This window comes from Papaver somniferum, chromosome 4 (assembly GCF_003573695.1).
Source record: "Papaver somniferum cultivar HN1 chromosome 4, ASM357369v1, whole genome shotgun sequence".
Lineage (NCBI taxonomy): Eukaryota > Viridiplantae > Streptophyta > Magnoliopsida > Ranunculales > Papaveraceae > Papaver > Papaver somniferum.
In genome coordinates, this window is record NC_039361.1 from 49,976,243 (window position 1) to 50,048,331 (window position 72,089).

Below are 72,089 nucleotides of genomic sequence, written 5' to 3' on the forward strand. Positions count from 1 at the left end.
CAATTTCTCAGTACAATCTGCAATCAAACAAATAGAAATATGTGAGACCGATTGATATGAGAAATAACTTGGACGGTGAAAGACCAATGCCCAAGTGCAAATCAATTACTATCCAACAATCAAGGTCGGATTTACTAATTGATTGAACTATGCACAACCTGTGATATTTCAATTATATAACAAAATATAATGCGGAAAAGAAATAACACAGACACCAGAATTTTGTTAACAAGGAAACCACCAATGCAGAAAACCCCGGGACTTAGTCCAGATTGAACACCACACTGTATTAAGCCGCTACATACACTAGCCTACTACCAATTAAATTCGGAATAGACTGTAGTTGAACCCTAATCAATCTCACACTTATTCAAGGTACAGTTTCGCTCCTTACGTCTCTGATCCCAGCAGGATACTACGCACTTGATTCCCTTAGTTGATCTCACCCACAACCAAGAGTTGCTACGACCCAAAGTCGAAGACTTTATAGACAAATCTGTCTCACACAAAAAAGTATATATGATTGAATAAATCTGTCTCCCACAGAAATACCCAATCATTTTTGTTCCGTCTTTTAATAAATCAAGGTGAACTGGAACCAATTGATAAACCAGACTTATATTTCCGAAGAACATCTTAATATTATCAATCACCTTAGAATAAACTTAATCGACTAGCGAAACAAGTTATTGTGGAATCACAAACGATGAGATGAAGGTGTTTGTAATTACTTTTCTATCTTGCCTATCAGAGATATAAAATCTCGAGCCAATTATTTCAATTGTACTCAACACGATAGAAACGGCAAGATCAGATCACGCAACTACAAAGTAATAGTTGGGTCTGGCTTCACAATCCCAATGAAGTCTTCAAGTCGTTAACCTACAGGGTCTCAAGAAGAAACCTAAGGTTAAAGCAGAATCGACACTAGTTATGCAGCTAGTAACACACAGGAGGTGTGGGGATTAGGTTTCCCAGTTGCTAGAATTCTCCTTTATATAGTTTTCAAATCAGGGTTTGCAATCCAAGTTACCTTGGTAACAAAGCATTCAATAATCACCGTTAGATGAAAAACCCGATTCAACCAAGCTAATATCCTTCAACCGTAATATCGAACTTAGCTTGTTACACACAAATGAAATGTACCCACATTTAGGTTTATGTAACCGTACCTAAACGTGTGCACCATGTTGGTTCACAAATAGTTAACCAAGGTTAGCCATATGATTACTCTCATATCAACCTTATTCATCTCAACCATAACTAGTTCAAATGAGTCAAATGAAACTAGTTAAAGAGTTGTTCAATTTTTACAGAAAACATAATTGAAATCAAATCGGTTTGATTCACTTAAATCAATCATAAACATTATAGCCACGGTTTGCAAAGATTGCATTACTTATGATTTAAATGCTTAAGTACATGAACTGACCGATTTGACAAAGTAACCAGCTGAAGTATGCGTACGGGTATGCGTACCTAAGCAACCAGATTTTAGTTTGTTAAGTTTCCAAACTCAGTAGAAATTTTTGGTTCGAAAACTTCCGCCAGTATGCGTATGTGTACGCATACTTAAGGTGACTAGTTTCGGAGTTTGTAATTCCCAAACTCAACAGATATTTTCGGTTCGAAAACTTCCGCCAGTATGCGTACGGTTACGCACACTTATCTTGTCTCCTTCACCAATTTGGTATACACACATATGCATACACTTGGTTCCCGGTTTGTGGATTTATACACTAATGTGCGGACACACTGTATATGCTTATATCCAAACATGGTTACATTCTCAACTTCTTATTTCGATCATTGAAACATTCTTCTATAATGACAATAGCCGTTTTCACACACTATTAGCATCAAAGGAATTCTCATGATATTGAAATAATCATTATCGAAACATTCCAAGCCTACATCAAATGATTGTATCACACAAACCATGTAAGATGTTACTCGGAAATTTTCTCATGATATAAGATGAACTTGGTCGAAGCGAAACTACCAACACATATTTCGAGAAATATGTAAGCGAGATATACTCAGCTCGAAATATCGAATGTGTATAGAGAAAACTATATCGTAACACGACTTATGTCTTGAAAAAACGGGGGTCTAATAACCTCACCCAATATTTCTATTAGAAAACTGTATGGACTAACTCCAATATACTTTCTAGAGAATCAACTAGACAGTCAGACTCAATCTAGATAAAATTATATCAAAGAGTTAATAACTCAATCTCTCGATTTGAACTATACTCAAGCAAATAGAAATCTGCGAGTCTTTATCAAATATTGGAGAGATAAACTTGGATGGTACAAAAGACCAATATCCAAGTGTCAATCAATTTAGATCAACAACCAAAGGTTGGATATTATAATTGATTGATCTTAACGCACAACCTGTGATATTTCAATTATATAACAAAATATAATGCGGAATAGAAATAACACAGACACCGGAAATTTTGCTAACGAGAAAACCGCAAATGCAGAAAAACCCCAGGACCTAGTCCATATTGAATACCACACTGTATTAAGCCGCTACAGACACTATCCTACTACAAACTAACTTCGGTCTGGACTGTAGTTGAACCCTAATAAATATCACACTGATTCAAGGTACAGTTGCGCTCCTTACGTCTCTGATCCCAGCAAGATACTATACTTGATTCCCTTAGCTGATCTAACCCACAACCAAGGGGTGCTACGACCCAAAGTCGAAGACTTTAATAAACAAATCTGTATCACACAGAAAAGTCTATGATGATAGATAAACCTGTCTCCCACAGATAAACCTAAGAGTTTTGTTCCGTCTTTTGATAAAATCAAGGTGAACAGAAACCAATTGATAACCCGGACTTATATTCCCGAAGAACAACCTAGAATTATCAATCACCTCACAATAATCTAAATCGTATGGTAGCGAGAAACTAGATATTACGGAATCACAAACGATGAGACGAAGATGTTTGTGATTTCTTTTTATCTTGCCCTATCGGAGATATAATCTCAAGTCAATTATTCAATTGAACTCGTACGATAGAAAATGGCAAGATCAGATCGCTCAACTACAAGAGAAGTAGTTTCGTCTGGCTTCACAATCCCAATGAAGTCTTTCAGTCGTTAACCTACAGGGTCTCGAGAAGAAACCTAAGGTTAAAGGAGAATCGACTCTAGCAAAACCAACTAGTATCACACAGGAGGTGTGGGGATTAGTTTTTCCAGTTTCTAAATGTCTCCTTTATATAGTTTTCAAATCAGGGTTTGCAATCCAAGTTACCTTGGTAACAAAGCATTCAATATTCACCGTTAGATGAAAAACCTGATTTAACCAAGCTAATATCTTTCAACCGTTACATTGAAACTTAACTTGTCACACACAAATGAAATGTATTTCATTTAGGTTTGAGTAACCGTACCTAAACTTGTACACTTAGTTGGTTCACAAATAGTTAACCAATGGTTAGCCATATGAGCACTTTCATATTAACCGTATTCATCTTCTTCACATAACTAGTTCAAATGACTCATAAGAACTAGTTGAAGAGTTGTTCAATTGCTTAGGTCTTTATGAATAGACACAATTGAAACAAAATCGGTTTGATTCACTTGAATCAATTCATGAACAATATAGCCACGGTTTGCAAATATTGCATTCCTTATTGATTTATTGTTTAAGTTCATGAACTTCCGATTTGAGAAATATAACCAGCTTGGGTACGCGTACGGGTACGTGTCCCATAGCTACCGGATTTGAGTTTAGAAACTCAGCAGAAAGTATCGGTCGAAAACTTCCGTGGGTACGCGTACGGGTATGCGTACCTAAGGAGACTGGTTTAACAGTTTGCAAACTTACAAACTCAGCAGAAATTTTCGGTACTTCCGCTGGTACGCGTACCCAACCTCTCTCCTTCATCAATACCGTATGCATACATATGCACACACTTGGTTTCTGGCACATGGATGTATACACTAATGTGCGAACACACTATATATGCTTATATCCATAGTTGGTTACGTAATCTCAACTCTACATTTCAATCATTGAAACATTCTTCTATAATGTTATAACAGTTGTTATTCACAACAATCGTCATCAAAGCTATTTTCAAGATTGAAACGCCATCATGACTTTCGTCACGGGTTAAGATGAAAAGTGGTTAAAGCGAAGCTTACCAACACATATTTCGAGAAACAGATAGGCTAGTAAACTCGGCTCAAGATAGCAAATGTATATGTATGAAAACTATCATACTTATACAAATTTGTCACAAGAGTAGGAGATAGAGTAGATAGACTTTTGAGTGATAGATAGGTTCAAGTCTCCACATACCTTTTAGTTGGATGAAGTTCCACCAGTTCCTTGAGTAGTTCTTCGTCTTTGTAAGATGATCACCATGGAGTCTGGAGCTCAACTACACTAAACTGTTCAAAACCGAGACCTAGCTATAAGTAGTCTAGAAATCAAGACATATAGTTTTGACAACTAAACTTGACAAACATGCTTGAGATATAAATTGATGCGAGTTCGACCGAGCAATGCTCTAACAATCTCCCCCTTTGTCAATTTTACTGGTAAAACTATCAATACATATGGATTACAAAATAAATAAAACTTTGTAGCTTCTCTGTACACATGCTTGATCTCCTTGGTGCTTCAACATTACTCGAAAAATTCGTCTTTTCCAAGTACTCATAGTTTTTGAAGATCCGTAGCCATAACAATGAGAAAACAAAAGCTCTCAATCGTTGTTATGCAGTGTCATAGTATTATTACACATTATCAAAGTTCTTATATCACAACTTCAAAAACAATACTATGGTGATATGTATTACTCCCCCTTAGTCAATACTTTCATCTCAACATGAAAACCACTCCCCCTTACATAATGATCCGTAAAACACGTAAACCATATGTATTTATAGTGTGAAATACATATTAATTTTCTCCCTTTTGTCAATAAAATTGGCAAAGGTACGAAAACGGGATCCTAATGAAATTTCCACGGTGATGCTTCAAGACCAAAGAAAAGTACATATCAACTTTTTTAGATGCAACCATAAAGCCGAAGATAAATGCATTCATCAAGGAGTTTATAAGATACAAGATAACCCCTAAAACATTCCACAGCCGCACTTCCCACAAAGATATGGAAACTAAGCACAATTTCAAAAGAACTCTCCCCCATTTGATGTCATTCCCGAAAGAACAACAAGAGCGACCTTACTTTTACAAGAAAAGAAGGATTTCTTTGGACACCAAAAACCATAAAGAAATGATTTTGTATCCAAAAATTCTCAATCAAACTAATCACAAGAGAACCCATGATTAATTTAATCGGAATACACAACCAAATTAATCACAAACGAATCTATGGTTTGTTTAGTTGGAAATGCTCACATAAGAAAACTTATGGAGTCGCATAGTACATACATAAAATATGGATCAGAGAATATCAATACTGCGAAATAGACAAGGATGCATTTTATTTTCCATCACTATAATGACATATAATAGACATAATCCTTGTAAACAAAAGATTTTAACCTATATTCCATCAATAAATGACATAATAGGCTTAACTTTTGTTTGTCAAAAGTTCATCGATCTTGTATCAATACATGCATATCGATATATGAAAAAGATAACTTTTGACATCGTATGGGACAATAATAGTTCACGAACGCAAACACACATATACCATAACATATTGCAATATAAAAAACCATAAATATTAATACTGTAAACATCATCTTCCAAATCACTTTAGAATTTAAATAAATAAATCTAAAAACATTGCAAGATGAAAACGTTGGACATAGCTATGTGTACTCACAATAATGGCTATTCCAAACCCTACTTATCCTTCTTAAACAAAAATAAGAACAAAAATTCTCTTACGAAGTTTTACTAGACATTAAGATCTTTGAAAAAATTCCTTATCATCCCCGAACTCCTTGTCGTCAATAGCCATTGGTACGTATGGTTCATGGAGGAAGGAGTCAATACCAATAAACCGTCTTGGCCGATGATGTCGAACCAGGGCCTTCTGAATTTCTAACGATCTTAAAACACAAGCCTTTATTTGTTGAATCTCTTTTATTGCCAGCTTCAACTCTTCAAGAACATCAGAAAACTTCTGAGAATTAGAAGGAACTGCTCTTGGCTTCCTCACATTCCTTCTTTTTCTTTTCAAAGTTGGAGACAAAGGAGATTTCTCTTTTTTCTTGGTGATTGATGGCTTAACAATCATATTGATATCTTTTCCATCAGAAGACATGATGCTTAGAGTACCCTTATGCAACCGGTTTTGTTGTGAGAGGAATTCAGAATCTCAACAAGCAGTCTTAAGATATAAAGAGTATCAGAGAAGGAAAAAGGAATGTAGGGTTTCGAAACCTTTAAACAGGTTCGTACATGTCCAACTCACAACCCTATCAACCCTATAAAGAGTAGAATTGTCGATAATAACCCTCTTCTTTTGGAAAAGTGGTTCTTTACAATATCAACAGTGATATGGAGGAATTCCAAAAACCAAACAACACAAAGCTAAAAACAAAACTAATTTTTTTTTAAAGCCTGTGGTGTGCAAGATCTTGTCTCTTTTGAACAGGCACATGAGACAAGATGCACATGACAACACAATCAAGTTGTGCTATGGTGAACAACAATTTGTCCACCATGACCCTTTTGGTTGGAATTCATGGAACCCTGCCTTTCCTTATGTTTAGACCATGTTTTCTTCTCTAGTGGTCTAAATCTATCTTTGGAAACTAATTTCTTCAATGAAGATAAGATCTTACATACCTCAGCTGTTTTCTACGCTAATTTAAGCTTGGTAGCTAGACGATCTGCTCTTCGTTGAAGCTTGTTGACATATCTCATCTTGTGTTTGTACTTGAAACACTTTGAAAGTTCACGACCCTTGAGAGAATAATAGGAGCATGTCAACGCATAAGATGATTCAGGCGCCTGTGAAGTGCAAGCTGCTAGGCACAAAGTAGATCCTTAAATCCTTAAACATAGAGTTTCCAAAAGGAAGGTCAATTGATTCTTCCATCTTGATTGGATTCTCTTCTAAAAGATTATCAAGAATGATGTATGTATTACTAAAATTATCAAAATCAATATTTTCACATAGAAGAGCAACACTTGATTTTTTGTCTTCTTCAGAATCATAATTGTCAGACATTTCATCAAGTGTTGCAGCAAGACCTTTGTTCCCAGTGTATTTTCTACGATTTAGGCATTCGTTTGAAAAATGACCAAAACCCTTACACTTAAAGCACTGAGGCATATCCTCATCATCAGCGTCCCTATTTTTAGGAGGAATACGATTATGAGGTTTGACTGATGCCTTTGGCTTATCTCTGGAGAACCGTTTACTTCTCTTCAATAGATGATCCATAAACTGTCTTGTGATCATCGAGACCGATTTGTCAAGATCTTCATCTGATGAATCCGTCTCAGAGTGATCATCTTCAGAGATATACATATTCTTACTTTTATCAAGTAATTTTGTGTCTTTTAGTGCTTTAAACGCCACATCCTTGGATTTGGACGAGTGTTCATGATCAAAGATCTTTAGCTTCCCAACCAAGGTATTTCTGGAAAGAGTATCAAGGTTATTTCCCTCAATGATGGCATGCTTCTTAGAATCGTATCTAGATGACATCGATCTTAGAATTTTCATCACAATGTCCTTTTCAGGAATAGTCTTACCCAATGCAAAAGATGCATTAACAATTTCAGACACTTTGTGATTAAACTCATCAAATGAATCTTCATCTGCCATGCAAAGGTTTTCCCAATCGGAATTTAGGTTTTGAAGCCTGGCTTCCTTTTCACTTGTATTTACTTCGAATACGATTTCTAAGATATCCCACGCATATTTAGACCTAGTGCAATTTGACACATGGTGCTGAAGATTTGGGGTAATGGCATGTATGATGGCATTAAAACCATCGTAGTTTTGCTTTGCAGCAAGTATCTCAGCAGCATCGTATTCGCCAATATTCTTTGGAATAGTAGAGTTACCTATTGCCACAACGGGAGCATCATAGCCATTAACTACATATACCCATGATTGAAAATCACGTGCTTGAAGAAAAGCTCGCATAACAATTTTCCGCTATAATTAGTTTGATCCATCGAAGACTGGTGGTACGTTAATAGAGATAACACCTCTGTCCATAGATTCAGATCGCTACAAACACAGACTTTTGAGGTCTTAAACGTGTTTGCCTGCTCTGATACCAATTGAAAAAGCGGGGGTCTAACAACCTCACCCAATATTTCAATTAACAACATGTATGGACTAACTCCAATATACTTTCTAAAGAATCAACTAGACAGTCAGACTCAGTCTAGATAAAAGTATATCAAAGAGTTAATATCTCAATCTCTCGATTTAATCTATACTCAAGCAAATGGAAATCTGCGAGTCTTTATCAAATACTAGAGAGATAAACTTGGATGGTACCGAAGACCAATATCCAAATGTCAATCAACTTACATCAACAACCAAAGGTTGGATATTCTAATTGATTGATCTTAATGCACAACCTGTGATATTTCAATTACATAACAAAATATAACGTGGAATAGAAATAACATAGACACCAGAAATTTTGTTAACGAGGAAACCGCAAATGCATAAAAACCTCGGGACCTAGTCCAGATTGAACACCACATTGTATTAAGCCGCTACAGATACCAGCCTACTACAAACTAACTTCGGTCTGGACTGTAGTTGAACCCTAATCAATATCACACTGATTCAAGGTACAGTTGCGCTCCTTACGTCTCTGATCCTAGCATGATACTACGCACTTGATTCCCTTAGCTGATCTCACCCACAACTAAGAGTTTCTACGACCCAAAGTCGAAGACTTTAATAAACAAATCTGCATCACACAAAAAAGTCTACGATGATAGATAAATCTGTCTCCCACGGATAAACCTAAGATTTTTGTTCCGTCTTTTAATAAAATCAAGGTGAACAGAAACCAATTGATAACCCGGACTTATATTCCCGAAGAACATCCAAGAATTATCAATCACCTTAGAATAATCTAAATCGTATGGTAGCGAAACTAGATATTGCGGAATCACAAACGATGAGACGAAGATGTTTGTGATTTATTTTTATCTTGCCCTATCGGAAATATAATCTCAAGTCAATTATTCAATTGAACTCGTACGATATAAAATGGCAAGATCAGATCGCTCAACTACAAGAGAAGTAGTTTCGTCTGGCTTCACAATCCCAATGAAGTCTTTCAGTCGTTAACCTACAAGGTCTCGAGAAGAAACCTAAGGTTAAAGGAGAATCGACTCTAGCAAAACCAACTAGTATCACACAGGAGGTGTGGGAATTAGTTTTTCCAGTTGCTAGATGTCTCCTTTATATAGTTTTCAAATCAGGGTTTGCAATCCAAGTTACCTTCGTAACAAAGCATTCAATATTCACCGACAGATGAAAAACCTGATTTAACCAAGCTAATATCTTTCAACCGTTAGATCGAAACTTAGCTTGTCACACATAAATGAAGTGTATTTCATTTAGGTTTGAGTAACCGTACCTAAACGTGTACACTTAGTTGGTTCACAAATAGTTATCCAATGGTTAGCCATATGAGCACTTTCATATTAACCGTATTCAAATGACTTCAAAAGTTTTAGTTGAAGAGTTGTTAAATTGCTTAGGTCTTTATGAATAGACACAATTGAAACAAAATCGGTTTGATTCACTTGAATCAATTCATGAACAATATAGCCACGGTTTACAAAGATTGCATTCCTTATTGATTTATTGTTTAAGTTCTTGAACTTCCGATTTGAGAAATATAACCAGCTTGGGTACGCGTAAGGGTACGTGTACCATAGCTACCGGATTTGATTTTTGAAACTCAGCATAAATTTTCGTTCGAAAACTTCCGTGGGTACGCGTACGGGTAGGCGTACCTAAGGTGACTGGTTTAACAATTTGCAAACTTACAAACTCAGCAAAAATTTTCGGTTCGAAAACTTCCGCTGGTACGCGTACCCAACCTGTCTCCTTCACCAATACCGTATGCATACATATGCACACACTTGGTTTCCGGTACATGGATTTATACACTAATGTGCGAGCATACTACATATGCTTATATCCATAGTTTGTTACGTAATCTCAACTCTACATTTCAATCATTGAAACATTCTTCTATAATTTTATAACAGTCGCTATTCACAACAATCGTCATCAAAGCTATTTTCAAGATTGAAATGTCATCATGACTTTCGTCACGGGTTAAGATGAAAAGTGGTTAAGGCGAAAGCTTACCAACATATATTTCGAGAAATATATAGGCGAGTAAAGTCGGCTCAAAATAACAAATGTGTATGTATGAAAACTATCATACTTATACGACTTTGTCTCAAGAGTAGGAGATAGAGTAGATAGACTTTTGAGTGATAGATAAGTTCAAGTATCCATATACCTTTTAGTCGGATGAAGTTCCACTGGTTCTTTGAATAGATCTTCATCTTCGTAAGATGATCGCCATGGAGTCTGAAGCTCAACTACACTAAACTGTCCTAAACCGAGACTTAGCTATAAGTAGTCTAGAAATCAAGACATATAGTTTTGACAAATAAACTTGACAAACATGCTTGAGATATCAACGCATGCGAGTTCGACCGAGCAGTGCTCTAACATGTCTCAATATAGGAGATAGTATAAATAAACTTTCCAAGTGATATATGAGTTCAATTCTCCACATACCTTTTGTCGAAGTAGTTCCACAAGCTCTCATTAATAGTTCTTCGTCTTCAAATGATGAACTCTGTGAAATCTAAGATCAACTACACTGTCTATGTCCTAGTCCGAGACATCTATAAATAGGCTAGAAATCAAGAATTACAGTTTTGATCACTAACATTGATAAACATGCTTGAGATAGCAACGCATGCGAGTTCGACCAAGCAATGGTCTAACAATCTCCCCCTTTGTCAATTTTAGTGACAAAACTATCAATACATATGGATTAAAAAATAGATAGAAATTGTAGCTTCGTATCCAAATGCTTGATCTCCTTGGCATCTTCAACGCGAATCGAATTCTTCGTCACTTCCAAGTACTCCATGATCATAAAGGTTGTAAGTTCAGCAGCACAGTTGTTGAAGATCCGTAGCAATCACAATGAGAAAACAAAATGCTCTCAATCATTGTTATATGGTGTAATAGTATTATTACACAACATCAAAGTTCAATTGTATCACAACTTTGACAACAATACTATGGTGATATGCATCACTCCCCCTTAGTCAATAATTCATCTCAACATGAAAACCACTTCCCCTTACATAATGATCCGTAAACCGTATGTATTTGTAGTATCACACTACATATTAATTCTCCCCCTTTTTGTCAATATAAATTGGCAAAGGTACGAAAACTAGTGGGATCCTCATGAAATTTTCACAGAGATACTTCATGACCAAAAGAGAATACCATATCAATTTATTTAGATGCCATCATAAAACCGAAGCTAAATTCATTCATCAAGGAGTTTATAAAGATACAAGATAACCCCTAATATTCCACAGCCGCACTCCCCACAAAGATTTGACAATTAAGCACAAGTTCAAAATGAACTCATTCCCGAAAGAACAACAAAAGCGACCTTAATTTCACAAGAAAAGAAGGATTTCTTTTGGATAACTCAAATCACATGAAAACATGAATTTGCATCCAAAATATTCAATTGAATTAACCACAAGAGAACCCGTGATTAATGCAATAAAAAAAAACGAACTAAACACAAAAAAACTCAAAATTAATTCAATCGGAATTACACAACTAAACTAACCACAAAAAGTGATCAATTCAATTGGTCATGCTCGACATAAGAGAACTTACGGAGCAACAACTAAAATAACCAAAAGAATGATCATTTTAGTTGGTCATGCTCAAACATAAGGAACCTTACGGAGCAAGACATTATTTGCACAAAGATGTATATCGGAGATCGACCAATATTACGGAATAAACAAGGATTCATTCTATTTCCCATTACTATTTGCACAATGACATATAATAGACTTAATCATTGTAAACAAAAGTTTTATCCTTTCTTCCATCAAAACAATGACATAAAAGGCTTTAACTTTTGTAAAGTCAAAAGTTTATTCTATCTTCTATCAATACATTCATACCGACATAATAGAGATAACTTTTGAACAAGTATGGGACAGTCACAGGTTCACGGACGTAAACAACATATCCCATAACAATTTGCAATATACAAAATCATAAAGATTAAAATTGAAAAAATCATATTCCAAACACTTAGAATTTAAATAAATAAATCTAAAAACATCGAAGATGAAAGTTGTTGGACATAGCTATGTGTACTCACAATAATGGCTATTCCAAACCCTAGTTATTCTACAAAAACATAAAGAGAAGATTTACTATACATTGTAGAGCTTTCTCAGGGAATCTACAGAGAATTCCTTCTCATTATTGAAAAAGCTATTGATAATGGGATCATTCAACTCTTCTAAATCTTCAGAAATATCAGTTAACTCACTGAGTTCTCTTTTCTGTTCACGCAGAGTGTTCTTTGTTAGAGACAACATTTGTTCATAGTGAGAGATATCTCTCAGAGAAGAAATGATTCGAAATTTTAAACCATTTATTTTTCCTGATAAAATCCTCCACCATAGCCCTAAAGTTATTATCGGAATGACAAACAGACAATATGCAGTTAGAGGAAGAACCTGGATCATCAGTCGTGTTTTTCGCCTTCCTTTTTCTTGAAGAAGCAATTCCTTCACACAGATACACATTAACTGCTTCTAAATCATCTCTTTTCGTGGCACCTCTAGTTATAGGGGCCATGAGACTGTATCTTTAGAAAAGAAGGTAAAAAATAGTGATGTTCACAAATGAAAGTAAATAGACTTCAGGATAGCAAAACCCTAAAATACCTTGAAAAAGTCTCCACGGTTCATGATCCATTATCAATCTTAACAACAAAATATTTACTTGCTCAATATGGAACATAAAAATCAACAAAAGATTTACAAGACTTGAATCAACCTTGAAGTAATCCTTATTTTTCAAGTCCAACATAAGGATACGATTTATTACTATGGTTTAGATAGTAACAGAGTGAACAGAGTGTTCACATCTTGTGTCACCGGGTGACATTTCAAAGGTTTGTTGAGTAGACGGACTTACCTCGCCTGCCTCTGATTCTTTTGGATTTCTTCTTGTACCTAGACGTCTCTGAATGCTTCTTTATAGTCAGATTCATCGTTTGCATATCATCTTGAAGTTTGGTAATTATTTTACAGTTCCTCTTGAATCCCCAACACTTAATCAGGAAATGGCTTGTACTTCCACAAAAAGATCAGAGCAAAGAGGATTTGCTTTGTATATTTGAAACCTGCTCATCACAACGCTTAGGTTTGATTGATCCAAATCTGGTTGGAATAACCGAGTTTGTTGTGCTTATAGTCTTTCCTTTGAACCCTAAACCTTGTGTGTTTCCGAAATCCATTTGACCAAATAACATTGCTGAAATTTTGTCTGAGCTTCCTGACAACATTTGCAGGTCACACTTGAGAGAATTGATCTATTTTTCCTTTAGTAATAGGGTTCTGGTGAATTCATCATTCAGACAGTCATTCTCAAGAGATTTCACCTGTAGTGATGACTCAAGTTTATTCAACAATTCTTTTAGTTGAATATTTTCCTGGTGAATTTCTTCAAACTTATCCAGAAATTCTAGGATCTCAGTCTCAGATTCGCATTCCAAACTGGAGTTTGAATCACAAGAAACTTTTGCCGAAAAGTTCGAACTTCCCATAAACACTGCAGTAGTATGTAACCCATTGTGACACTGAGATTTTTCTTGGCTTGAATCATCAGAAGCAATAGAGAGAAAATACAATCTCTCGCATCTTTTGCTTTTCATTACCATATCCTTGATCTTTTGTGTTATCAGTGATTTATTAAAATCAACATGACTAGGACAACATTCATCAGCCCATGAAAAATTAGAGGCTTTGCTTGGAACAATTACAATGTTGAATGCAGAAGTTCCGACTGTACTCTAATCAAGATCAATTAATTTAATCTTTCCCACAAGAATACTTATGGAAAGAGTATCAAGGTTATTTCCTTCAACGATGGCATGCTTCTTAGTATCGTATCCAGATGGCAGCGATCTGAGAATTTTCATCACAATTTCCTTTTCAGGAATAGTCTTACCCAATGCAAAAGATGCATTAAAAATTTCAGAGACTTTGTGATTTAACTCATCAAATGAATCTTCATCTTCCATATGAAGGTTTTCCCAATCGAAATTAAGGTTTTGAATTCTAGCTTCCTTTTCACTGGTATTTCTTTCGAATACGGTTTCTAAGATATTCCAATCATCTTTAGACCTAGTGCACGTTATCACATGGTGCTGAAATCTAGGGTAATGGCATGTATGATGGCATTCAAACCTTCAGAGTTTTTCTTTTCACCAAGTATCTCTGCAGCATTGTATGCACCAATGTTCTTTGGAACGGTTGCATTACCTATTGCCACAAAGGGAGCCTCATAGGCATTAACTACATAAACCCATGATTGAAAATCACGCGCTTGAAGAAAGGCACGCATAACAATTTTCCACCATAAGTAATTTGAGTCATCGAAGACTGGTGGTACCTTTATAGAGATAGCACCTCTTTCCATAGCAGATCGCTACAAACACAGATTTGTAAGGTATTTAATGTGTTTGCCTACTCTGTTAACAATTGAAAATGCGGGGGTCTAACAACCATACACAAAAATTTGTTTGGAAATATGAGAGAACTTACTCCGATACACTTTCTAGAGAATTAACTAGACAGTCAGACTCAATCTAGAATAAAGTATATCAAAGAGTTTAATATCTCTAACTCTTACTTCAATCCGCAATCAGCAAATACAAATCTGTGATCCCGATTGAATAATATGAGTATCTTGAACGGTACCAAAGACCAATGTTCAAGTGTCAATCAATGTAAATCAACAGCCAAAGGTTGGATATTCTAATTGATTGATCATAACGCACAACTTGTAATATGTAAATTATATAAAAAAATATAATGCGGAAAAGAAATAACACAGGCACCATAATTTTGTTAACGAGGAAACCGCAAATGCAGAAAAACCCCGGGACGTAGTCCAGATTAAACACCACACTGTATTAAGCCGCTACAGACACTAGCCTACTACCAATTAACTTCGGACTGGACTGTAATTGAACCCTAATCAATCTCACACTGATTCAAGGTACAATTGCGCTCCCTATGTCTCTGATCCCAGCAGGATACTACACACTTGATTCCCTTAGTTGATCTTACCCACAACCAAGAGTTGCTAAGATCCAAAGTCGAAGACTTGATAGACAAATATGTCTCACATAGAAAAGTCTATAGGATTGAATAAATTTGTCTCCCACAGAAATACCCAAGAGTTTTTGTTCTGTCTTTTGATAAATCAAGGTGAACAGGAACCAATTGATAAACCAGACTTATATTCCCGAAGAACAGCCTAGTATTATCAATCACCTCACAATAAACTTAATTGACTAGCGAAACAAGTTATTATGGAATCACAAACGATGAGACGAAGGTGTTTGTGATTACTTTTCTATCTTTCCTATCGGAGATATAAAATCTCGAGCCAATTATTTCAATTGTACTCAACACGATGGAAACAGCAAGATCAGATCACGCAATTACAAAGATAATAGTTGGGTCTGGCTTCACAATCCCAATGAAGTCTTCAATTAGTTAACCTACAAGGTCTCGAGAAGAAACCTAAGGTTAAAGGAAAATCGACTCTAGTTATGCAACTAGTAACACACATGAGGTGTGAGGATTAGGTTTCCCAGTTGCTAGAGTTCTCCTTTATATAGTTTTCAAATCAGGGTTTGCAATCCAAGTTACCTTGGTAACAAAGCAATCAATAATCACCGTTAGATGAAAAACATGATTCATCCAAACTAATATCCTCCAACTGTTAGATCGAACTTAGCTTGTTACGCACAAATGAAATATACCCTCATTTAGGTTTATGTAACCGTACCTAAACGTGTACACCATGTTGGTTCACAAATAGTTAACCAAGGTTAGCCATATGATTACTCTCATATCAACCTTATTCATCTCAACCATAACTAGTTCAAATGAGTCAAATGAAACTAGTTAAAGAGTTGTTCAATTGTTATAGAAAACACAATTGAAATCAAATCGGTAGTTAAAGAGTTGTTCAATTGTTATAGAAAACAAAATTGAAATCAAATCGGTTTGATTCACTTGAATCAATCATGAACATTATAGCCACGGTTTGTAAAGATTGCATTCCTTATGATTTAAATGTTTAAGTCCATGAACTGACTGATTTGACGAAGTAACCAGCTTAAGTATGCGTACTTAAGAAACCGGAGTTGAGTTTTTTAAGTTTCCAAACTCAGCAGAAATTTACGGTTCGAAAACTTCCGCCAGTATGCGTACGGGTATGCATACTTAAGGTGACTAGTTTAGGAGTTTGTAATTCCCAAACTCAGCAGATATTTTCGGCTCTAAAACTTCCGCCAGTATGCGTACGGTTACGCATACTTATCTTGTCTCCTTCACCAATTTGGTATGCACACATATGCATACACTTGGTTCCCGGTTTGTGGATTTATATACTAGTGTGTGAACATACTATATATGCTTATATCCAAACACGGTTACATTATCAACTCTTTATTTCAATCATTGAAACATTCTTCTATAATGACAATAGACGTTTTCACACACTATTAGCATCAAAGGAATTTTCAAGATATTGAAATAATCATTATCGAAACATTTCAAGCCTACATCAAATGATTGTATTACACAAACCATGTAAGATGTTACTCGGAAATTTTCTCATGATATAAGATGAACTTGGTCGAAGCGAAAGCTTACCAACACATATTTCGAGAAATATGTAAGCGAGATATACTCAGCTCAAAATCTCAAGTGTGTATAGAGAAAACTATATCATAACACGATTTATGTCTCAATATAAGAGATAGTAGAAATTGACTTTCCAAGTGATATATGAGTTTAAATCTCCACATACCTTTTGTCGAAGAAGTTTCATAAGCTCCCCTTAGTAGTTCTTCGTCTTCAAATGATGAACTATGTGAAATCTAAGCTCAACTACACTATTTATGTCCTAGTCTGAGACATCTATAAATAAGCTAGAAATCAAGACTTATAGTTTTGATCACTAACATTGACAAACATGCTTGAGATAGAAACGCATGCGAGTTCGACCGCGCAGTGCTCTAACAGTAGCAACTTTTAGTTGTGGGGGAGATCAGCTAACGGAATCAAGTGCGCAGAATCTTGCGTGGTTCTAGAGGCGTAAGGAATGCGAATGTACCTTAATCGGTGTGAGACTTGGTTAGGTCTCAACTACATTTCAGTCCAAAGTTAACTTGTAGTAGGCTAGTGTCTGTAGCGGCTTAATATAGTATGGTGTTCAAAGATGGACTATGTACCGAGGGTTTTTTGCATTTGCGATTTCCTCGTTAACAAAATTTCTGGTGTCTCTGTTATTTCTTTTCCGCATTATATTTTTTTATATAATTGAAATATCACAGGTTGTGCGTAGTTCAATCAGTTGATAAATACGACCTTATTTGTTGGATATAACTTGATTGACACTTGGGTATTGGTCTTTGGTACCGTCCAACTTATCTCTCTTATCAATCAGACTCACGGATTTCTATTTGTTCGATTTGCTGATTGGATTGAGAAATAGAGATAAAGGTCTTTGATATATTTCTTGATTGAGGTCGCTTTTAAGTTGGTGCTCTCGGAATTATATTGGAGTTTAGTCCATACAGATTGCCGAACGAATTATTAGGTGTGGTTTTTATACCCCCACTTTTTCAATTTCAATCATATCGGTGCTTTGAAAATAAATGATGGTAACTGGTGTGAGGATAAAAATACCCTTGAAGACTTGCTAACATCTCATTTCAAATCAATAAGCACTACTATTAATCCTTTTCAAAGTAGTTCTATACTTAACTGCATAGAGACTTGCATAACTAAAGATGACAATGACAAGCTTTTGAGTCTTATCACTTTTCAAGAAGTAAGAGATACAATTAAGCAAATGCAATCTTGGACTTCCCCTGGTCCAGATGGTTTTCCACCATGCTTTTACAAACAACATATGGAGATTGTGAAAACAGATGTATGGAATACTGTTAAGAGTTTTTTCAGCTCTAAACATTTGCTTAAAGAAATGAACCACATATTTTTATTTCTTATCCCTAAGGTAAAAAACCCAGCCACCCCAACCGACTTTAGACCAATCTCTCTGTGCAACACTAGTTATACTTAAGATTATTTCTAAAATCCTTGTCAATAGAATGAAACCGCTTCTCTGTAAACTGATCAGTCCATATCAGTCTGCATATGTCCCAAATAGAAATATTCAGATCAATGTAATTATAGTACATGAACTGGTACATTCTATAAAAAACAAGAAAGATAAAACTGGTATTATGGGATTAAAAAATGACATGCCACAAGCTTTTGACAGTGTCGAGTGGACTTTTATGATTAATGTACTTAAAATATTTGGGTTCTCTGACCATTGGTGTGAGCTTATACACCAATGTATCAGTACCACCAATATTTCAGTGATGCTCAATGGCTCTCCTTGTCCTTCCTTTAAACCAACTAGAAGTCTAAGGCAAGGAGACCCATTATCTCCATACCTTTTCATATTGTGTATGGAATCCTTTTATAGGTATCTTTTACATGCTGAAGAAAATCACCAAATCCATGGCATAAAAGTTACTAAAGAATCTCCCAGCATCAGTCATTTGTTATTTACTGATGATTGCGTAATTTTTAATAAGGCATCCCACAATGAGGCTAATAATCCTTTGTCCTTAATCAAATATTTTAGCCTCATATCGGGACAGATGATAAATTTTGAAAAGTCAGCTTGTTTTTTTAGTAAAAATGTTCATCCAGATCACTGTGTATCTCTTATTAGAGCTTTAAATGTTAGGAACGTTGAGCTGAATGAAAAGTATTTGGGTATCCTACTTTTCCATGGTAGATCAAGATTTGAGACTTGTGCTCCTCTTGTGGATTAATTTGATAAAAGATAGTGGAAAGGAATCCATCTTAATCAAGTTGGAAGATCCAAACATGTTAGTTAACCATGTTTTAAACTCAACATCAACTTATACCATGAATTTATTCTTGATATATGATACTACTATTCGGAAAATGGAGAGGTCTCAAAGAGACTTTTGGTGGGGTAAGAACTCCCCTAAAGGTATATACTTAAGAGAATGGGAAAAAGTTTACACTCACAAAACCCAAGGGGTCCTAGGTTTTCGCAACCTTAATAAGCAGATGAATGTTGTACTCCTAACTAAGACATCTTGGAAACTCGTTCATTCTTCAAATGAACTCTGGGAAATTATACTAAAGTGTAAACATTTTAGTGATTGCCATCCTCTTCATTATAAAAAGAATCAGTCATCCTTCATGGGTATGGACTAGTATATGCACTGGCATCGAGATTCTCAAAAAACATGTTATTTATGAGGTTAGGAATGGTCTGCAAGTTAGTGATTTTAGGGACTCTTGGATTCGTAAGGCATCTTCTCCATTATGTATCTCTTATCTTAACCCTAACTACTTTGTTGCTCAGTTTATAGATAAAGATACCCACAGTTGGAATGTTAGCCTGGTAGAATCTTTCTTTACATCAGAAAATCTTAAAAACTAGAATACCCATCTCTGGTCAAGACAAACTAATTTGGCCATATACTAATAATGGATCTCTTATTGTTAAATCTGTATATAAGACAATAACTAGTAATACTTCTAGCGCTGCAATTTATGCATCTGCCAATCCTGATGCCCCTCTTTACAAAAAAGCTATGGGGCACTAGTGTTATGTATAAAGTTCAGATCTTCATCCGGAAATGTTTTGAAAACATCCTTCCATCTAAACGTAAACTTGCATATTGTACTTCACATCAGGATACTTATTGCAACATGTATAATGACAACTAGCATGAAACATAAGAACATATTCTTATTCAATGTAGATTTGCTAAAACAATTTGGGAATCTGTTAGCCATGGTAATCTAGTTCTGTCTGCTTTTGGTTCCAATATCACCATCTCCAATTGGATTAGGAAATTTTTGACTGGAAACTATAGTCAGGAGCAATTATGCTATATATTCACATCGGCGTGGAGTATTTGGAAAGAGCGGTGTTGTAATGTCTTTGAAGGAAAGCAAGTTAATCCTACCAGTGTATCAAGATTAGCTTGCAAATTGGCAGATGAAACTTTGAATGCATTGTTTACTGACAACATTAATAGGCAACAACATGTTGAGGACTCTGGCGTTATATCTGTTACTATAGATGATTTTCCATCTGATTCAGTCATAGTATATGTTGATGCTTCCTTTGATGCACACTCTTATAAATCTGGCATTGGTCTAATTTTTGACAGATGCAGCAGGCAACCATCAGGGCTGCAAAACCATTGCAGGGATAGCCAGTGATCTAGAGGTGGCTGAAAGCTTGGCAATATTGGAAGTTGTCAAATGGCCCTACACAATGGATTACTCAAATATTTCTACAAGAGGGGATGCAAAAAAAATGTAATTTCTTATTTAAATAAAAGCTCTAACCAGATTAGCTGGTCTAGCTCTGGGATTTTAGATGATTGTTTATCTATTTTGAGCTTTTTTTCATTTTCACAAATTCTCTCGTATGAATAGAGAGTTTAAGGATCTGATAGATAAAGCTGCTAAGTTTAGTAGGAGGCATGATGTAACACGTGAACGACAAAATATACTCCCCATTTCATCTTTTAAACTTTGTATTCCTTCTCATTCTTAATTAAATTATCTTTTCTAACAATATTTTTTAAGAGATTACATCCTGTCTCTCACTAATGAAAGTTTCCACTCAACCCGTGCCAAAAACTGAACCACGTTATTACCGGGTCATACTCGTGCCAAAAATTACAAGGTGCATTTGCAGGTGTGGCACTAAGCATGGTGCATTTCACCTGATTGTCCACTTTTCTCTTCAATGTCTTCTAGCAACATGGTTTTGTTACTCCATGACATGTCCTAAATAAGGCAACATAATCCTATGTTCAAAACAGAATACACGAATTTAGAAATAGGAATCACCGAAGTTGAAGTGGATTAGGATTATAGTTTAAAACACGCATTTAGGAAAGAGCTTTCAGAAACTGTATAGGATTTAGTTGAGTGATAATCAAGTAATTGTGCGACTCGGCCCTATAAATATACATCTGGATTAGAGTTAAATACTTGCCAGTTAATCTTTCAGAGTATTTCATTGATTTTAGCATTCCCTTGAGTTCATCTTCTAGGGTTTCTCTTTAATTTACGCAAAACCCCTGTTTCACTACTCTGTTCCATAAACTTTCTTAGCAAATCCAGAGAAGATGACAATGAAGACCCTTCGCATACTGGTTGGTAACGAAGTGATTCAAGTCCTAAAATTATCAGAAGAGCGAAGTAGGAGATCTGAAAATTATTTAAGTCGCAATTCCTGTTCAGACAGTAAAGAAAAGAGCTCAATTACTACTTCTGATGGTCGAAGGAATTCACCTTCAATCTCCGATGACGAAAAAAGGAGTTCGCATTCTGCTTCTGTTAATCAAAGTAATTCACCTTCAATCTCCGTTGGCCAAAAAAGGAGTTCACCTTCAATCTCCGATGGCCAAAAAAGGAGTTCACCTTCTACTTCAGATAGTCAAAGCAATTCACCTTCTACTTCAAAAGGTGAATTCTCTCGATGGGGGGAAACTGCAAAAAGAGGCCGAAGGAGCTCATCGACATCAGCAGCAGCATCGCATTCTTCTGATAATCTAAAGGAACCAGTTTTCGGCGAGAAAGAACTAGTCGACACTCTAATGCATCTATGGGCTTTGTCGAATAGCTATTCTCTTGATCCGGCAAAGAAAGAAAGAAGAAACGCAGATAAGAAGCGGAAATTTGAAGACACCAATATCGTTCACTATACAGAAGAAGATGGATTAAAGAAAGCGAGAATTGAGAATTACAGGGATGATGAGATCATGTTAGATTCTGCGAAGAAGATGAATTTAGAAGCAACTCACAAGCAGATACCAATATTGTCTACTGCTGGTTCTCGTAAATTCAGCTGTGGTAATTGTGGGAAATCTTTTAGTTGTCATCAAGCTTTGGGTGGTCATAAATCAACCTGCAACAGCAGTTTCTTGATAAGAGAAGTAGGCGAATCTTCACTGCAGGGTTTAATGAGAAATAAGAATAAGAATTCCGCAACTTCAAAGGGCGGGCCTCATGAGTGCAAAATATGCGGTAAGGCGTTTCCGAACGGTTGGGCTCTAGGTGGGCATAAAAGGAGTCATAGGACCGGACAAGTTGAACCTAGTAGGAGATCAACAGTTTCACCACCAAAGGAAATCACTAAGGAGTCTCTACATCCAATTAACTCATTCACGCAATCCGTTCCAGAAGCGCAAGACGAGTCGTTGCGTCTAGTTAGCTCATTCAAATCATCCGTTCCAGAAGCGCAAGAAGACACTGTAGCGGAGGATAAGAAGATTATGATGTTCGACCTCAACCAAAGTCCACCAAAGGATGAGGATGAATTTGATGAGTTATTGTTATGTTTGGAACCACCAATTCCGTTTTAGATATTTGAATGTCAAGTTTTCTTCGTTCAGCATTCTTTAGATTTTAATGTCATTATTTTGAGACTGTAATTTCCAAATTTGAATATATTATGCCAGTTTCAGATGGATTTATGTGTTTTTGCTATCTTTTTTCTTTTTTGTGCTTATTCCACAAATCTTTGAAAATAATTCAATTTTTGTAGAATGTTGCAAACCCATTATCCCTCCTGTTCATCGAGACTTTAGTTGGTGTGCGCCTGTACCGCGAGAATCTCAGTATACTCGATTACTCAAATTTGTCCATCTCTGTTGTTTGTTTGACTAGTATTTGAAAAACCGGCCATATAGCAAACCAGAATTTTGGTATAGTCAGAATCTTCTTCCTGAGGAGGCGAGGAAGAGTAAAAATGATTGCCGAGTGGATGAGATAAATGCATTAGATATTACAGTAGTATTCTCTCATGATCCATCAAGTTGACTAGCTAACAATTATGCTGCATATAAAAAAAATGCAGTTTTTTCACCTTCCAATCACAATAAAAAGACAATTTTTTTTACATTAAAGGATAATTTTTATACTTACACTTCTTCACAGACAGTAGAAACAAGTACTGATCATCACTTCACTTTTGAGAATCTAAGTTATATATATATATATATATATAGAGAGAGATAGATAGATAGAGAGAGATTCTGAAATGGTTGTTACTGAACATTTCAGTACACTGAGCAGCAGTACTCTCTCTACTTATCGTAAGGGCGTTCATGTATCATACATTATGTCTCAGTAGAACATTAAACCAACACAAGTTAACTCGATTACAGTGAACGTAAAATAAAATAAAAACTCCATTTCTTTCCATATTACAATTCTACTTTTTTGCTCATTTTTCTACAGTTTCTCATCTCATGAATCATGACCTCATCATCTCTCACCCTTCTTTTCTAGTAAGTAAAAAAAAGTTCAGAGACATGGTAATAGCATCTATCTTAACCTCTTATATCTAATGCTAGCTACCAATATTAAATTAAGCTCGCCATATTAGAGAAAAATACAAATATAAAAAAGGAAAATGAAAAGTAAGAAATCCTTACTCCATCCCATCAAAACTACTTACAGATCCCATCATCAGAGTATATATGTCCGACCCCGTACATGTAGAGTATTTCCAAGGGGTACCTAAATTCACTTTTTCGTGTCTAGTTTCAAATGAATAATCAAATTAAAAAAGTGGGAATTTTAAAAAATAAATTCCATTTTTCACTAATTAATTAAATTTAGGAACAACACATAATAATGAGAGACGACCGATATTTCTTGAGTAATTAAAAACAAACACAGAGAATCAATACTCATTTACTTGTCATTATTTCCTAAACTTTCACAGCAAAAGCACAACCAAAAGACTGTGTTGTAGATTTGGTTCAGTTCCCCTACTACTATTACTGCTTCTGCCCGCTGTTCCGACAACTATAATAGCTAGCTAGCTAGAGACAGAAACTAGAGTGGAGGAAATAAAGTAAATTAAAACAGAGAAATTAACAATAATTAATCCATTCTCCAATGCCTGAAACAAAAAGTACTACAATATGCCTTAATGGTAAGAAGAAAGCTTGAGAGACAAATCAAGAAATTCATGATCGTGAGTAGTAGTATTAGATTGAGATGATGATGATATATTATCATGAGCAGCTCCATTCCTAACTGATGAACATGCAGCACCTGATTCTTCCATGATACAAGAAGAAGAAGAAGAAGAGTAATTTGATGAGTAGTACTGCTGCTGCTGATCATAATAATCTGCTTTCTTATGATGACCTTTTATACCACCAGTTGTTAATGATAAGAATTCGTAAAAACTACTTGATGAAGATGATAATGATGATTTTCCCTTAGCAGTAACTCCAGAATAACCGGTGGTGGGTACTAATCCTGGTGTAGCAGCTATAGAAGAAGATGAAGTAAATTCCTTTTTGAGTTGACGTCCATTAACATTATTATAATTACTATTCCAGTTACGTCCAAGATCAGATTCTAGGAAATCTGATTTGTTATTAAGTCTTGTAAATCCTCCTATATTCTCGCCATTGTTAAGATTTTTCTGCAAGAAATAGAAGATATTCAGTACAAGATAATAATAATAATAATTAAACAAGAGTTTAAAACAAAATAAGAAATGTTCAAAACGACCATTAATTAAAAGATGATTCACCTGGTTATTGAGCCAAATATGATCAGAATGTTGAGATAAACAATAATTTTGGTGCTGCTTTTGGGTTGAAGAGAGCTCTGCGACTTCAGGCCGAGAGTTATAACCAGCAACATTATTGTTCCCATGTTGACGATCAGTACCAGAACCTGCATTTGGATTTGGATTTGGATTTGGATTATAATAACGAGCTTCATTGTTCCCATGTTGCTGCTGCTGCTGATGATGAAGAAGATAAGTTTGTGGAGCATGGGACTTGAACATCAGTTGATTATTATTACTGACATTTGTAGCTGTTGATGATGAACCATATTTCATAACTTGATCGTAACCTTTGTTCTCATGGATATTTGCATTAGGTACATGGTTCAAGTCCAACTGACCACCATCAAATACATGTTTTGTATTAGCATCTCCATTAACGACTGATGAGGATGATGAAAATACAGTACTAGTCTGTTTTTGTTGTTGACGATTTAGAAAGGGGTGATGAAAAGGAATGGGCTGATGAGAATGATTATATGTTGTTGTTGGTATTACTTCAGCTGTTGTTGGATATCCATGATAAACTTGTCGATCTGCTGCTGCTGCTAACAATGAATTTTTCTGCTTAATAGTCTCTTCTAACTTGGCAATACCTACTCCTCTTTTTGGGGTTTTCTTCTCTGGTTTCTTCTGGCAAGTTCTACCACCACATTTCTTAATAGCTTTAGTTTTCTTAGTAGCAGTAGTATTTTGATGATGATCATCATCTTCAAAGCTTGTCATCATACTCCTCATCATATTCATCTCCTGTTCTTGACCACCTTCATTATATCTTCTTCCTCCTGCAACTCCAACTCCTGTATAATTCATATTCATCTCCTGTTCTTGACAACCTTGATTATATCCTCTTCTTCCTCCTCCTCCTCCTCTTATATTCTGGTCATCATCAATAATGGATGAAATATCTGTAATATTACTCCAAAACCAAAATGAATCCGCCATTAAAAACAAAATCGATCTCAGATACTACAACCACAATCTTTCCTTATATTTCTTGAGAGAGAGAAAGATTTTTGGAATGAGAAAATTTTAGAAAAACATGCCTTTTACAACTACAGAGTCCTTCTCTCTTTCAAAACTCCCTAGTACAAAACATGCCTTCATAACGTTTTTTTTTTGTCTTCAAATTTACGAAATGTTCGATCCAACGGCTGAAATTACCAGTACTGTAGTGGTCCCTGCGTTATTCCTGTCGAACCCACCACCTATATCGGCCAACCAAGCCTTGCCATCTCTGGTCGCCGGCCGGTTGGGACATGAATATGACTGCCCATTAGAAGTCACACTTCGTATGATAATGATTAAATGTGTGACCAAATTGGACGGATCATTATAATTGTATGGTATGTATAGATTTTTGTACTAAGTTTTCGTATCCAAAATTCAAGGCTAAATATAATGGGAGATAATATACTAGAAGATTTGGACATTTAGCTTAATTACATGGCAAATCTTTATTAATAGCTGATCTGCATGAGATTAGAATAAGCATAGATACTTTCATATTAAGTGCATAATAAATGATTTCCCAAGACAATTTTGGTATGACAACTCTCTCATTTACATTAGATACTGGTAATAAAAAAAGTAAATATTTTGTGTTTGTGATGATTATGGGATTAAACTTCCAAAAACATAATTGAGTTTGTTTTGGAATTTACAGTAAGTTTTTGGGTTTTGATCAGTGTAATTGGTCGCATTTTGTGTTTAGTTAGCATGGAAGGAGAGTGCCGTCCAGTGGAATCATCAGAAGAATTATGCATGACACACCCACCTAACAACTAGCATGAATCCAAGCCGGTAAGATTTCATTTTAATACAAACGCATAAAATCCCTCTCCTAGATTTTTCTGTTTTAAACCACCACCACCGCCACAATCTACTACCGTTCCACCAGTCTCCTCCTCCCCAACGGACCCCACTGTAACTGGCTTTCTGAAGTGGTCCCCCAGGTGGCACGACGCGTGGGATACAGAGTCCGGCGTGGCAGTGGAGGGACTATTCTTGTACGAGATTATGAAGAGCTTCATATTATATAGCCTCTCCTCTCCTCTCCCATTGTTGAAGAAGTACACAGGCAGGACCAGAGAGAAGAAGAGTATCATTATGATTATTATGAATTTAGCTCTAGCTAGGAGTGTACGGCTAAGTGGTTTTATGGCGGCTAAGCAAAGCGACAGTTTGAATTCTACACCGTTGGATTAAGATTTTTCATACTTTAATTGGTTTCTTGTTATGAGCAGACAATGGAGGATTCTTTGTTTTCTGTGAACAGATCGTATCACTGCATAGAATGATTGGTTTTTTGTAGCTTCATTTTTTTTTAGTCAGAGGGACTTCAGACTTCAGAGGCAGAAGAAGAAGAAAAAATCAGCGGGACCCACACACGTGATGGGTTCCGGAACACCTTCTGCCACCTCTCTTACACTGTCTCTGCCTCCTACACTGTTTTTCAATTACCATAGTGCCCCTTGATGTTGTGAAGTGAAACTAATAATCCTGTACCAGGTGTTCTTTCAGGTGAGTAAAAAACTGTGTTCTTCACTACTAAAAACCACCCTATTTAAGCAGCTATGTGTGGAAAAGGAGGTAGGGATAGTTTAGGTAAAACAGGGGAGGTGTAGTAAGTTGTAAGTTGTTTTCCTAATGGTGGGTCTATAATCCTGGGTAAATTGCTATAAAGAACCTAGAGGTTAGGGGACCTAAGAGTAACTGTTTAGGTCTGTTTTTATGCAAGTTGTTGCAAAACCTTTTATCTACTTTCAGGGTTTAAATCGCGAAAGACCTGTACACCCTTCAGCTTTTACCATGTTTTGTTGTTTCAGGGAAAGTCAGTCTCTTAGCTAGGACCACTGAAAGTAAAAGGGACATTAGGAGGGGAGGAGACCTAAGTAGATGACCTTAAAATGGGAAAACACCAGAGGAACTGTTTTTGTATTGAAGGATTGATTTACAGAATATGGAAAAGAGACAAAGTAAGAGTCTGTACTTGAGAGAGATAGAGATAGAAACAGAGAGAAAGAAAGAGAACCCTTGAGAGACACGATTTTTGGATCAGGGAACTGAGATACGGCCTCTATTAATCATCATCATAACTCACTATCTCTCTCTGTTTCTCTGCAAGTGTCCTTGAACCTGGAATATGAATGAGCAAGTTAGAGAAATACCCACGCCACAACAATAAAAATGTGGCACACCATTAAAAGTGAAAAATCATAATGATCAGACAAATATATAGAACCAGTCAGAGTTAGCCAGTCAGACTTCCGTTGTTGTTCATTTCTCATTTTCATCTCACTATATAACAAGAGTAGTCAATCTGCATAGTGGGAATCCCAAATACATTTTTGATACAGAGATGTCCTAGATGATCCATGAGTTCAATGATTCAAACACATAATAGAATTTGAAAAATTAAGAGGTACAGATGTCTATTTTGTTTTACTCTATTCTCTGTTGTTTGTGCGGAGTGGTAAATGTTAAATCCTAAAAAGAAACAAAACCCGAAAGACCTACTTGAGTGCATGGAATACTCAATATAGAAATCTTACCAGTTACTCCTTTTCTTTTGAGGGTGAGGTTGTTTCGAAAGAGATTATTAGCAAACTCATATTCTTGGAAGGAATTTCAAGAGTCTATGCTATCATCTATATTGGATACCAGCAGAATTGCTACAATTGCGTGCCTGTATAAAATACACCGTCGGTATTACTAAATCTATGCCTACTTGGTGACCAGACAGATTGTTACTATGGTCCACAAAGATTTCGCAAGTCTGGTGGTACATAATAAGATCACAATATCTTGCAAAATATATCGAGCAATCAAAAAATGAATGGATTGAGATCTTACAGACTACAGAGTTATCTAACCATACATAACGAGTTTATCAACACAAAATCCTTATCTGGGTATTGATAGAACTCGGCGAACTAAGTGTACTTTCTCGCATGCATTGATTGATTGAGTCATACTCCTTGTATTCACCTAGAGTACTAAAATACTAGTGTAGTGAAAAAATAATCAGAATAACTTGACTTTTACCATCGCTATGTATGGCAAAAAAGTGAAAAAAACTCGAAAAACAAATTGGAAACTATCCATAAGGAAGCATTTTCTATAATTTATAACTTGCAGGGAATGGCACGTCCAGAGATTTCAAATAAATCCCTTGGTGTACAAGTAGATTGGGAACCACAGAAAATGTGGTCCAAGTCTGTGTACAACGAGTCCTTTGGATTCATAATATAGAGATGTCCTAGATAGATATAAGTTCAATAATTCAAACACATTTTACTCTCTAAGCTAGCACCATGAAGAAAATTGATGAGATCACCAACACTAGAGAAGTATGAGATGTTTTATAAGATCTGAACTTTTCTGTGTTTGTGGTCCTATGATGTAAGAACAAGCTCTAAGAATAATAGCTAGGTATCCAAACTTAGTAACCTAATTGTTCATTGTTTTACATTTGCACAGTGAAGCCTAATAAATCAGTTTCTAAGGATATGTTATTTTCTTCCAAAATACAAGTTGAGGTGATCACATCCTTATTCCACAATTGGGTATCATCATGCTAGTGTTTCCAATATAGTACGAACTTGGTCAAGTTTGTTCCATCTGTCTCAATCAAAGTATGCAACATCATAAGTGTTATAGACTCTACTTTAGATGATGGGACATCGTTATTACCAGTAAATTACAAAATCAGAACCTTTAGACAAATATACTACTAATAGAACGGTTAATATATCGACATCAAGTGCTGAAGATTAGCAATTTCTATGTGTTGTCCCATAGTCAAAGTAACAGCCCAATGAACTCACTACGCAAAACGTCAAATAAACAGCTCAATGTTCTATTTGTAGACATTAGTCCTGTGGACCACTCTAGAAGATTTGTAAATAGAACAGGTATCTCGAGTTTTTCACAAAACCTAGGGAAAGCTTAATATTTACTCATATATTTGCATTTTACAGTGAGTAGAGATGCCAAAGGAAGTATTTCTTACCTGTATTAACTATGATTTGCAAATGCTATAATCTCTGGAAGAAACAAATGAAGCACATAGCATCAATTTCCTGGCGGCACCATGCCAGACCCTATGCATGTCTACCTCAACAAGAACCTCCTTCAGCGCGATCCTTATCCTCTGCAGTAATAAAGAATTACTCTTATAAGTTATGCACTTGGTAGTGTTGAAACTGTCCAAAAGCAATATGTTAATATTAATCTAGACCCGGTGAAACCCAATCTTGGGATCTAATGCATTTCCATGTATACGGATCATGGGTATTGTTAAAATCATCCCCTTGGCCACTTTATGAATATGACACTGACTGCATCTACAAGGAAAAGAAAGAAAAAGAGTTTTCTATCAAAGAACATGAGAAGGAGAGAGAACAACTTCATCATACTCATTCTTGGAGGTGAGTCCCTAAGTTCAAATTTATGACAAAGATGATCAAAGACAAAGTACCAGCAGATAGCCAGAAAATAGTAGACATCAAGATATGAATTTTTTGTTCAGGGAATTGGGAACTCACATGAGTAATCAGGCACCAATAAAAAGGAAAGACACGGTACGAGGCTTGTTCGCCCATGCTGTCCATGGATAAAGTGATTGAAGTCCATAACAACTACTCGTACATTCACCTCTCTATCACCGCGAACAACAGGATCCCTTTCCATAGACTTTCTACGACCACACTAGGCTACACTCTAGCTTTACATTACTCTGCAATTCAATTTGAAAGTATAGACAAGTTAGACAACTAACTCCATTTCTGAACAACTAGAAAGATATTACAAGAAACTAAGTTTATATGAATCATGCCCACAACTCGGTTGCTAATTATTGAATGCTACTTGCGACAATATGAAATACAAATTTAGTGACTCCCAATTAGAAGGTCAGTCCTTTAATTGCACACTCAAATATCGATTTCGGCTGTCTACAGGTGGAGATAGAGCATCTTTTAAGCTGACTTAAACTTAAACACCGCAACTATATCAAAAAACCTAAATTAGAAAGCAAATAACATAAAAGCTGTATTTCGTTCAACAATTTTTGGAAAACCCACGTAGTCAACACTTTTTTTAAGTGCAAAAGAACAAAAAAAGAGTTGAATTCAGTACCCAAATTAACATTCAAAAAGATGGAATAAAAAACAAAGAAAAGAATCAATTAAGTACAGGTGATATCAACGAAAAAGGACGAGAATTCAGAAGACAAGGAAAAGAAGTAAAATAGATTATCATTGGTGAAGGATGAGAGCCCAAACAGCTTCTGAGAAAGGGCAGGTGAAGGTGGTTTTGGGCAAGGGTGCTGTTGTGGGATGCAGTCCACATGCAGAAATTTATCTTTTGGTGGGATGAGGTTGTTCCAGATGAATTTTTGAAGGGAGGGTTGAGTTTGAGGGTTTGTTGAAGGTTGGTAAAAAGAATAAGGTAGGCAGTTTTAACTGAAAATCAACCTTTGGGTGATGTGACCAGGACATGGTATCAGGTAAATTGGTGAAAGTGGGTGGGAAGAGAGGTGAGTGTTTAAGAAAGTAGCAAGGACTTAAGCTCATGTCTAAGATCATCAATTGAGTCTTGTTTTAAGAAAGTCAGAAAGCCAGGGGTCATCCCAAGAGGATAGAGATGCACCTGATTCAATAGAGAAAGAGCAGAAGCTGTAGGTGAAAGGGACTTGCATAGTGATTCCTTTCCAGTATGAACACCTTTGAGAAACAGAATTCATCTGAGTATTTGTATTTCTGAGGGTAACAAAAAAGAAACTGTTGATGGAACATAGACAAATGAATGCTCAGTTACCTGGGCTTCGAATAATACGCAGGAACTGCAGGTTAACTGATCAAAATTAAGAAAGTTTACCTTCCAAAAGATGAAGAACGCACCGATCCATCAAAAAACTTGTTTACTCCACACTGTGAAATTCAGGAGAGCTGAAGACGGCTATCTCCATGCACTATTCGAGTCTGATCAACCAAAGACTGGTGGTTTTAGTTTCATTCTGTAACATAATCTCACCTTGTACAACTTTCACCAGTAATCTCCACAAGAACACTTCCCATCCTTGAAATGGTGAAATCTGCTAACATCCCTCATAACTATTTCTCGCCCAGCAATTTCGGATATAAACTTAGTAGCCGTGTGACAATCCACACAAACTCGAAGGTTCTTCGTAACCCTAATAGTTGTTCCAGAAGGTGTACTTATGATTCCAAAAGCAATTGCCAACCTCTCACTATGACTACATAATAAGTTTCTTTTCTGTTCCTCTTCAACATCATGGAGCACGTCATCAGTGTTAAGCACATACCCTTTACGCTCCATTTGCTCCAGCATAACTTTCAAAGCCTCCTTTATTCTATCATAATATGGATGTGATTTGTCTCCTGCCACAAATGCGTGTATCTTATTCTTAACTTCTATCCAAGTGCAAGCCGGTTTCTTTGTCATCCCTCTGCCCTTCATAGCCACCCTCATTTTTGCTGCCTCTTTCCATCTCCCAGCAGATGAATATATGTTTGACATAAGTATATAAGCTCCGATATTCTCAGGATCAATCTGGAATACTTTTTCCCCAACCCTTTCAGCCAGCTCAATGTTCTTGTGGACTCTACAAGAAGATAGCAGTGTTGCCCAAACAGAACCAGTTGGTCTTATATGCATTTTAGAGATGAACTCATACGCTTCCTCCAACTTTCCGGCGCGTCCAAGGAGATCTGCAACTGCTGCATAGTGCTCTAAACCAGGAGAAATGCCATAATCTTCAATCATGCAATTAAATAGCATCCGAGCTTCATCCACTAATCCACCATGGCTACAAGCAGTCAAAGCAGCTACAAATGCAACATAATTTGGTCTCACGTTCTCCATCTTCATCTTGTGAAATAAAAGCAGGGCTTCATTTGCATGCCCATGTAACGCATACCCCATGATCATGGCCGTCCATGAAACCATATCAGGTGAATCCATCTTATCAAAAATGCTTCGAGCAATTCGAATATTCCCACATTTGGCATACATGTCCACTAAAGCACTTGCAATAAACACATTTTTATCAAACCCATTTCGAGTTATGTATCCATGAAGTTGCTTTCCAAGGTGCAGGGTCGTCAAGTGAGCACATGCTGGCATTATACTTGAAAATGTTAGACTACTAGGCTTAACTTTTGCTGTTAGCATCTGACGAAACAATTTCAGACCTTCATCAAACAAGCCATTCTGCACACATCCAGCAATAATGGAATTCCACGAGATCACATCAAGTTGGGGTAATAAATGAAAAATTCGAAGTGAATCATCCACTCTAGTGCACTTTGCATACATGTCAATCAAACTACTAGCTATAAAATCATCGGAATCAAATCCATGCCTAAGTGTATACCCGTGAATCTCTTTTCCTCTAGAGATGTCTACGTACTTCGCGAATATAGGAAGGATGCTAGACAAAGTGAAGGAATCTGGCATTAAATTAGCCCTCCCTATATTCCTAACCGTTCTTAAAGCCTCTTCACACATTCCATTATGTACATACCCTGCAATTACAGTATTCCAGGACACAATATCCTTAGAGGGCATCATATCAAAAACTTTCTTTACACTCTCTATATAAACCATATCTCTCCGTCGCCGCGGAGTAACACCACCACTTACCAAGAGTTGATTCTGATTTTTTCCAAGAAATTTTAAGGACCTAGGATGAGGGTCCTTTTCTATATCGACTTTAATATCAAAATTTCTTTCAGGAATTTTCTCATACACTAAGTCTACATTGCCAGAACTAAACCTCCGACTATCAAAACCTTCATCCATATTTTGGAATTTAGAATACATGTTCATAAGAGCATTACCTGTATATAAATCAGCATCAACCCCAAGTCGAACAATACACCCATGAACAGACTCACCAAGTTTGAAATCCATTAAACCAGTACAAGATTTGAGAACAGAAGGAAATACATTATGATCTGGGTGTTTTCCTGAAGCTCTCATATAAGAGAAACAAGTCAAGGAATCTTTGAACAAACCATGATAAGTATAACATCTAATGACTGACTTCCATGCAATAATGGTAGGAAGAGAAGTAAAAGTGTTGAAAATGATTAGTGATTCATGTAAAAATCCTAAATGTGAGTAGATTGAAAGAATGGTAGCCATTAGAGAAGAAGAAGAACCTTCAGTTTTCAGGACCTGGGCATGGAGTTGCTTAGCGTGGTGTTTTGATTTAATGGTGGATGGGTTTTGCAAGAGTGATCTCAGAGGTATCGCAATAGAACTCATTTTTGCTGTTTGAATGAGGGAACTCTTCCCATAGCTGCGCCATTTAGCCTGTTGAACAGTTGTGGCGCTTTATTCCGAATATGAATCTAATGATTACCTAAACAACAAACAAGTCAGTTTGGCCTAGTGGTCTAAGGCACCAAACTCAAGTTCTGGTCCTCTAAAGAGGGCGTGGGTTCAAATCCACAGCTGACAGATTTAATTTTTTGCAAAAACAAAGCTTTAAAATTATCAGTCCAATTTGCCATGAGAACTGCTTTTGAGCTACCAGTTTGTGCCAAACCCAATGATGCCAATGTTGCAGTCCTTAACATTTTTGATGCCAAAAAAATCCTCAGATTTGTATAGATAAGGATGAACCGAAGGCCAATATATAAATACATCCTTAGCGCTTTGTTTTATAATAATGGAACGATATCAGCTTTTGAATTCCTAGACTGTATAAAGTATGCAGTGACAAGAGTGCTAGAATTTCTGACTGTTTCAGGTTTGCTGACGACGTTTAAAAGGCCTCTGAACCCAGCAAAAAACATCAGTCTGCAAGTTAGATTGGGTCTTGTCAGGTAATATTAGAGAAGTGGTTGACTGAGTTGGAGACAGACCTTATGTTGCAGACACTTGAGGCTCAAACAGATTGGATTGGGTCTTGTCAGGTAATATTATAGAACAAAACCAGTATCAATCAAACAGATTATTGTAGGACTCTGAGACAGAACCTAATGAATCAGTTCTTGCTTGCTTGGTAATCGAATCAATATATTATATGAGAAGAACAATGCTTCAAATTTTCATGCACTAGAATGGTGTATATTGGCAGTTATGATGATCCTTAGCTGGGTGCATTTCTCAAGTCAACAAGTGGTTTGATCAGATAACATGTGTAATATATCAAATGCTTACCTGTTAAGTGTAGGTCTGGGTGGAGGTCTCGATCCAAACTCAGAAAAGCCTGTGTACAGCGGGTCCTTTGGATTCATAATGTAGAGATGTCCTAGATAGATAAATATAAGTTCAATAATTCAAAACACATTTTACTCTCTAAGCTAGCAGCATGATGAGATTACCAACACTAGAGATTCCAATTGTCTCAATCAACATCGTAAGTGTTATAGACTACTTTCGATGATGGGACATTGTCATTACCAATTAGTCACAAAATCAGAACTTTTATACAAATAAACTAGTAGAACGGCCAAAATATCGACATCAAGTGCTGAAGATGATGGGACATTGTCATTACCAATTTCTATGTGTTGTCCCATAGTCAAAGTAACAGCCCAATGAACACACTATAGCAAAACGACAAATAAACAGCTCAATGTTCTCATTTTTAGACATTAGTCCTGTGGACCACACTAGAAGATTTGTAAATAGAAATGTTGTCTCAAGATATTCACAAAATCTAGGAAAAGCTTAATATTTGCAAAACCTGAACCCTGGCCTGAACCTAGGAAAGCTTAATACATTTGCATTTTACAGCGAGTAGAGAGACACCAGAAGAAGTATTTCTTACCTGTATTAACTATGGTCGGCAAATGCTATAATCTCTGAAAGAACAAATGAAGCACATAGCATCAATTTCCCTGAGGTACCATGCCGGACCCTATGCATGTCTACTTCAACAAGAACCCCCTTTAGCGCGATCCTTATCCTCTGCAGTAATAAAGATCACTCCTATAAGTTATAAGCACTTGGTAGTGATGAAACTGTCCAAAACCAATATGTTAATATTAAACCAATATGTTCATCACTACCTGTATTAACTATGGTCGGCAAATGCTATAATCTCTGAAAGAACAAATGAAGCACATAGCATCAATTTCTCTGAGGTACCATGCCGGACTCTATGCATGTCTACTTCAACAAGAACCCCCTTTAGCGCGATCCTTATCCTCTGCAGTAATAAAGATCACTCCTATAAGTTATAAGCACTTGGTAGTGATGAAACTGTCCAAAACCAATATGTTAATATTAAACCAATATGTTCATCACTACCTGTATTAACTATGGTCGGCAAATGCTATGATCTCTGAAAGAACAAATGAAGCACATAGCATCAATTTCTCTGAGGTACCATGCCGGACCCTATGCATGTCTACTTCAACAAGAACCCCCTTTAGCGCGATCCTTATCCTCTGCAGTAATAAAGATCACTCCTATAAGTTATAAGCACTTGGTAGTGATGAAACTGTCCAAAACCAATATGTTAATATTAAAACAGACCTGGTGAAAGTCAACCGCGGGATCTAATGCATTGGAGAATCCATATATACGGATCATGGGCATCGTTGAAATCATCCCTTAGCTGCTTTATGAATATGCCCCTAACTGCATCTACAGGCAAAAAAGAGAGTTTTGTATCAAAGAACATGAGTAGGAGAGAGAACAACAAGGATCCTTCAAACTTTCTGATGGGAGCCAAAATATGTGACGACTCATAATGGCATCACGATGCCATTATAGCGAAAGGGGTCAAATGAGGACCTCCTAGTCACCCATGCTTGAGGCACAAACTAATAGTTTCTAAGGATTTAAGATGTTGGGAAATATTAAAACAATAACATATATACTACACAAAACATATTACTTGCTCGGCGTCTGCCACTCTTTAGCAAACACAGAGGAACACAAGACCTTCCCAAAAGCAAGGTCACAAGAATTTCTTTCTCCCTATGTCTGCTCTTCAGTCATCATGAAGATATGCTGAAGACCATCCAGGATGTTGATACTCTGGGAAGCATTTATATCTATAAGCACTGCAAAGATATATCTAATAATTAAGGAAACTCGTACTATGTAACATGGTAGAATCAAGAGATGAACGCTTAGAAAGTTTTGGTGCTAATGCATCAAGTTCTAGAACTGGAAGGGATCATTGAAAGGTAATAGATGATCTATACTACAATAGTGAGATGGTAAACGGTGAACTACAAGACAAAGTTGGCATTTCCATCTTGTCTCTACTTAACTTCATCAATATAACATACTAGGACCAAATATACTCAAAAACTATAAAATGCTACCTTAATAAAAACAGATTTTATTGTATATAAATGTGGAGCATACATAATAGGTTTTAAAACACCAAGATGTCCACTGCATCATTAAGCAACTTCATAACTGCTTGTGTGACTGGTTTAGTTTTATGGCTGGTAATATTGCAACGACGAACCTCCTGGCATACATGTCAAAAACCTGAGGTTTGGTCAATATCAGTTGCACTTCTGTCAAGACTGTTAAATCACCTCCTCGTGATATAGGTCTGGTCATCTGGTGTATTTGATTTTGTGTTTTGTATTTTTTGTTCAGGACTGCACTGGCACTAGCAGTAATAAGGAGATGATACAACTGATAGAGACAGGCATATATGCAAAAAATAATTCTCAGGGATTTTTTCAATCCAAGTTATGATAGCTCTCGCCATGCCTGTTGAACCTAAAGTCAACAAAGTCATGTTGAAATAATGAGGTCCACCAAGTCGGTCAATTTGGCTCAAAGCTGGAACCTAAATACTGTAATCTGGAGCTTAATTTGAGGAAATTCCCTGATTAGAACTCTTATGCTGCAGTAATAGGAAGTTACTGACATACTCTTAACTTCAGAACTACTTTGCAAGAAAATAATATTTATGAAAATTAACTGCAGCATTCAATTTGGTATGAAAACTTACATCAAGACAATAGCATTGCAAAAGATGTAGAGGTGCATAAAACAGCAGATAAGATAGATATAAATGTGATTGAGATGGAGGTGAGTCCCTAAGTTCAAATTTAAGTATTTAACCAAGGCAAACAGCCAAATAAATTTTGACTTGGGAAAAAAAGTACAACAGAAATTCGATAATTAATTCATCAGTCACGGAAAATGACAAAGATGATCAAAGACAATGTACCAGCAGATATCCAGAAAATAGTTGACATCAAGATATGATTATTTTTCCAGGGAATTGGGAACTCACATGAGTGATCAGGCACCATAAAAAGGAAAGACATAGTACGAGGCTTGTTCGCCCATGCCGTCCATGGATAAAGTGATTGAAGTCCATAACAACTATTTGTACTTTCACCTCTCTCTCTTCGTGAACGACAGGATCCCTTCATAGCCTTTCTATGTTCACTAGGCTACATAACTCTAGCTTTACTTTACTCTGCAATTCAATTTGAAAGTATAGACAAGTTAGACAACTAACTCCATTTCTGAACAACTAGAAAGATACTACAAGAAACTAAGTAAATACAAATCATGCCCACAAATGCTACTAGCGACAATATCAAACACGAATTAAGTAAATCCCAGTTAGAAGGTCAATCCTTAATTGCACTGGAATACCCATTCTACTGTCTACTATTGGAGACAGATCTTCCTTTAGCTGACTTAAACACCACAATTGTAACAAAAAACCAAAAGCAAAAACATAATGCTGTATTTCGGTCAACAATTTTTGGAAAACGCACGTAATGAATACTTTTTCTAAGTACAAACAAACAACAAAGCAACAACAACGAAAACAAATCCAACCCAGAATACTCTCCAAGTCCAAACATAGTGATTGATACCAAACAAAATTTGGAAAACAAATTCAAATATTGATGATTCCATAAGAATCTTAGGAAATCTATTGAAAACAATCTCAAAAACTCAGATTTATTTTTATTAAGGAACCAATACGGATCAAGAACATTCAAAAAGATGGAATAAAAACCAAGAAAAGAATCAATTAAGTAGAGGTGATATCAATGAAAGGATGAGAAGTCAGAAAACACAGAAAAATGTAAATAAATTATCATCGAAAATTACGATAGGAACGTAAGAGTACCAAGGTCAGTGTAGAGGAAGGATGAGAGCCCAAACAGCTCCTGAGAAACGGCAGATGAAGGTGGTTTTGGGCTAGAATGCTATTGTAGTTTTGGTGGGGAGGGTTGAGGTTGAGGGTTTGTTGAAGGTGCATAAGAAGTAAAAGGTAGGCAATTTTTAACTGAAAATCAACTTTTGGGTGACGTGTCAGACATGGTATCAGGTAAATTGGTGAAAGAGGGTGGGAGGGGAGGGGAGTGTTTAAGAAAGTAGCAAGGACTTAGCTCATCTCTAATGGGTCTTTTGTACATATATTTCCATTGATAACCATCATCATTTGAGTTTTGTTTAAATGAACCATTTTTGAGATATGCCAAAAAAACAATCTTTGAGATGAAGGTCAGAAAGACAGGGGTCATTCCAAGAGGGTAGAGATGTACCTGATTCAATAGAGAAAGCGCAGCAGCTGTAGGTGAAACGGACTTGCATCATGATTCCTTTTCAGTATGAATACCTTTAAGAAACAGAATTCATCTGACCATTTGTATTTCTGATGGAAACAAAAAAGAAACTGTTAATGGAACATAAAATGGGCATCGTTATTTATTAAGTGATGCAACCTTCTGTAAACTAAGTATTGTCTCATTTTATGAGTTTATTTATTTTTAGATACTCTGGATTCAAATAAATGCTCAAGTACCCGGGTTTCGAAAAATAAGCAGGAACTGCAGGTTAACTGATCAAATTTAAGAAAGTTCTCCTCTCCAAAGATGAGGAATTCACAATTCTTATATGAATATATTTTCGACATAAGTACATAAGCTCTGATATTCTCAGGATCAATCTGGAATACTTTTTCTCCAACCCTTTCAGCCAGCTCAATGTTCTTGTGACCTCTACAAGAAGATAGTAGTGTTGCCCAAACATAACCAGTTGGTCTTATATGCATTTAGAGATGAACTCATAAGCTTCCTCCAACTTTCCGGCGCGTCCAAGGAGATCTACAATTGCTGCGTAGTGCAATTAAATGGCATCCGAGCTTCATCCACTAATCCACCATGGCTAAAAGCAGTCAAAGCAGCTACAAATGCAACATAATTTGGTCTCACGTTCTCCATATTCATCTTGTGGAATAAAAGCAGCGCTTCATTTGCATGCCCATGATCATGGCCGTCCGAGCAATTCGAATATTCCCACATTTAGCGTACATGTCCACTTAGCACTTGCAATTAACACGCTTTGATCAAACCCACTCCGAGTTATTTACCCATGAAGTTTCTTTCCGAGTTATACTTCAAATCCATCTAAACTTTCTCTCAGGAATTTTCTCATACACAAAGTCTACACTCCCAGAACTAAACCTCTGAATACCAAAACCTTCATCAATACTTTGGAATTTACAGTACCTGTTCATAAGAGCATTACCTGTATAGAAATCAGCATCAACACCAAGTCGAATAATACACCCATGAACAGCCTCACCAAGTTTGAAATCCACTAAAGAAGTACAAGATTTGAGAACAGAAGGGAATACACTATGATCTGGGTGTTTTCCTGATACTCTCATATATGAAAAACAAGTCAATGAATCGTTGAACAAGCCATGATAAGTGTAACATCTAATGGTAGGAAGAGAAGTAAAAGTGTTGAAATGATAAGAGATTAGAGAGGAAAAATCCTAAATGTGAGTAGATTCAAAGAATGGTAGCCATTAGAGAGGAAGAAGAGGTCTCAGTTTCAGGACCTGGGCGTGGAGTTGCTTAGCTTGGTATTTTGATTTAATGGTGGATGGGTTTTGCAAGAGTATCTCAGAGGTATCGAGATAGAACTCATTTTTGCTGTTTGAAATTGCAACTCTTCCCGTAGTTTGGCACTTTATTTTAGGTTATGACTTTTGATAATGCAGGAAGGCTGTTATTGGGAGTCGCACACCATCAGAGGGGCGTCACCTAATAAAACAAAAACGGATGACTCATAAGTAATATCAAAAATCCCTTATCTCAAATAATTTTGTAATGACCAAACAATCCTTGTTTAATTAATTTTAATTTAGTTTAATTATTATCTGATCTAATTAAATTAAGAGATGGATGATTTGTTAGATGGTAGAGAGGGTTTAACACAAAGTGATGATGAATCTCCACCAATTGAAGAAATAAATCAACAAAATGAAGAACCAATGGTTGAAAATCAACATGTACACCTCTAAACTATCTTCCATGTGTTCAATTTCGCCCAAAACTAGCTTAAGTACGTAAAAAATTTCAGATTTTTAGACTTTCATGGCAAATTACGTCTGGATTGTCCTTCGTTTCCAACCGTAATTCAATTTTACGCCTGGGTTTGGAAGAACTCCAAACCGTAACTGGTTTCCAATAAGACAAAAATTGAATTACGTCTGGGTTCCCCAATCCAACCGTAAATATGTTTTGCATGGGTATTTATTACCCGTTTTACGTCTAGGTTAGATTTTTGGATTTCCAACCGTAATCTAAAACGTCTCGGTTAGATTTTCTTCAAAAACCCAGACGTAGATAATTACGTCCAAAAAAAAAAAAGCCACGAACCTAGACTTACACAATTACGTCTGAAAAATCAATTCACAAAACCTAGACGTAATCCAATATGAGCAAAACTCTCAAAAGATACAGGAACAATTACGTCTAGGTTAGCATATAAGATAAACCTAGACGTAAATTCAATTCTAATGTTGGAACTAAGGGAACCCGAACGTAAACCAACATGCAAACTATTTATACGATTGGAATTTATCCAACCTGGACGTAAGTTCTTCATAAACAAAAATTACGGTTGGCGAACCTAGACGTAGCACTAACAGTGGAGAAGAGGAAGAGAAGAAAGATGGAGGAAGGAAGAGGAGCAGTTTTTTTTCTAGGATTAGATTAGAAAAGATTAGGTTTTTGTGTTTTTATTTAGTTTATTCTAGACATTATGTACCTAAATGAAAGATATCTCATTACCATTTTTTAGATACTAAGATTCAGGTGAAGCCCCTCTAAAAGAGTGTGACGCCCCAATAATAGTGTTGTCCTAAAGCATCAACAAGACAACAAGTCAGTTTGGCCGAGTGGTCTAAGGCGCCAGACTCAAGTTCTGGTCCTCTAACGAGGGCGTGGGTTCAAATCCCACAGCTGACAGATTTTTTTATTTTTATTTTCCTTTCAGCCATAAAATTTTCGGACTTTCAGTCCTTGTATGTTGAACAAGCCTTCTGTAGACTGGAGTGCCTCTGGTTTCAGGTAGCATACTTCCCTGTGCTTCTCAAAAGATGTGTTCAGCTCGTTGTGTGAACTTGAATGCAACTCTATTTGTAGTGGGCAGGTTCCAGCTTTGAGTTGTCATGAGAATTTGTGCATATTTACTTTTGAAGTCAATTATTTTATGCATATTCAAGGCTTTGTATAATGTGTGGGCTGGAAGAGGAGCGCGCAGCACATCACTGCGACTTCGCTTTCAAAGCATGGAGCTACTTCACATCAGTCTGCAAGTTAAATTGGGTCTCGTCAGGTAATATAGGAATCAGTTGGAAACTTGGAGGACTCAATTTACTCATGCAGTGTCAAAGCTTGGACAATTCAGCACACACACACTTACATGTGCTATTACCCTCCCTCAAGGTCGCCTTGAAGGTACAATGATCTTGTTCCCTCTACGGCACACACAACCGCCCAAAGAAATAAAAAATATTTTTGACAGACCATGATGAGAGAGCAAATAAAAAGTTGTTGCAGATCAGAAGTAGTTGTTAGACACCATACATGACTGTAAGAGGAAGGCAGTGAGCTAAGTAGAACCGAGTTGGAGACGAACCTTATGTTGCAGAAGTTTAAACTTGTAGCTGAAATATGGCTGCAGCAGGAGATGCAGTAGTACTAGGCAGAACAAAAATTAAACCTGAGGCAATCCTTGCAAAATTAACAAGCAGTGAAATCTAGAAAGCAAAATGCTGAGATCATTTAATCAAACAAGCAGTGGTTCTATGGTGCTGTAACCAGCACTGAGGCAATCCTTGCAAATCAATGAAACTGCAAGAATGGTGGCAGCTGTTAGTTACATTATCATCAGTCAAATAACATGAAAATATCAGAAAAAGGAATAACAGAAAAGGATAAACCATCATCTTATTTACTAAAACAAACTAATCTCTACTTCACTGAAACTATGTTCTGGAATGCTCTATCTAACTTCAAAACAGCATCATTACTGGGAGAATTCAACAAGGCAAACACTTGAGGCTCTTGGAACATTACGTATCTCTTCCATAAATTCTTGTCGCCTTTCCAGACCTTCTAAGTCATAACAAATGCTCATTTTCTCGAGAGCTATGGCATTCTTCAGAATTAGTTTCATCCATCTCAGCTCCCTTGGATGTCCATCATGGTCCTCGACCTCGAAGCTAACTGATTTCAGGTGCGGAAATGAAGTATGAAACCCCTCAACGTCGCCATCGGTATAGTCTTCATCCACGAAAAGGCAAAATACAAGATTCTCCAGATAAGGTGATACTTTGAGCAATTCAATAACTGTTCCATCACTCGTTACGTGATATAGTTCCAACCGATTCAATTTATGAAATGTAGGCAGCTTGTTTAACAAATCTTCTGATACAAAGAGATGATGAACAGGTGGCGCAATTACCGAGAGACACTTGACATGTGAAAATGCTCCAAGTAACTTACTTACAGCAGCATTTTGATTTACCTTTTGCTCCATGGTTTCATCTCCGGTAAGAGAAAATAGAAAATGTGCTTCCACTGGAGCTACAAAGTTGGACAAAACATAGTCCTTTGCAACAGCAGTCGTGTATTTGAGAGACAAAAGACCATGTGCATGAATGTTGAGAATGCAGTCTTCCATTTCAGCTGCATGTCTTTTACTATTATCAATTACCAAAGTTTTCAGCAAAGGAGCAGAAATACAAAATTCCCTCATTGCAAAAGTGCATTCCCATATGTTTAATTCTTCAAGCACATGGCAACCCGCAAAGAGTTGCTCACACTTACCAGTAAAGGTGATCTCATTCAATGTTAGAATCTTGAGTTTTGGCAAGGAGATATATTTAGGAAATCCTACACGGGGAGTTACCTTTGTTTCTTTCAAATGTAACGAAATAAGTGACTTGGAAGTAAAAAGAGATGCAGGAATAATAGAGAATGATTTTGAGTCTAAATGAAGTTTCATCTCTTCAACATTACATTTTAGTAGAAACGAGATAGAAGATGTTACCCGAGATGGTTTCATGTATAATCTACACTTGAAAGTGAATTTCTTTATATTCGCTTCCTGGTTACGATCACGCAAAATCTTTTCCACGGATATCATAAACTTCTTGACCTTTGAAGCATTGCGTAATCCACAAATCGTATTCTCAAAATCCAGGACCGGGACACGATTCCAAATGTAATTCCACCTTTTTGATAAAATGGAAGTACAAAAAGCAACTTTAGTTGAATGATCAGAGAGGATGTAATGTAGTATCGGATCTGCTAACTCGCTGATTTGGTCTCTTTCCCCCATTGTATATACAATTTGAATACAAATTGCTGACCTCACATTAAAAATTAGGCCAAAAGCTTGAATTCTAGAGCTTCTGGCCCGAGTAAATAGAAATCGAGGGTCAACAGTCTATTATTACAAATTTTTCGTGCACATAAAACACAAGGTGTGAAGATTACTCACCTAATATTTGTTATCTCATTGCCCCGCCTCCACCGTCATCAAATCTCAAAGCTCCGACAGCCCTAATTCTCTTCTATTTTTTTCCTGATTCTCTGAAAAACATGATAAAAACAATAGTATGACAAAAAACACAAGGTGTGAAGATTACTCACCTAATATTTGTTATCTCATTGCCCCGCCTCCACCGTCATCAAATATCAAAGCTCCGACAGCCCTAATTCTCTTCTCTTCTTTCCTGATTCTCTGAAAAACATGGTAAAAACAATACTATGACAAACAAAGAGAAAGCAGAAGGTTAGCTATTTTTTATCGATCTCAGGTAAGAACAATATTATGTTCTTAGGTTTACTATTTTGGTTTGGGTTGCCAGTTCATCTTTATGGATTTTTTTTTAGGTTTGTGATTTGGTTGCTTAATTATTGGATTTTTTGGTTTTAGGTTAAATCTCTGCAACTAGGGGAGGAGGAAGGTTGCTTAATAGTTCAACTTTTTATTCTGAGTTAGTAGGGAACGACTACCAGGACCTAAAGACAGAAGGAGGGCAAGAAGACGTCATGTTGATAAAACTATCCGAGAAAAGAAAAGAAAAGAAAAGAAAAAAAAGTGGAGATGAAGTCCGGGTTGCAAGTATTGTATTGAAAACAAAGATGGTTGTTTGCAAATAACTTACAGGTATGTAACATCTATTGCTAATATAGTGTTTCTATAGTTATGATAAATGACCATGGTTGTTTTTGCGATGATTTGTTGGCAGATGTAACTATGTAAATTCAATTTTGCTTTAGCTGTGGAATCTAATGGCATCGAATGAGACTGATACTGTGAGAGATTGAGAGAAACATTATAGTTAAATGGATTAGTTTAGTCCATCTCATACTTATAAATATAACCCTGGAGCTTTTAATAGTACAAGATGTAGACAGAGAACACCATATCAATTATATTGTTAATTGGGATTTTTTGTTATTATTTGGGATGCATATTAACTTTTGCTATCATTATTTGGGGCATAGGACGCATATTAACTTTCGCAACCGATATCTGGAGCATAGGATGAATATTTGTTTATTTTGTGCTTTCTTTTTAACTACCTTGATTAAAGAAGTGTTCATGCTCACATTTTTTAGTTTTGATTCCTTTGAACTGCTCCTCTTTTGCAACTTTGTAGTTGTAGGTCAAGTAAAATTTGGTACTAACCTAATAAAGCAGATATTGGATGTCGTTAGCATCTTTGTAGTACAAAGTAGTGGAGCAAACTGATATTTTTGTAGTTGTTGAAGGCTTAATTTGATTTAGATCTTGATACTATTGGTGAATAAGGTTGTACCTTAAATTTTTCCCTGACTTGCTATTTGGAATGTGAGCTGCAGAAAGTGTGCGAGTGCGAACTTTGACATGATGTTCGTCATGTTTTGCTTGCTTGCAGATGATCATCAGAGGACACCAACTTTGTAAGCAACACATATAAAAACCTTTAAAATTATTAATGATTATGAGGTACCTGGACTTGGTAAGCACTCTCTGCACACATCAAACCATTTCCGCTCTTATATATGTACATTTTCATTAATGAAAAGGTGCTCTGCTTTGTCTCATTTTAAAGTTCTGTAGTTTGGTATGGATTACTGTATATCTGGGAATAATTGGAATGTTATGTAGCTCATGGTTCGTGCTATTAAAAAGAAAAAAAATTAAGCGTTAAAAGAAAAAAAAAACGTGGCATATAGGTTCGCATTGCTGCCTAATTTTCATAAGTATGGAATTTTTCTGTCTGCAAATGTTAGAGGTAGTATGGGTACGTATTCATATGCTTATATTAAACAAACGACTACAATGTTAGCACCATATTTTCTTATTATAGTAGTGATTAGTCAGTTTGGTAATACCAAATAAACATGAATTTTGATAAATTGGAACAGGAAATCTACTCATAATTTTAAATCAGTCTTTTATGGCAGGTGTTTTAAAAATTTATGTAATGTACATAACTCCCTATACCAGCACGTTCCGTCTTAGCTCAACTGGTAGAGCGCGTGGCATTCTGCCTTGAGTTATGGGTTCGATTCCCATAGATGGAAATCAACATGAAAGGCTAATCAGCTGCATCAGTTTTACAATATTAGGTTGTCCTTCCAATACGTTTGCATGGTAAAGTATGTAGCACAACTGTAATGCTAACATGAAGGTAGCTGATTTCCGGAGACTGTGACACTGTGTAGAGGGGTACACACCTGTAGGAGTATATTATATTAATTATAACAAATGTGCGGCTATAAGTTTGTAAACTATTAACTACCAATTCTTTCCTTTCTGAATCTTCACAATTATCTTCACAATTCAATAGTCATAGTTATAAATTTCATTGTTCCAATGCAGTTGTTGGCTATTAGATGTACGTACTGAAGACAGATCTTAAACTTTTATGGTTGCTTCAATGAAGAACATGAATTAAGATTCCTCTTAGAATTACATTCTTTCATCCAAATGTAAGTTGGATATCCATAATGTTAATACATATCTTTTGTTTTCACTTTAATCTAAGGCATTCGAAGTTTAATGCAATGAAGTTTTGATTATTATTGTACTTTGGTTTGTTTGTGTTGGGCACCATATATGTTGCAGGTCTGTCGCGAAACTTCGGTAGTCTTCTGCTGTGCACAATTACACACACACATATATAACCAAAGACTGATTATTGACATTTAATCATTGTAAGCTAAAAAAAAATTGTCCCTGAAAGGGAAAATTTTTCTTACCACATATCAGGACTCGAAAGAGCAAAAATTGTGCAGAAGTATAAATAACACCTACTACTGCCACTAACCCTAACTGCTCAGGTGTATGCCGACATTAAAGTTGGCAGTAGTTGCCAAGAAAAGTTGATTTAGCAGCCACAACGTGTTAGTACAAGGATGCGAGACGTATACTATATATGCAAAGACATTTGGGTGGATGTTATGTGGATAGTGACACACCCATCTTAGTTCAATGATGCATCGGGGAAGTTCAGGAAATGAACTTGGAATAAATGTTTTCGTTAGAACTTATAAAATCAAAGAACTCATTTTACGGATACTTGCAGTAAGACATCCAATTTAGGCACATGGTTTTGAAGGACATGGTGGGGAAACACATTCCTGCAAGGGACAAATCAATGTTTTGAGATTAATATCATGCCAATTCCAATTGGGAAGTATGGTTTCAGCTGCAGACGTTCTTGAAGGGCTGAAGCCTTCCTACTGAGGCAGCTCATTATGGTGTTTTAGAATTTTTGCGATGATGATAAGTGTTGGCAGGGTCATTTCAATTAATTCTGTTAGATATCGTCCTGTGGAAATAAAAAAAATTGTCACAAGCAAAAATATTATGTTTGATACGATAAAAAATGTAAAAGTTTATAAAGTATCAAACATTCTGCGACCTCTACATTTTCGCAGATACAACCATTTGATCTGCAAGTAGACACTCTGGGAGAGACCCGTCTCTTCATTTTTCAGCACCAATTACACCACAACTAACTTAGCCCCGAGCAACGCACGGGTAAGACACTAGTTGTATATATAATTTGAGTATAAATTGCTGGTTTCACATTAAAAGTTAGGCCAAAAGCTTGAATTCTAGAGCTTCTGAACCCGAGCCAAAAGAAATCGAGGGTCAACAGTCTATTATTACAAATTTTTCGTGCACATAAAACACAAGGTGTGAAGATTACTCACCTAATATTTGTTATCTCATTGCCCCGCCTCCACCGTCATCAAATATCAAAGCTCCGACAGCCCTAATTCTCTTCTCTTCTTTCCTGATTCTCTGAAAAACATGGTAAAAACAATACTATGACAAACAAAGAGAAAGCAGAAGGTTAGCTATTTTTTATCGATCTCAGGTAAGAACAATATTATGTTCTTAGGTTTACTATTTTGGTTTGGGTTGCCAGTTCATCTTTATGGATTTTTTTTTAGGTTTGTGATTTGGTTGCTTAATTATTGGATTTTTTGGTTTTAGGTTAAATCTCTGCAACTAGGGGAGGAGGAAGGTTGCTTAATAGTTCAACTTTTTATTCTGAGTTAGTAGGGAACGACTACCAGGACCTAAAGACAGAAGGAGGGCAAGAAGACGTCATGTTGATAAAACTATCCGAGAAAAGAAAAGAAAAGAAAAGAAAAAAAAGTGGAGATGAAGTCCGGGTTGCAAGTATTGTATTGAAAACAAAGATGGTTGTTTGCAAATAACTTACAGGTATGTAACATCTATTGCTAATATAGTGTTTCTATAGTTATGATAAATGACCATGGTTGTTTTTGCGATGATTTGTTGGCAGATGTAACTATGTAAATTCAATTTTGCTTTAGCTGTGGAATCTAATGGCATCGAATGAGACTGATACTGTGAGAGATTGAGAGAAACATTATAGTTAAATGGATTAGTTTAGTCCATCTCATACTTATAAATATAACCCTGGAGCTTTTAATAGTACAAGATGTAGACAGAGAACACCATATCAATTATATTGTTAATTGGGATTTTTTGTTATTATTTGGGATGCATATTAACTTTTGCTATCATTATTTGGGGCATAGGACGCATATTAACTTTCGCAACCGATATCTGGAGCATAGGATGAATATTTGTTTATTTTGTGCTTTCTTTTTAACTACCTTGATTAAAGAAGTGTTCATGCTCACATTTTTTAGTTTTGATTCCTTTGAACTGCTCCTCTTTTGCAACTTTGTAGTTGTAGGTCAAGTAAAATTTGGTACTAACCTAATAAAGCAGATATTGGATGTCGTTAGCATCTTTGTAGTACAAAGTAGTGGAGCAAACTGATATTTTTGTAGTTGTTGAAGGCTTAATTTGATTTAGATCTTGATACTATTGGTGAATAAGGTTGTACCTTAAATTTTTCCCTGACTTGCTATTTGGAATGTGAGCTGCAGAAAGTGTGCGAGTGCGAACTTTGACATGATGTTCGTCATGTTTTGCTTGCTTGCAGATGATCATCAGAGGACACCAACTTTGTAAGCAACACATATAAAAACCTTTAAAATTATTAATGATTATGAGGTACCTGGACTTGGTAAGCACTCTCTGCACACATCAAACCATTTCCGCTCTTATATATGTACATTTTCATTAATGAAAAGGTGCTCTGCTTTGTCTCATTTTAAAGTTCTGTAGTTTGGTATGGATTACTGTATATCTGGGAATAATTGGAATGTTATGTAGCTCATTTTAAAGTTCAATAGTCATAGTTATAAATTTCACTGTTCCAATGCAGTTGTTGGCTATTAGATATACGTACTGAAGACAGATCTTAAACTTTTATGGTTGCTTCAATGAAGAACATGAATTAAGATTCCTCTTAGAATTACATTCTTTCATCCAAAAGTAAGTTGGATAGCCATAATGTTAATACATATCTTTTGTTTTCACTTTAATCTAAAGCATTCGAAGTTTAATGCAATGAAGTTTTGATTATTATTATACTTTGCTTTGTTTGTGTTGGGCACCATATCTGTTGCAGGTCTGTCGCGAAACTTCGGTAGTCTTCTGTTGTGCACAATTACACACACACATATATAACCAAAGACTGATTATTGACATTTAATCATTTTAAGCTATTTTTTTTGTCCCTGAAAGGGAAATTTTTTCTTACCACATATCAGGACTCGAAAGAGCAAAAATTGTGCAGAAGTATAAATAACACCTGCTACTGCCACTAATCCTAACTGCTCAGGTGTATGCCGACATTAAAGTTGGCAGTAGTTGCCAAGGAAAGTTGATTTAGCAGCCACAACGTGTTAGTACAAGGATGCGAGACGTATACTATATATACAAAGACATTTGGGTGGATGTTATGTGGATAGTGACACACCCATCTTAGTTCAATGATGCATCCGGGAAGTTCAGGAAATGAACTTGGAATAAATGTTTTCGTTAGAACTTATAAAATCAAAGAACTCATTTTACGGATACTTGCAGTAAGACATCCAATTTAGGCACATGGTTTTGAAGGACATGGTAGGGAAACACATTGCTGCAAGGGACAAATCAATGTTTTGAGATTAATATCATGCCAATTCCAATTGGGAAGTATGGTTTCAGCTGCAGACGTTCTTGAAGGGCTGAAGCCTTCCTACTGAGGCAGCTCATTATGGTGTTTTAGAATTTTTGCGATGATGATAAGTGTTGGCAGGGTCATTTTAATTAATTCTGTTAGATATCGTCCCGTGGAAAAAAAAATTGTCACAAGCAAAAATATTCTGTTTGATACGATAAAAAATGTAAAAGTTTATAAAGTATCAAACATTCTGCGACCTCTACATTTTCGCAGATACAACCATCTGATCTGCAAATAGACACTCTGGGAGAGACCGTGTCTTCATTTTTCAGCACCAATTACACCACAACTAACTTAGCCCCGTGCAACACACGGGTAAGACAATAGTCATATATGATTTTCTCAAGTGAAGGGTTACAGAAGTTTTTCTTGTTTTTTTGTTCTGAAGAAATCCAGGGTTTCAATGAGAATAAAGAGCTGTTGCCTGACCATATTTATCGTTAAACTTTCTATTATTATTGGGGATTTTTTCGCAGATTTTTACGGGCGTTGAGTACGTGGGCATGAACTGAGGAGAAAATGAGTCGTGGTTTTTTGAATTTTAAACTGAATACTGGACTGAACCGGCAAAGTAACTCAGTTTTGCTGAACTAGATCGGTTAAGAAAAGAGATGTAGAAAACTCTACTGAAAATGAGAACAAAAAAAAAAACAAATGAAGATGGAAAAGACAGCTGAATTCCTCTGCAACAGCCAGAGGAATATTCACGGCCATATACAACTTCATGAGACCGCAGGAAGATATGCATCATAATAAACCAACTCTTCATTAGTAAAAATCCGTGCAGAGGAAAAAAATGCTCATATAATTATGTTGTACAGCCGAAGCTAATCTTAGCAGATTCTGTTTCAGAGATCCCGGATTCTACAAGAAACAAAACTGGATTTCGTTTCGTTATCAAACAACCAAAACAAAAAACCACACCCAACTGAAAACCAACGATTCCCCCCAATTGAATTGACTCAGTTTCAAGTCTTCTTATTATTTAGCAGGCTATAGTATACAGATTTCTCTGGGGTAACAAAGAAAAATGAACAAAAAGAATGTTATTTTTGCGACCTCCCTGAAGTCATTCTCTGCTCCAGGGTGCATGCATCATTGTTTTCTGTTGGTGCCCCAGAGAACTAGTAAAATCATTGCGTAAATCATAGATGAGTAGCCAGGGTTAAGCATCATGGCTTTAAGAACTGAATTTAGGCTGTTACTATTTCTTGGGTTAGAAATCAAGATCCAACTTTCTCTTCAGATGTGATCTATCAGCACTGCACAGAATAGAACAAAACCAGTATCAATTTTGGAAACTCACACGTCAAACAGATTTTTGTAGGATTCTGAGACAGAACCTAATGAATCAGTTCTTGCTTGCTCGACAATCGCATCAATATATTATATGAGTGGAACAATGATTGAATTCTTTATGCACTAGAATGGTTTATATTGGCAGTTATGAAGATCCTTAGCTGGGTGCAATTCTCAAGTCAACAAGTGGTTTGATTAGATAACATGTATCAAATGCTTACCTGTTAAGTGTAGGTCTGGGTGGAGGTCTCGATCCAAACGCAGAAAAGTCTACTGACATAGGTATAGTCTCACTCTTTCCTGTGTTCCCACCAGTTGTTTGTCTGTCATGTACATGATCATCAACCATACTAAGTCCGTCACGTTGAGCCTTTAATCTTTTTCTTGCTGGAGACATAACAGTAGGAGCTTCCTTTGGTTGATTGCCATCTGAAAGTTTGTCTCCTTTAGGGGGAGGTCGGGGAAGCTGAGCTGGTTTTGTCGGTGCAGGTACAGACGAAAAATACCTAATGATTAAGTAAAAAAATAAATACGTACATCCAGAGTAAAAGAAAACATAAACATTTGTTATTAATCATCAATATCATTTCGAATGTATTGTACCTGTGTTCCAATGCCTGCTCTGCAGTAATTCTTACATTTGGATCGTAGGTGAACATTTTTGACAATAGATCTAAACAATCATCACTAGCCATTGGGAACAATGAGCGAAGTGGAGGTGCGGGAACAAATTGATACTCCACATAATCAGGAAGATAAAGCATGTCAGGCCACTGGGCTGTCTTTGGAGTTCCAAAAGCTGCAAATATCTTTCCTAGTTGATCTATATCACTAGAACCCTGTAACAAAAAATCAAAAGTTAGCAAATCATTCTACCGTTGAAGAGGATACAAATTCTGAAAGTAGCTATTGCTGATGAGCATGTGAGCTTTTAAAATGTACTGTTTAAGTATCTCATAGGCTTTAGTATCATAACGAGACATATCGGTGGCATGCGAAAACCATAAAATCACCTCATGACGAGGGAAACATGGCCAAAAAGCTCTACTAATATCTGCACAATACTGAAGGGTGTTTGTGCAGCCGATGATAAGATTTAAGATTGCTTCTAGGTGTTGATTCTGAAGCAACTCTGAAGGGACGATTGAGCATCTGCTATGGTATTGTAATTTTAGTGAGGTGATCTGGTTGGGTGATATATTCTCCTTTATTAATCCAAGATCTTATGATGATGTTTTGGAGCTTGCTAAGCATAAAAGTAAAGCTGTTAAGGAGATATGGTTAGTGTCAGCCTCAATTACTTTAATTGAACTATGGTTCATAAGGAACAAAATTGGTTTTGAAAAAGCAGCACCTAATATGGATGCTATTAAGGGGAGATTTTTGGCTTTTAGAAAGGAGTGTGATATTAGAATGAAGGAGGGGATGTGTAATAGGCTATGTCAGGTGGTTTGGAGATAGCAACTAATTATCTTGCAGAGATAATGGATGTTATTTGTGCAGCTGAATGGGCTATGAAGATGCAAGAAAGATGCGGGACAAAAGCTGCTTTCTTGTCAGGAAAACTACCTAGGTTTGTGAAATCTAGATGGAACAGAATCAGGGCTGTATTCGCAAGGATTGGGCTTGAGCATGGATCCCCTGAAGTTAATTTTTCTCTGAATAAGTTAGCAAACCAAGGAGCTCGCCTAAACAGAGGGGAGGTACTAGAATACCCAAACCTACATTTCTGACAAGTTTGGAGTCGGTCAATCAATTGTATTATAGAGTTTGTTGACTTTTTTATAGATTCTCGGTAATAAAGGGGGCCTTTCTTTCAGTTGTTTTTACTAGGCTGCCTAATTGTGGGTAGTTGGTGTTGTAATCTTGGGCTGTTACTTCAGTTTTAATGAAAAAAAATTATTGGCCGAGCAAAAAATGGGCAACGTGGCCAATTTATTTTTAAACAATATGAAGACAATTTATATGGGAAAGAAAGGAGAGTGTCATGCAAGACGACGATGATTCGAGATTGTGTTATGAGGCATAGATTGCTACTAAAGACAAGGAGTTATAACACACAGATGCAGTACCAGATATAAATGGGGTGCAACTAAGATGAATAACATAATGTATCTGATATTCAAACGAACGAAGAAAAAGTAACAGCCAAGAGGAATCTAGCTTCACCTGTAGAAAAGGTCGTCGAAGGAGAAGCTCAGCAAAGATGCAAGCAGCAGCCCATACATCCACAGCCGACCCATATTGCTTTGTACCAAACAACAGTTCAGGTGCTCTGTACCATCGAGCAAAGACCTAAAACCATAAGGAACCGATCAGTTACTATCATCATCTTCTTCTTTTCTTGCTTGCTAAGTCAGTATCATCAATCCAAAATACTTATTTGTTTGCTTCCTAGAAACTACACACTGGAAGGGGGGAACTTCATTATACCAATCAAAATAAAAAAGAACCGCACACAATGAGGCTTTTTTTTTTTCTTGTAATCACACACAATGAGACTAACCAAAGTATTGACAGTTAAAAAATACGCCCTTAAACAATACAATCAACAAACTGATAATGCAATGTAATCATCAATATACAAGTCATGCAGTTAGGCACCCAAAAGTGAAAACCATAAAACATAACAATACAAGTTATTTCCAAATCCCAGACTTGAAAAATCAATAACAATGTTATTACCTGATGAGTGAATTTGCGACCAGGGCTCCCAAATAACCGTGCTAAACCAAAATCAGCAAGCTTCAACTGCCCATCAGATCCAATCAATAAATTATTAGGCTTCATATCTCTATGCAAAACCCATTTCTTATGACAAAACGCAAGCCCTTTCAATGTCATCTGTATAAACGATTTGACATCACCAGGAGAAAGAACTATATTTCTATCACGAATAACAGCTTCAAGATCACTCTCCATAAACTCAAACACAAGATGTAAATTATCCTTATGAGGAAATGCATCAATCAATTCAATTATATTCGGGTCATTTAACTCTTTCAACAGTTTAATTTCCCTTAACGCTGTAAAATTCACCCCTTCTTTTTGTGCTCCTAATCGAATTTTCTTTATAGCAACTACTTGCCCTGTCTAAACAATCAAAAACAAAAGAAGTTAGGTTAAACCCTAAAAGTGAAAAAAAAAAAAAAACAAACTAAAATTAGATATCGGCAAGTTGATTTCCGGAGTTTTACTTACTTTGGAATCGATAGCTTTGTTGACAACTCCATATGTACCTTCACCAAGCTGGACCCCTTTGATGTATCGATCTGCAGGTCTTTTTGATAATAACTGATCGACTTCAGACATTCTGTGAGAAATTATGGTGAGAATTTGATAAAATTAAGAGGGAGGGTTTCAATTCTGAAACCGTAGAGATGGATTCTGTGGCATGGCTTTCTTGGAGCTTCGGTGAATGGAGCTTCGGGCAAAAGAGGAGGGAAATTACTCACAGCAGCGGAGTAATGTTTACAGAGGAAATAAAGGTAGGGGACAATGCCGTTTAAAGAGATTCATAGGGGTTGTACTTGGTCATTTGTGCTGCCTTTTTTCCTGATAGACATGGCACCTTATTTGGCTCTCGGGCCAGAGATGTGAGAAAAGTTTGGCTCTCGGGCTATTAAACTCCTGGAGTCTTGTTGTTGCCTGCTTGGATGACCGGAAGAGAAACACATCGAGGGACGGAGCCAAGCTTTCAAGGTCAGGGGTGAAAAAAAACTAGATTTTGTGCCTGTGCTACGCACCGGACGGACCAGAACAACATCCACCATCATTTTCTCTTTTAACCATAATTTTGGTTTGGTGTGATGTGGCTTCATCTTGCCTCATCGTGCATTTTTGATTTGGTGTGTATTTGGGGTAGCTCGGCTTCGCTTCGCCTCGCCCCGCCGCGGTGCAATTTTGATTTTGTGTCGCGAGGCTTCACCTCGCCCCGTTACATGCATTTTTGATTTGGTGTAGTTTCTCGGCTTCGCTTCGTTTCACCTCGACCCGATGCAATTTCGATTTGGTGTTTGCATTTTTGCTTCGTTTCACCTTGCCCCGATGCAATTTCGATTTGGTGTTTGCATTTTTGATTTGGTGTCGTGCAGTTTCTCCTCGCCTCGTCGCTAAGGATCTTTGATTTGGTGCAGCTTCGCCTCGCCCCGATGTAATTTTGATTTTGTGTCATGCGGCTTCGCATTTTTGACTCTAATATGTTTTCCGGAACCATATCTATCCGTTTTCGTGTTTAGAAATCTACAATTTCTGAAAAAATTGTGAGAAACTAAAACTCCAAATATGAATCTACCCGATGAAATCAAGATTACCCTGAAACAACATTAAAAATTTATTGAAAGAATAACCCTGAAGTTCTAGGGGTTTGCATACAGCTGTGTAGCTTAACTCAACTCAGTCTGATTATCACACTTTGTCCCACATTCGACTTTTTTTTTTTTTTTTTTTTGAAGCTGGAATTTTCATTGATTAAATGTCAGAGATTACATGATTGGCATCCTCATTTAGCTGAAATAAGATGTCATCAGGGATGGACAGAATCCATACACTACTTAAGCAAGAAACTCTAGCTAATTTTGCTATTCTATCTGCAACCTTATTTTTTTCCTTTGGGACATAAATGCATTCCCAGGAAACATTATTCTTAAGAATTCTTTTAATGTCTAAGATTAAAAAACGAATTCTCCAATCTGCGGTGAAGTCTTCTTTGTTTATTGCATCAGCAACCAATTGAGAGTCCATTTCAAAAACTACCTTATCCAACCTCATATCTTCTGCCCATTGTATAGCTTCTCGTAATCCCTTGCACTCCACTTGCTCTGGACTCAGAGCTGATTCTAGGAAGATGCATTTGGAGCCCCTATGAGTACCTGCAAAATCACGTAAGATTAGACCAATCCCACCTGTTTTTAAAGAGTAATTAAAAGAACCATCTACATTAATTTTATGAATTCCTATAGGAGGAGGACTCCAATGCAGATTTAATCTATTTTGTTTAGGAATAAGAGGTATAGAGGTGTCATGTTTTGTCTTCAAGAGCTCTATTTCTTTTTTACTTCGATGAATGATTGTGTCTGGAGTTATCTTCCACCCTTTGAACACATTATCACACCGTGCGGACCATATACACCATGCAGTTATTGCTATTTTGCAAAGATGATCCTCTTGTATCTGATGTGAAAACAACACGTCAAACCAGTTGCATAACCACTCTACTAAGTTTGCATCAGCTTGAATATGGATTCCTAAGACTGCAAACCAGACTGCTTTAGAGAGATTGCAATGTAGAATGCAATGTGAAGAATTTTCCAGAGTTTGAGCGCAGAAAGGGCAACCATAATCACCGTTTTGAATCACATAAGTTAGTTTATCTCTGGTTTGTAGAATGTCTTTTAGACATTTCCAGATAAACTGAGCTATCCTTGGCAGAATAGGTAGCTTCCATAACTTCTTGAATATAGCTTTCATACTTTGTCCAATTGTGGGATTCACATTTTGCTCTTGAAACATCTTGTTATAAGCTGATTTAACTGAGAAGTTTCCATTTCTCTATAAAGTCCAGAACAATTTGTCTTGATACTGAGAATGAATTGTGATATTAAGAATTAATCTTGCAACTGGGGCTTCAAAAAGTGAGAAAATGAGAGAATAGTTCCAACCTCCTGAATTTGAAAAAAGTTGAAAAACATGAGTATAATTCTGATAATTGTTGACACCAGCTTTTGGAGTGGGTGGTGTTAATAACTCTGGGATCCATCTATAACTCCAGATTAAGACAGTTTGGCCATTGCCAATGTTCCAACAACTGTATTTTTGATGAAAGACAACTCTGAGCTGATGCTTTTCCATGACCAAGTAGAGTTAGAAGTCTCTTTTATATCAAAAACCTTTCCATCTGGGAAATACTTTGCTTTGAGAGAAAGAGCATACATTGATGTATTATCCGTGCATAATTTCCATGCAGATTTTGCAAGTAATGCTCTGTTGAATAACTTGAGATTTCTGAAACCAAGTCCTCCTTCTTCCTTTGGTGTACTTACATTATTCCAAGAAATAGGGGGCCTACCCTTGTTTGTCATTTTTTTCCTCCAGAATTTCTGCTGTGTAGAATTCATCTTATTGATAGTAACATCTGGTAATTTGAAACTGATCATGTGATAAACTGGAATAGAATTTGTGACATTTCTCACCATTACCGATCTGCCAGCTTCCGACATATTTATAGAACACCATCTAGTCATCCCATTCTCCATTTTTGTGATTAAACTTGAGAAAGGAATTTTTTTGTTTCTTCCCACAAAGAATGGCAGACCCAAGTATTTTTCCTCAGTAATGCTAAGCTCCCTAACTTGGAGAACTCCACTGACGAGTTGACAACAAGAAGTACTTGTATTTCTACTGAAGAAGACTGCAGATTTGTGGAAATTTATAAGTTGTCCAGAACAGGAACTGAATTCTTCAATAACTTGTATCAGTTTATTAGTTTGAGTTTGATTTGCCTTGCAAAATAAAAGACAATCATCTGCAAACAATAAATGGTTAATTTTTGGTGCAGATCTGGAGATTTTCATACCTGTAATTTGTCTCTTATTCTCATGATAAAATAACTGTCTTGAAAAGGCTTCCATTGCAAGGATGAAAAGAAAGGGAGAAAGGGGATCTCCTTACCTGATTCCTCTTTAAGGTTTGAAAGAAGAAGAAGGAGAGTCATTGATCATAATCTCCACAGATGTAGTGCTGATACATTGTAAGATGAGATGACAAAACTTCTCAGAAAAATCAAATTTCCTCATAACTTCAATTATAAATTCCCACTCCAGCCTATCAAAGGCCTTAGACATTTCCATTTTTAGAGCTAGATGTCATGTTCTTCCTCTTTTTTTCTTCATGGCATTCACTAATTCTTGAACTAAACAAATGTTCTCAGAAATCAGTCTACCAGGAACATAAGCAGGCTGCATAGGAGAAATGATTTTAACCATGTGTTTTCTAAGTCTAAGAGCAATGATCTTAGAGATTAGTTTATATGTTGTATTACACAGGGCTATAGGCCTGTAGTCTTCTGGTTTATGAGCTCCTTTTGTTTTTGGAATTAAGGAAATTCTTGTATTGTTGATCTTCTTGAGTAAATAGCCAGAAGTGAAGAAGGATTTGACCATTTTGCACACATCATTGCCCACAAGATGCCATTGGTTTTGATAGAATCCTTGTGGGAATCCGTCAGGCCCTGGAGATGTCCAAGGCTGCATAGACATTAAGGCTTTATGTATTTCCTTATCATCTGGGACTCTAGTAAGCTCTTCATTATCTTGAGTAGAAATACAGGAAGGAATGCACTGTAAGAAATGAGAAGAATCAGCTGGATGAGAAGTGGTTCCAATATTTTTGAAGTGTGAGACCAAAAGAGACTCAATAGATTTCCTATCTTGACACCAAGTGCCATCTGGTGCTTGTAAAGAATCTATTTTTTTTCTTATCCTTCTGAAATTAACTCTGATGTGGAAATATTTAGAATTCCTATCCATATCATTATAGAAGTGATCTCTGGATTTTTGCATATTTGAACTTGCTTGAATATCATTCAGGATATCAATTTCTTTTTCCAGCTGTATTCTTCTTCTGTGTTATTACCATGAGTATCTTGAGCCTGGAGTTGTAAGAGATTATCTTGAAGCTGGGTGATTCTAGATTGGATATGACCAAAAGTGGACTTACTCCATTTGGAAAGAAGATGTCTAGTATTAGAGAGCATATCAGATAATAGATAGGCTGCTGAACCTGAAAGATTAGATTTCCAAGCACTCATAATTTCATTTTTACATGCATCATTATTCAACCAATGTTGGAAAAACTTCCAGTTTTACCTGAGATACTAGACATGTTATACATGGAAAGCAAAATGGGAGCATGGTCTGATCCTTTTTGAGGTAAATGTAGAATTTTGGAATCAGGGAAATTAAGTAACCACTCACTATTCACTAAAGCCCTATCAAGTCTAGATTTGGTTTTTCCAGTGCCATGACTGTTGCTAGTCCAAGTGTAGGGATTTCCACTATAACCCAAATCATTTAAGTCAGAATTTCTTATATGATCTAGAACTTCAGAAGCTGTTGGTTCAGTTTGAGTATTTCTTTCAGTAGCACACATTGTGATATTCAAGTCTCCTATGAGAACCCAAGGGATATGGACAGCAGAACTTAAATTTTTGATGTAGTTCCATTGACTAGGTTGATTATTTTTATTGGTGTACCATAAACACAAGAGAGGAGCCGTTCCCCTTTACTAGGATCATTTGTAACTAATGCATGAATCGTATTACTGGAGCTGTTTTGTATGTCTAAGGTGAAGCTATCTTTCCAAAGTAAAATAATACCCCCAGCCTGACCAAGAAATGGAACAAAACAGTTATTAGGCATTTTGAGACAACTAGTGAGTTTTAAAATCCTATCATCATTGATTTTAGTTTCACACAGAAAGATAATGTCAGGGGAATGAGTATTGTTAAGATGCAACAGGTGATCTCTAGTGTCTTTTCATAGGAAGCCATGACAATTCCAACTGATGATTTTCATGATGAAAAAGGTAATACAGTACTTTAGCTTGATACTCAAGTAAAGATTATAACTGAGTACGGGACTAAAACAAACAATATGAGAAGAAATGGGAGTACACAATAGAAGATTATAATCATTTCTAATTTTAAAATGTAAATTGTAAGGATAAGTAAAAAGATTTAGAGAGATGTGAAATACCAGATTATTTGGAGCCTCATTCATCTCATGGGGGGTCTCTCCTTCTCTTGCATCTCCTTCTTCTATTAGATCATATTCCATTTCATCATTGCGATTAGGGGATTGAATTGTTCCAGTATTATTTTCCACTATATTTCCATTAGAGTTTTCAGTTCTAGATCTTTTATTGTTCCTAGTTTCCTTTTCCACAGATTGCTCAGCTTCATTGGCTTCTTCCTCTTGTTTCTTTCGGCTAGCATCACAAATTCTTTCAATCAGAAGATCTAAATCTTCACAAATTTCCACTTCATAGGCAGCAACAAGTTCATGGAAATAGTTGATGTATTCTTCATTAGTAAATCTTCTCAGCATTAAGTCATGAGCAATATTAGAGCACTCATCTTCATTATGATCAATCACAAAGCAATTTGGACAGAGATTATGCGGTTGTCTTTCCCAATGAAATCGGACCCAAGTAACTCCACCAGCAGCATTGTTCCACCATCCTCCTCTGTGTAGAGGTTTTGAGATATCGATTTTGATTCTAGCATTAACCTGAGAACCATAAGTTGGTTTGCAGTCTTCAGGATCGGTGGATATTTTTTCACCTAACTCTTGAATGGCTTCATTGAAAAGTTCAAGAGAATGATGTTCTGGAAGAATATTCTTGAATTGGATATCCCATTCTTGGTATTTGAAGACCCAATCCTTAGCTGGGATCGCAGGATCATATTTTTGCAGATTTAGATGACTCTTGTTGACGTTCCAAGGACCATTGGTAAGAATATGATTCATGGCATCTTCAGTGAAAAACTTGAACATAAATAAGTTTCTATCCAAAGCACGTACATCTTTAACTCTGAATTTGTTCCAAAGTATGATGACTCCTTTCTTTACTGTATCCGTCTTAACTGCATGTTTTTCAAAGGCTTTTCCAATAAGAGTGGTATTCCATTCATTTTTAGCGTTGGTAATTGCTAATTTCGAACCAACTGCTTTTCTGAAATTTCTAGCACCGATATCACGAATCTGAGCACTTTGCATCTTCCCAATAATAGCAGTGATTTGGTTATTAGAGGATGAGGCCATTTCCTTAAGTTTTTGAGAGCTAGAGTGAAGTTGGGATCTATAGAAAATATTATCGACAATATAAATATTGCAGATATAACCATAATTGGTTGATATCGGATAAATATCTTTCTCTAAATAAACTAAGGAGATTATTTTTGAATTAAGATAACAATGGTTGAGTAAACCAGAATTTATTTTGAATGGAGTGAGTTTCGGCTTAAGAATTGGGCTCCATCTATTACGTGACTTTGAAGAGGGAAAGTTTTCAATTTTGAAATTTGAGCAAACTAGATATTCAACTAGGTTTTGGATCGGTATCGTTTAAATGATAAACATGATATAGAAAATAATACTTGTACATATTGTAATAATCCATCCTTAAGTGAATGTCTGGCAATACTGCTTCAAACTTGGTTGATGAAACTTGACTCAGTGATATCCAACTCAAAAGAAGAAGGAGAATTATTGAGATTGGAGTCCAAAAATGAAAGCCCCCCATGATTTGATGAACTTGTGAGGCCCTGCAAAAATTAGAACTCCATAAGAATTAGTTAAACTGGAAAAAAATAGGGAAAAGTTAAATATGTGTTATATGCCGACCAACACCTAAGACCTCAAATTTCAGCTCTAAATCTAATTCCTGAAATTAAAGAAGATGATGATGATGATTTAACTTTTGGATCCAGGGTTTGTGTTTTTTCAATCTTCATCCTATTCACTAAGCTCATAATCACTCAAGATCCAAAAATTCAGTTTCTATTCTTTCTGATCAGACCTTCTATTTCCAGCATAAGAGATAAAATCGAAGAAAACTGCACTTAAACTCTAAGTTCTTGAAAAGATTTTGCAAATCGTCGGTTGTTAACCTCATTTTCTCTTCTTCACCTTGATGACCAATATTATTGTGTTTTAAAGAATGTAACTGGATGACACGAATGTTCGAGTGTCATCGAGCATACTTATCGTTGACATTACATTTTACTTTTCATTTCCGCTAGCAAGGGAGTACTACATTAATATAACAAGATGTTGTCACCTGTCCCACATTCGCCTATAATTGGAAATTCGAGCTTAGTGTTATTATCAGCCTGGGCAGCTGTTCCGGATCGGACAACATCGGTCAGGCGGGATGTACATGGTGGGGATGTATTGGGAAGTGGATTAGTGCGGAGATTTGAAGCGAGATGGAAAGCCGAAATGTCGGTATAGTTGGTTGAGTGAAGAGTGTTCCCCTTGGTAACAAGGGCGCTGAGGCGGTCTGGCCACGCCGGCGGGACATCAAATGTTTACAGCACTCACGGTCTAAACGGTGCGGATTAGCTCTCCCCCAAAACCACCCAACCCGATGAGCATTAAGGGAACAAAGGGTAATCTTCACTGCATAACACCGTATTAGACAAACTAAACAATAAAGACATAGTTTTAGGATAAAAATGGAGATAAATCGAGCCCTTACCATCATCCAATATTACTCATTAAAGCTCCGTTGCATATTACAACACAACAGAAGATCTAGTTGCAAGTTCTGGTGCACCAATGACCTCAATTTGTAACCTTGGTATCGTTTTTCCCAAATTATCATCATTCATTAGGTGGTCGTCGCGCATCATTAGGTGGAAAAGCCACATGCAATTTTGGTTGGGTGACACTTTTCAACCTGGCAGCAATGAAGTGGTGGTACTCCTTGTTGTCGATCTGCATACACAAACTTAAAATGTTAAAAACCATTTTTGATGATTATAGGCTTTCACATATTTCTGAAGTACTTGAATTGCACCAGGTCTTGTAATCTCGAATGAAGATCATGTTAACAAGAAAAATATACCATTAATTAGGAAGAGCTTACCCATGAAAAATAAGTCTACCAAGATTATTCTAAATTCCAAGTTGGTTCTGGTTTGCAGCATATTAAAGGATCAGAACAATGGTGTTTCTTGCCAAAAATTCTTATCACTTGGAAACCTGCAAGTGGTGAAAATGCCAAAAATGCTTGAAAAGGTTTTAGCCTATAAAAGTTATTAACAACGCTATCTGTGGGAGTCGAACCCACAAATACATGGTTCTGCACCATGCGCTCTTCCATTTGAGCTAAGACAGCAAGCACAATTTCTTAATATACATGGGAATTAATATACAGACACTGTAGCGCATATGAATCATAAGCATAAACAGATATATAGCAAGCAAGAAGAGGATTTAACTGATCCCTTGCTTGGTGCAGACACTATATACCCCCAACAGCATAATCCCAAGTCAATAGTGTATACCATTTGGTGAGAAATTAGTAATCTACCTTTCCAGATATTTATCAAATAACTTCGTTTGTAATGTACCATGATTAGTCAGCTTATTTGCTAAGAATCAAAACAAAAGTCCAACCTACTGATGCCAGCATGATCGTAGTAGACGGGCTGAAAACAAAAACAAAAACAAATACATGTATACAGTGAGAAAATTTAATCATGCTTTAAAAAAAAACAACAGAATGCAAAATTACTGCTACATTCTAGGTTGCGAGTTTAAATTAGCTAACAATGTTTTTTATTGATCCAAAACTAATTAGAACAAAAACGGAAGATGATCACTACCTTCCCATTATTTCATTCGACTGCAAGTAAAAAAAGAAAATACCAAAGTATATGTAGCAGAAAACCATCCAAGATCATTGTAGGGAAACTATAAATTCCTAGGAAACAAAAATATATATAAGCTCATTTTTTTTATCATGATTTAGCTACAAACATTCAATAGACACAAATAAGAAGAAAAATTCAATCCGTATGTCGAAATGGTAACAGCTTAGTATCAATCATAGTGTAATTAAATGGATATGATGTGGAAAAACAGATTAGAGAAAGGATCTGCTGGTAGTAATACAACCAAATGGTATGCGAAGAGAAAATAGTTGCAGCCAACCTGAAGCCATTGTCAATACTATATAAGTAGAGTATATTTATTAACAGCTTAGAAACCAATCACAAAAAGTAAAAGAATAGACTTACCAATCAATAAAAGTGGCTACTACGAATGCCAGCGCGCAAGATACACCACAACCCCTGCAAGGAGTAATAACTTAGAAACCAACAAATTCTTTCGATGCCACTATAATCAGTGGGCATGTAAGAAGATCAGAAATCTCAAGGTTAATCAAAAAGCAACATATAACATCGTAAACTGAACACAATTTCAATATTGACAGTGTGTTTTGTCCTTCAAACTAACTAAAAAAAACCAATTTCCATCCATGATTACTTCCAGCACAGGCACAAATATCAGCCAAGATTCAAATACAGGGGAATAGAATTACTTGAATGACAAACCGTCGTCCAGAAATACTTTTCCCGTCGTCCAGAAATAATTTTCTCGTGCTCTCGAAGTAATGCTTCTGTTGCAAAGAGTAGACCTCTTCCGGTGGCCGCATCTCTACCGAGTGATCCACCAAGATCCTGACACAAACAATTATAAACATTTTCAATTCTACCAATAAATTCAGAATATGTCTTTGATTTCTAGAAGTTTGGAAACTAAAAAAGAGTATCCAGTAGATCAACTCCAAAAGCCAGTTTTAATTTAAGGTCAATAAAATGTTGTTCTATTGAAGAAATATATATATTAGAAAAATAACTTTTCCTTAAGTGATGCAAGCTTTTGTAATCTTACAAAAAAGAAATCCCAACTACTGTAAAGAAAATAGAGTTATAATACTGCAACAGTTCTTGTGAGTTGGTTTATACACAATATGCAATGACTATCCAACTTCCTAGCTTAATTTGTAGCTATATATATATAAGTAAATGTAATGTCAGTAGATGCATGATTCGATGGATTTGTTCCACACTACGCGAGTTATAACCCCAAAGGTGTCACTATCCATATACAAAAACTCCAACAAAACAAATTGTTCACAAAAACCCCATTTAATATAAACTGTCTATATTACCCTTCTAGTTTAAATCACCCCAACAAAACCAAAAATCAACCACACTTTAATTCTTATTATATTGTCACCCCCAACAAGAAATTAACAACCACCAATAAGCACCGCCGCCGCAGACCACCACCGCCGCCGCCGCAGACCACCGCCGCCGCCACCGACCACCACCGCTCCGCCGCCCGCTGCCGCCACCGCCGCCCACCACAGCCGCCACCGCCGCCACTGACCACCACCACCCCCACCGACTACCGCCGCCACCACTGACCACCACCACCGACCATCACCGCCGCCACCGACCACCACCGCTCCGCCACCGACCACCACCGCTCCGCCGCTCCGCCGTCGCCACCGATACTGCGCAATTGCACCACCACTGCCAGCCACCCTACCATCCAGCACCACCATTGTCGACCACCACTGCCACCACCTCCGACCACCACCACCACCACCACCGATACTACGTAATTGCACAACCAATACCATCCACCACCACCACTGTCGACCACCGCCGACCAAAACCAGCACCACGACCGCCCACCACCACCACCTCCCAAAAATACGATGAAACCGATTTTGGTTTCATCATAAATACGATGAAACCGATTTTGGTTTCATCTTGGTTTCGTGAGAAATCACCTGCAAGAAATTTTTTAAGAGGTATTATACATCTTCATGCATAGAAATACATTGTTGAAATACGATGAAACCGATTTTGGTTTCATCATAAATAAGATGAAACCATAATTGGTTTCTGCGCTTCGACAGCAATACCACCAGTTATGTCTCAAGACCCATTACTCAGCTTCACCTGGTATATAACTTGATACCAGGTGCAGATGGTTTTGATTCCCCAGGACCAGCAAAGAGATATCGTAAAGAACTTTGACCTCCTCCATAACTGACTCCACGACCCATTTATCTAAAACACCAACAAGATTGGTTTCGTCGACATAAAATCTAGAAAAAAAAATCACATATTAGATGAAACAAAAATTTCATTCAAACCTCAGCAACATAATTAGTTACAGCTAGAATTCAAACCACACAACTACCCAAGCATCATCACAACTAATTCAGTTTCATAACATTCTGTAAAGCACCCACCAATAACATTTTGTAACTCAATTTTTTTCCGCTTCAGACTTAACCTAAACACAAATACCACTTCTTTGATTCAAAGAACATAATCTCCATCACAACTAGCATTGTAAATCCTAATCCACAAATATCAAACACAACAACAATTCAAACTCATAAACAAAATTCAATTTAAGTAAGGATAAGATTAGATGGAACCAATTTTGGTTTCATCAGTCTGCAAGAAAAATTATAAACCATGATTCATTTTGTTTGACGATACCAATAGCAATAACTTGTGTTGGCCTATAAAAACAATAACTTGATACTCGCACAAATATTGTAAGGCATGGACACACAGAGGTCTCAATATTCAGAACAGGGTCATTCAATTCATTCATTACAACCAAATCCCAAAGGTAAGTCATACAGGCAAAAGAAGGTAAAACTACCATGGTAATTCATTGTACTGCGGGTACGTAAGACTCTAACTTGTTAAGTTACATTGTTGTTGTTGAGATCATATCATCTTAATTAACGAAGAATAAAGCAAATCAATGATAAAAGAAACAAGCAGGGAAACATAAACTTGAATGAACCAAAAGGATGATACTAGTCTGAAGAGATTAAAAACATAGACCACACCACCTACAACATTGATAAAAAAATTTAAGTAAGGATAAGATTACCTTACATCAAATTCCTAAAAAGAGGTAGATGATTCTGGCTTCCTTGATTTGTCCACTACAACTAGCTCGACACAGATAACAACTCCATCACTTCCTTATAACATAATCAAACAATAATTCCATCAGCAGCTTCAAACAATTAACTTTATAAGAGTATCCCGTAACTTGTAGGAACTTACGTGGGGAAAGATCAAGAGCATCTGAAAGAAAGCTTGACTGAAGACAAAATCATTGAAAGAAAGCTTGTAGGATCCAATCAATAATCACATAAAAAAACCAAGAATACGATGGAGATTCGCAATGGGAGAAAGTGGAAGAGAAGATGGAAAGTTAGGGTTGTGGATTTTCGGCTGTATAGGGTTTAGGTTTAGCTGTTTTGCTCAACGAAGAAAAGAGAGACGAAGATAATGCCTGAATGTAAATCAACAAAGAAAAGAAGAGAGGTGAATATATTAGGATGATACGGATGGGTAGATGGTGGAGAAGAAGGTGAAGGCGGAGCTAGATCGAATAATGGAAGAGAGGTTTTGTTTAGTAGGAAATAAGGGTATGGTCATAGAAATAATATAATAGGATGAGTATTTTTTAAAACATAAATTATTGTGTGGTCCTAAATATTATTATTTGGTTATAGGATGGACAATATCCACGCGGGATGGCTTCATGGATGACGTAATTTTCCTTTCATAATAGTATCTTTTAATGTGGGACCATCTATATAGGCAATATCAAGAGAAAATATCTCTTTTTTCAGATCTACTTTCTCTTTCCTTTTTATTCTTCTTTTTTTCTGCGTCTGTTTTGTTTGCAGACGATGAAAACGATAAACAATTTTTTTTCTAGGGTTTTATATGAAGATGAAGAAGATTGATTATGGAAGACGGAGAGATTTCTTTCTGCTATTGAAGACGATGAAGATTGATTATGAAGATTGTTTATGAATATGTTGAAGATTGTTTATGAAGAATTTCTTTCTGCTGCTGTTGAAGATGATGAGTTTTCTGTGTTTTTTTTGTTGCTGCTGCTGTTGAAGATGATAAAGACGATAACGATGATGAAGAAGATGATGTTTTTTTATGTTTGTTGCTGCTATTTTTATGGATCTTGCTTTTTGATGAACTCGTGTTGAAAATCTCGTGTTAATGAAGATGAACTTTGATTTTTATGGATTTTTATAGATCTTTTTTTTTTATTTTTATGGATTTTTTTATGGATTTTTGATTTTTTATGAACTCTGTTTTTAAATCTTGAATTGTTAGGTGTTTGAAGACGACGATGTTGCTGATGTTATTGAAGACGTTGAAGAAGATGATGATGATGATGATGATGTTCATTTTTACAAATGAATTATTGGAATGAACTATGTTTTTTTAGGTTTTATATGGAGTTCATTTCTGGAATGAACTCTAGTTTTTTTAGGTTTTTATATGGAGTTCATTTCTGGATTGAACTCTGTTTTTTAGGTTTTTATATGGAGTTCATTTCTGGAATGAACTCTGTTTTTTTAGGTTTTTATATGGAGTTCATTTCTGGAATGAACTCTGCATTTTTAGGTTTTTAAATGGAGTTCATTTCTCAAATGAACTCTGTTTTTTTAGGTTTTTATATAGAGTTCATTTCTGGAATGAACTCTGTTTTTTTAGGTTTTTATATGGAGTTCATTTCTGGAATGAACTCCGGTTTATATGTTTTCTGAAAAAATGAGTGGAAATTAACAGGATTTCATTTTGACGAATGAACTGCTACAAGAAAATAAGTAAAAATTAACGATGAAGGGTAATTTTGTCTGTTTTATATTTTTAAATTATTATGGACCAAACAGTAAAGGCGATTTCCTAAAGGACTAAACAGACATGGGACCACCTAAAAAGGGACCAAACGATATTTTTCCCTTTTGTACTTAGGTTAGTTGGTGTTTTTTTTTCCCCGGGATTAATAAAGTAAAAAATTATTTTGTGAAAAAAAACCTTGTTTTTCTCTCTTTTGAGGAAAAGTGGAATAGAGCAATTATAAGAATGGTTGAGGGTCACCGTTCAACGTGGGGCTCATATGAGTTAGGATTTTAAAGGAGTTAGATAGATAATTTAGGCACATAAATTAGGAAGCAAATTAGGCTTATAAATAACCTTATATTTCCATTTGGGCCCAAAATAGGTTTTGGAGCCAGTTGGGCTGGGTGCAAATACACATTCTTGCACTAGGTTGGCTCGACTCCTGAATGATCACGGACGAAGGATTAGGTTCTTGAAAATAAGGAATTTTAGACAAAAGTGATAGGTTTACGAAGATTCCGCTTCAATTTATTCCAAAACACTGATATGGACGAGCCCCTGCTAATTTGTTGGGATGGTGGAGCCCACCCTCTATGTTTCGGGATAAACCGAAGTAAAATATTCGGCCAACCTAGAACTACTGCTCACCATTCCAATGTCCCTAAGTATGGGAATGGTACCGCATTCTCAAAAGAAAAATCATTTTTCTCTAAACAAATGCAGTCCTAAAGTTATTTACAGTCCTGGGGTTAGGATTCAGGTTGGTTGTGCTCCGTAAGAGGAAGTCTTGGGCCTACTGGATCTATTTATATATGTCGCGGTTCTTTTCATGAATGATATACAGTAGAAACTCTATAAATTAATGTTGTCGGGACTACCAAAATTTATTAATTAAGCGAGATATTAATTAACCGATAAATTAATAAGTATTAATTTATATATTAATTAATATCTTATTAACTTATAGATAAATTTATCATCAAATCCAGAAAAATAAATGTATTAGATGCTAATGAATCTTGCAATTTCAGCACGGACTACCGATGTTCGTACAATTACTCTTGCAAACTGCTTTGGTCATTGTAAACTTCGATCAACTGATAACACAAGTTTGGACAATTTGGATGAACAGTTAGACAGTGAAATATTACTCAAGACTTGAGAAATTTGATTGAGAAGTTGGGTTATCACAACTCAATGAATGTCGAAGATGACCTAAATTATCCGGAAGAAAATGAAGTATCGCAGTTGTTGACTGATGAAGAAATAATTGAGAGTGTCATGGGAACTTATAAAGATATGGAAGAAGATGATGAAAGTTCTACACTAGAGCCCCCTTCACGAAACGAGGCTATTAAAGCGGCAAACACATTGAATAATTTCTTACTAAGCTATGAAAAAACAACACCAAAAATTCTTACGACGATAAGGAAAATTGGAGATGGGATTCGATGTGATATTCATTTTAGCAACAAACAGAAAATAATTAAATCATTTTTCAAAAAATCTTTGTAGATCATCGATGTATTGAATATATATAATGCATTATCATTAGAACAAAACAAAGCTAGGCTAAGTTTGCCTGTCTTAGTGGTAGTCAGGATTTGTCCTGGCAAAGATAAATCAAAGGTCGTGGTTCTCCTGACCACTCCCTACAACTCGCACGCGTGGCATTAATTCCAATGTTATGAATGAAAAATGAATACTCAAGTCAAGATATGGATTTTCAAAAATTATAACGGGGAGGTTCATACTCATGACCTATTGTATCATAAGAGTGGCCTCTAACCAGTGTTCCACCTTGGTTGGAATTAATAAAAAAGATAAATCAACGGTGGTGGTTTGTTAAACTTAAATATCATAATTGTTTTATTAATTAGTGTTTCACTAATTACACATAATAAATAATCTATTCATCATAAAGTGCTTTATTAATTAGTGTTTCACTAATTGCTCATAATAAATGACTAATCATTTTTTAATTATAAATATTTTCTTAAATTAATTATAATATTTATTTCTATTAATAAGTAATTTTGATAAATAATATCAATATACATTTTTGGCGACAATGAGTAGTAGAAGAGGTGGAGGCCGAAAGATTAGTGGTGGTTAAGGGCAGATCCAAGCACAATTATATTTATTTTTATTCTTTTATCACATAAAGCAGAACATGACTGAGAATACTTCAATAATTTGGTCAAGAAATAAGGTCAAAAGTTTAAGATTAACTTTCGATAGGACTAATTAGTTCGGCTTCGATAGGAGCCGACTAAAATATGGATTAATAATAATTTTCACGTAAGAGAATTGCAAAACATAGTTGGCTAACTCTGCCTATGTAAAGAGTGGTCAAGATTTTTCCTTCCTCAATTGCTATGTTATGTGAGAAGAAGGTGATATATAAGATTGAGGTACAATTCAAATCTATTAGATTCATACCATTCACAACTGGACGCCTTGAAAAAAATTGACGTGTTGTTATTCTTATTACATGTAAGGGATATATTGACCACACTTGCGCAAATATCTCACTTCGCAAATGATTGGTGTTGCATGTACTGTCTAGAATGCAACGAGGAATTTGA

General features: G+C 36.3%; 5 protein-coding genes, 2 long non-coding RNA genes and 1 other non-coding gene across 15 annotated transcripts; 4 read left to right on the forward strand and 4 right to left on the reverse strand.

The window, feature by feature from the left end:
- Positions 1–21,548: 21,548 nt before the first annotated feature.
- LOC113272499 (zinc finger protein 8-like) lies at positions 21,549–22,787 on the forward strand. The gene has a single exon (XM_026522325.1). The coding sequence runs from the start codon at positions 21,549–21,551 to the stop codon at positions 22,785–22,787; it is 1,239 nt and encodes a 412-aa protein (XP_026378110.1).
- A 1,574-nt stretch (positions 22,788–24,361) lies between these two features.
- LOC113272500 (GATA zinc finger domain-containing protein 14-like) lies at positions 24,362–25,963 on the reverse strand. The gene is made up of 2 exons (XM_026522326.1): positions 24,980–25,963; positions 24,362–24,868 (listed from the first exon to the last, which is right to left on the reverse strand). Exons 1-2 carry the CDS (start codon positions 25,961–25,963, stop codon positions 24,362–24,364), a joined length of 1,491 nt encoding a protein of 496 aa, XP_026378111.1.
- Positions 25,964–27,926: 1,963 nt separating this feature from the next.
- On the reverse strand, positions 27,927–39,654 carry LOC113275427 (putative pentatricopeptide repeat-containing protein At3g23330). Of its 7 annotated transcripts, none has more exons than XM_026524923.1 (8): positions 36,311–36,326; positions 35,216–35,306; positions 34,210–34,412; positions 31,901–33,885; positions 31,673–31,782; positions 30,568–30,758; positions 30,033–30,173; positions 27,927–28,156 (listed from the first exon to the last, which is right to left on the reverse strand). In XM_026524923.1, exons 3-4 carry the CDS (start codon positions 34,313–34,315, stop codon positions 32,069–32,071), a joined length of 1,923 nt encoding a protein of 640 aa, XP_026380708.1. In that variant the 5' UTR covers positions 34,316–34,412; positions 35,216–35,306; positions 36,311–36,326; the 3' UTR covers positions 27,927–28,156; positions 30,033–30,173; positions 30,568–30,758; positions 31,673–31,782; positions 31,901–32,068. The 7 variants fall into 7 exon arrangements, 5 of the variants coding, with proteins under 5 accessions (XP_026380708.1, XP_026380706.1, XP_026380705.1 ...); XM_026524921.1 differs by adding an exon at positions 30,261–30,366 and having other exon boundaries at positions 31,901–34,412; XR_003323580.1 differs by lacking the exons at positions 27,927–28,156; positions 30,033–30,173; positions 30,568–30,758; ... (1 more) ...; positions 31,901–33,885; positions 34,210–34,412 and adding exons at positions 34,453–34,852; positions 35,829–35,968; positions 36,070–36,209; ... (1 more) ...; positions 38,274–38,462; positions 39,550–39,654 and having other exon boundaries at positions 36,311–36,450.
- Positions 39,655–42,064: 2,410 nt separating this feature from the next.
- On the reverse strand, positions 42,065–44,951 carry LOC113275428 (F-box/LRR-repeat protein At3g58900-like). Of its 2 annotated transcripts, none has more exons than XM_026524925.1 (3): positions 44,810–44,951; positions 42,725–44,540; positions 42,065–42,611 (listed from the first exon to the last, which is right to left on the reverse strand). In XM_026524925.1, the coding sequence occupies exon 2, from the start codon at positions 44,450–44,452 to the stop codon at positions 43,331–43,333; it is 1,122 nt and encodes a 373-aa protein (XP_026380710.1). In that variant the 5' UTR covers positions 44,453–44,540; positions 44,810–44,951; the 3' UTR covers positions 42,065–42,611; positions 42,725–43,330. The 2 variants fall into 2 exon arrangements, with proteins under 2 accessions (XP_026380710.1, XP_026380709.1); XM_026524924.1 differs by having other exon boundaries at positions 42,725–44,720; positions 44,810–44,893.
- On the forward strand, positions 42,184–42,267 carry TRNAL-CAA. Its single transcript has one exon. It is a non-coding gene; the product is annotated as a tRNA-Leu (tRNA).
- Positions 44,952–44,988: 37 nt separating the features above from the next.
- On the forward strand, positions 44,989–46,948 carry LOC113275429. The gene is made up of 3 exons (XR_003323581.1): positions 44,989–45,128; positions 45,248–45,481; positions 46,180–46,948. It is a non-coding gene; the product is annotated as an uncharacterized LOC113275429 (long non-coding RNA).
- A 1,582-nt stretch (positions 46,949–48,530) lies between these two features.
- LOC113275430 lies at positions 48,531–50,284 on the forward strand. Its single transcript, XR_003323582.1, has 3 exons — positions 48,531–48,692; positions 48,812–49,045; positions 49,744–50,284. It is a non-coding gene; the product is annotated as an uncharacterized LOC113275430 (long non-coding RNA).
- A 1,393-nt stretch (positions 50,285–51,677) lies between these two features.
- On the reverse strand, positions 51,678–55,727 carry LOC113275431 (cyclin-dependent kinase D-1-like). The gene is made up of 6 exons (XM_026524926.1): positions 55,428–55,727; positions 54,912–55,319; positions 54,396–54,521; positions 52,830–53,065; positions 52,448–52,732; positions 51,678–52,189 (listed from the first exon to the last, which is right to left on the reverse strand). Exons 1-6 carry the CDS (start codon positions 55,536–55,538, stop codon positions 52,144–52,146), a joined length of 1,212 nt encoding a protein of 403 aa, XP_026380711.1. The 5' UTR covers positions 55,539–55,727; the 3' UTR covers positions 51,678–52,143.
- Between the last annotated feature and the right edge of the window lie 16,362 nt (positions 55,728–72,089).

Bases quoted from the DNA above. Each gene is read 5' to 3' on its own strand.
- LOC113272499 (XM_026522325.1), top strand. From the start codon at position 21,549: ATGACAATGAAGACCCTTCGCATACTGGTTGGTAACGAAGTGATTCAA.
- LOC113272500 (XM_026522326.1), bottom strand. From the start codon at position 25,963: ATGGCGGATTCATTTTGGTTTTGGAGTAATATTACAGATATTTCATCC. The intron at 24,869-24,979 runs GTGAATCATCTT...TATTTCTTGCAG, and splicing joins ATATTTGGCTCAATAACCAG to AAAAATCTTAACAATGGCGA.
- LOC113275427 (XM_026524922.1), bottom strand. From the start codon at position 34,315: ATGAGTTCTATTGCGATACCTCTGAGATCACTCTTGCAAAACCCATCC.
- LOC113275428 (XM_026524924.1), bottom strand. From the start codon at position 44,647: ATGGGGGAAAGAGACCAAATCAGCGAGTTAGCAGATCCGATACTACAT.
- LOC113275431 (XM_026524926.1), bottom strand. From the start codon at position 55,538: ATGTCTGAAGTCGATCAGTTATTATCAAAAAGACCTGCAGATCGATAC. The intron at 55,320-55,427 runs GTAAGTAAAACT...TTGATTGTTTAG, and splicing joins ACAAAGCTATCGATTCCAAA to ACAGGGCAAGTAGTTGCTAT. The intron at 53,066-54,395 runs GTGAAGCTAGAT...TTTTTGTTACAG, and splicing joins TTCGACGACCTTTTCTACAG to GGTTCTAGTGATATAGATCA.